Source organism: Lactuca serriola, chromosome 5, assembly GCF_051521515.1.
Source record: "Lactuca serriola cultivar US96UC23 chromosome 5, Lser_US96UC23_V15, whole genome shotgun sequence".
Lineage (NCBI taxonomy): Eukaryota > Viridiplantae > Streptophyta > Magnoliopsida > Asterales > Asteraceae > Lactuca > Lactuca serriola.
Window position 1 is genome coordinate 143,458,796 of NC_136412.1, and position 72,089 is coordinate 143,530,884.

The 72,089-nt window shown below is 39.0% G+C and overlaps 1 long non-coding RNA gene across 4 annotated transcripts; it reads right to left on the reverse strand.

The window, feature by feature from the left end:
* Positions 1-4,724: 4,724 nt before the first annotated feature.
* On the reverse strand, positions 4,725-9,688 carry LOC145053053 (uncharacterized). 4 transcript variants are annotated; one of them, XR_013684340.1, is made up of 10 exons: positions 9,459-9,688; positions 8,593-9,366; positions 8,239-8,533; positions 7,774-7,861; positions 7,573-7,645; positions 6,699-6,751; positions 6,405-6,521; positions 5,493-5,633; positions 5,348-5,373; positions 4,725-5,066 (listed from the first exon to the last, which is right to left on the reverse strand). It is a non-coding gene; the product is annotated as an uncharacterized LOC145053053 (long non-coding RNA). The 4 variants fall into 4 exon arrangements; XR_013684339.1 differs by having other exon boundaries at positions 4,725-5,071; positions 8,239-9,366; positions 9,459-9,687; XR_013684338.1 differs by having other exon boundaries at positions 8,239-9,366; positions 9,459-9,685.
* Between the last annotated feature and the right edge of the window lie 62,401 nt (positions 9,689-72,089).

The window sequence follows — 72,089 nt, forward strand, 5'->3', positions numbered from 1 at the left end:
AATCTTGATGAACCTAATAGCTATAAGGAAGCCATGGCAGGCTCGGAGTCTGCAAAATGGAAAGAGGCAATGGATAGCGAGATCCAATCCATGTATGATAACCAAGTTTGGAATTTGGTTGATTATGTGCCCGGACGTAAGACCGTTGGGTGCAAATGGATCTTCAAGAAGAAGACCAACGTGGATGGAAACGTACACACATATAAAGCGCGATTGGTTGCAAAGGGCTTTACTCAAACTCCCGGAGTTGACTATGATGAGACCTTCTCACCAGTTGCGAAGATAAAATCTATTAGGGTGATGCTAGCTATTGCCGCATTTCATGATTATGAGATTTGGCAAATGGATGTCAAGACCGTTTTCCTTAACGGAAAGTTGGCTGAGGATGTTTACATGGCTCAGCCAGAGGGGTTTGTGGATCCGAAGCATCTAAATAGAGTGTGTAAGCTTGAGAAGTCCATTTATGGACTTAAGCATAGGGTTGTTCACTATTTGGATAAAACCGAATTGTCTAATTGGACAATTTGGATTGGACTATTTGGTTCGGATATTCGGATTTTTGGATTGGTTTTCAACAAAACCGAATTATTATTTTGGATTTCGGATTGGTTTTGGTTTATAAAATAAGAACCGAATAAACATTTATTATTTATTTATTTATAATATATATCTATAGTTATCTATTGATTTTGTAATTTATTTTTTAATATTGGTTCAAAACATTTCACCCGATAAAAAAACATCAATATGTATTATCTCTTAAAAGTTTAATCTATAAAATATTTAACTATAATATATCTACTTAGTGGTTGTTTGTACATAAATTACAAATCACAACTAAATAAATTTTTTCGTTTATTGTGTAAAATTGGGTAATATTATAATTATATGTCGTTTTAAAATATTTCGGTTTTTGAAAACCGAATTATAAAAACCGATCCAACCGAATTGTAATTGGATCGGATCGGATCGGATTTGAATTTAGTTTGGTCTATTCGGATCCATGTTTTGAAAACCGAAATCAATTTGGATTCACTTGATTGGATCGGATCAAACCGATCCATCCAAACGAACACCCCTACTTAAGCAAGCGTCTCGCAGATGGAATCTTTGCTTCGATGAGAAAGTCAAAGAGTTTGGATTTGTACGAAGCGAAGACGAATCGTGTGTATATGTCAAAGCCAGTGGGAGTATAGTAAGCTTCCTCGTTCTATATGTTGATGACATATTACTCATAGGAAACGACGTCCCGACTCTGCAGGAGGTTAAGTCCTGGCTCAGGAAGTGCTTCGCTATAAAGGACCTCAGAGAGGCTTCTTATATTTTGGGAATAAGGATAGTAAGAGAAAGAAGTAAGAGACTAATTGGACTTAGTCAGAATACTTACTTAGAGAAGGTACTAAAACGTTTTAGTATGGAGAACTCAAAGAAGGGAGAATTACCAATACAAAGTAATGCCAAGTTGAGTAAGACTCAAAGTCCGAGTACCGAAGCTGAGATAGCAGAAATGAGCCGAGTACCATATGCTTCCGCAGTTGGCTCAATCATGTACGCTATGACTTGTACTCGCCCTGATGTAGCCTTCGCTTTGAGCATGGTTAGCAGATATCAAGGGAATCCTGGCAGAGCACATTGGATTGCGGTGAAGAATATCCTTAAGTACCTTCGGAGGACAAAGGAATGGTTCTTAGTCCTTGGAGGGAGTGATGACTTGAAGGTGCGAGGGTATAGTGACGCCAGTTTTCAGACCGACAGGGACAACTACCGTTCGCAGTCGGGCTGGGTCTTTACCCTGAATGGAGGAGCAGTGACATGGAAGAGTTCCAAGCAGGAAACCGTAGCTGATTCAACGTGCAAATCAGAGTACATTGCAGCGAGCGAAGCGTCGAAGGAGGCAATATGGCTAAAAAACTTCATCGGTGATCTTGGAGTTGTACCTGCCATAAAGGAGCCCATGGAGATTTTCTGTGATAACGAAGGAGCGGTTGCCTTGACCAAGGAATCGAGGGATCATGGTAGATCAAGACATATCGACAGAAAATATCACTTCATTAGACATCGCGTAGAAGAAGGACAACTCGTAGTGAAGAGGATATCATCAGAAGATAACCCAGCAGATCCGCTTACGAAGGGACTGAGCAGGGTTAAGCACTTGCAGCATGCTAGGAGTATTGGGCTGAAGGATGATATTAGCATAGATTAGATAGTATTAGAAACATGTAATAGATAAATGTAATTAACATTTGATGATTAAATAAAGGAGTTTTATTTATGAGTAATGTTACTGTCTTATGTTAATTGTTTAACTATTGTTTCACTTTGCATGTTTTGACTTCCAGAATAATTGAGTTTATTAGGAATAATCGAATTGTTCAAATTGTCCACAATCGTTCATATGTTGGAAGTAGATATGAATGAAGATTGTCATGAATTGGTGTGTAGATTGTCTAAATGGTGTTAAACATAGCAAAGGGTTGCTGCAACGTTCATGAGTGCTTATGAACTAGTTTTGAGCATTGGAACAAACCCGCGCTTGCTGGAATCACCTTATGGAATATGATATAAAAGGGTGATCGCAAGACGATAATATCATATAGTCTTAAAACCTAGATATATGGTTTGTTAATTGTTAATTGATTGTACATTGATAATGCGAAAACGCATCAGTAACTCGGTGTTATAAAAAGCATTGTTGTGTATAGTTGGTTAATGAATAAGTAAATGCATATAAGTCGAAGTTTATCTGTAACTTTTATCTAAGAAGGTAAAAACGATATCTCGGCTGCTCGATGATTTGATTTGACTTATGTGCCGGGCCCGGTCAGAACTGAATTGTTGTGTTCGATTAAGTTCTATGTCAAATAAGTCAGAGATCGAGAAACCTAAATGCTTGACTAACCATTCCATAGGATTGTCAGCATGATATCTAACAGAGGACTGTACGATCCCTTATCTAAAGGACAAGATTGATTAGATCAGAGTTTGACAGCGTCTTTGAGAGCTACGATTGCAAACCGAATTGCACTTGTGCATATAGTTACTAGACTTATCCAAGTGGGAGACTGTTGGAATAGTGTCTAAGGCTGCAACTATATTAGGCAAATATTTGCCCCGATTGTGCATGGTCCTTTTGGGTTGCCTTCACCATAGCAACTTGATAGGATGATTTATTAAGAAAGAGTAAATATTATTAATATATTATGAGAATAATATAAAGAATAATAATATTGTTATTTGATTAATATAAGTCATAGAATTAATTGGAATTAATTTGGTGACTTAAAGAGATTAATTAAATAAAAAGGTATAAACTGTCAATTGTTTGATAGTTAAACTTTAGACTGTAAATCCATATAGATATGGATTGGACGGATTCTAGAAGCTAGGATAGCTTCAAATCGTCGAAGGAGTTATCTAAGGAATGGATTTGGATAGCCTTAAGAAAAGATTATCCAATTAAGGTTTAGGTTGTAACCCTTAAGGAGTCTACAAGTATAAATAGACCCTATGGCATAAGGAATTCGGTACTTCACCTAAAGTAAAGAAGCCTTGGCCGAATTCCTCCCCTCTCCTCTCTCCCAAATCATCCTCCTTGCTATTTGGTGTTTGTAAGTCATTAGAGGAGTGACAATTGTGACTCTAGAAGCTCCAAGACAACAAGATCAACAAGGAATTCAAAGGTATGATTCTAGATCTGTTTCAATGTTGTTATTTAACCTAAATAGTCATTAGAAGTCTTGGATTCAAAGCATGTTTAATTAGAAAGCCTAGATCCAAGCATTATGGTTTTGCATGCGCACATAGGAAAGTTCTTATGGCTAAAACCCATCACATACTTCATCTACATAATGGAAATGCCCTTTTAAGGGTAAAGTTTCCAACTTTACCCGTCAATAATCCTTCTTAATGGGTTTAGTTCAAACCCAAGTCCTTTAAGACTTAGATCTTGGTCCAAAAGCCATAATATTCCAAACTAACTCATGAAAACTAAGATCTAGGCCCTAGACACCATATAACACGTAAAGTCCTTGACTTTCCCTCCATGTGTGGCACATGTAATAAGTGTCACTAGAAACCCTCCCACTTAAACCTTTTAGTGGCACTTTTCGTTTCTGTCACTATAGTTTTTTAAGCTTTTAGTGGCACTTTTTTGTTTGTCACAATAGAATAAAAGTTTTTTTGTGACATATATTTTTTGCCATTTAATGCTCGTTTGATTCAAGAAGTCATACTAGTTTTAGTTACACATTTTAAGATTTTAGTGGCACTTTTTTATTTTCCACAATACAAAATATAGTTGGAAATTTTGCACTGGTAATAATTTAGGCTACTTATATCTACATAAGTTTCATCTATAATATAAACTAAAATAATTAATTAAATTGTAGCACATTAAAAATAATATAAATTACATTGCATCAAACAAAACAAATAACATTTTCTTTTTCATTCCATTCCTTCCTAGATTCATAACAAACAAATACTACCTACTTACAATAAATATTTGAAGGCATTCCAACATCTTCATCATCATTATTCTCTAATATCCCTCATCTAGTTTACATTCAAGAAAAAGTTTATATAAAAAAAGGAAACAAAAGTTAAAACATACTTTTTCTGTAATCTTTTTATGCCACACGAATAGACTTGTACAAGTAATAATTTCATCAAAATTACTATAAATTGCTAATTTTCCCTTTTCATAAACAAGAAACAATAAACAATAAAATAAAATATATTTTTTGACTTTTTATTTCAAATGGAATGAACCATTCCATTTCTTTTGCAATCCCCTACTATCCACCTTGTAATATAAACTAATATGTTTGGATAGTTGACTACAAATGTTTTTTAGATCAATTAGAAACATGAGTATTGTTTAAGATGTAACAGCTTTACATTCTTATTAGGGCCTAATGTTTGGTAGAATAGAAGAGGAGAAAATAATAGCAAGCGAAAGATAACGGAACAATAACTTATGTAAAAGAATTAATAAAACTATTCTCATATTTTCTGATATTTACATGTCAGAAGCTTCTTTGTGGCATAGTTGTCCATTTGTACCTCTGCCCTAAGAAAACACATTAGCTCTTTTAGTAATAGCAAGTGTATGCCTCCATCCACAAGAAATCTGAACTACTTTATGTGAATAAATAAAATAGGTGAAAATTTGTTACTCATGATATAATAAGTGTTTTTAATCTCCTAGAGATTAAAGAAAGAAACATCACATGAAAATGATGTGCCATCAAATCCAAACAATGGCTATCACCACAACCAACTTTCTTTATAAGCAACTATTGTAATGCTTTTATTAGCCGAGGAATTAAGAAATCGGTGGACTTACCATGGCCTAGTCTTCCAAAATCACCCCTGACACCAATAAGGACAAAAAGGAGTTAAAAACTTTTAACAAAACTATTCTTCCAAACACAATTTTACTACCAATAATTGTTAAAATGAAGCAATAGATAAGAATTAAGGGAACATACGATCCCCAGCTGTATACATTCAGACTTGACTCTGAAAATGTAGTAGTATGATAAGCTCCACAAGTAGGTGATAGTATTTCTTGCCCATCCAAAGCACTTAATTGGGTAGGTGATAGCCTATCTCCAACATCCCCATGATACCTTTACATTTTCAGTTACATATAAAACAAATTATCCATAATGACACTCAAGTTTTGCCTATGTTTATATCATATAAACCGATGACTATTCTCTTTGAAGCATAAAGACAAACACCTACTATGCATTTTCTAGAGAATGAGTAAATATGACTCATAACTTGTTGCTTCTAACCATCTTAATATAAACCCCATTGATCATTAACACATGCATATTAATATACATAAAAAGATAAAGTGTCTCAATGTACCATAAAAAATATTTAAAAGAAAGGACACATATGTACCATGAAATTTAACTTATATCATAGATTCAACAGTTTTTCAGTTCAAATTTGTCAATTCTTATTAAAAGGATTCAATAATAACATGTTTGAAGTAAACTAGTAGTTATATGTAACCAACAATGTTGTTGTATGCAAACAGTTTTCGAACAATATTAAAATATTAAAATAATGATGCAAATCGAAAAATTATTTAACTTTTATTGCTGGATTCGATTTGATTTCCTACCAATACTCATTATGATTTTTAATCCTACACTAACATGACATATGGATAACGTTGAAGTCAACTTAAAAAAAACATATTTTAAAAGCAATTGTGTAAGATTAATAACCCAATGTTTAGTAGTTAAAAGAGTTTTATAATTAAACTTTCTAATGGTGTAAGACAAAATATCGTATAGATGTATAAATCTAAATTTATCGCTATATTTAATCAAATAAATAAAACAATTATTTTCTTGTCAAGAAAAGAATTAAGTTGGGGTTACCTAAACAAGAACCGATACCAATGACATGGAAGATTCAGAAAGGTATGGTTGATTTGATAGCTTGGACGTTGGGTTAGTAGAATATGTTAAAGGAAAAGATAAAAGAACCTTCAAAACCTGCAAAATAAGTCCAAGGGTAAAAATTTCATATCCATCCTTAATTCATAACACAACCTGAGTATCGCATCCCAACAATTTAAACATATGTTGCATCTTGAACTTGTCAAAATGTCATGGTTTTTACAACTTTAAACACAAATTTCCTACAACAAAATATAATTTAGGTATCCTTACGTTTAATTATCCACAATGATGTAAGTAAATCGCGAATTTCACTTTTCAGAAACCTGCAAACAGAAATAAGTAAGCTTTGATATATTTGTAATGAAGATCAACCAAATATACATGCAACCTGTTATTATGAAAAAAGAGTTTTCTACAGTCTATTGAGATTAACAATAGAAAATGAAAAGCAATAGATATTAAGAAACAAAGCTCAGTAACATGAAGAAATAAGTTGTGTTAGCACGATAACATAGTACATTATTGTATTAATATATTATTCATTACCAAAAAAAGTAGTCATCTACACCATCAACTAGTAATTTGAGAAAATAAGATACACTTCAGAATGGCTAAGATAGTCTAACATGATCAGAAGAGAGAAAAATAATATCTCATATGAGGACAATTGCTTCTGAAAAATAAAGGGATATAGTTACAAAATGGACCTGCATTACATTCCTTGGATATCGACCTTGCATTTTACTCTAGAAGAGTTGCACAAATTAGGGAATTTCCTACATTACCACATCCTAGAACCGAGGACAAATTTGAGTGAATGAGAAGCAAACATCAGCTTCTAAATTCAAGACTTTCAGTAAAATTCTACAACTCTATAATAAAGATAGAAATAGTTGAAATTGAGTGAAAATGTCTTTGTAAAACATATATGTAATGCGAATAACAGAAAAGTCTAACCTATGGACTTAACAAAAGGGATATAGAAATGCGAGTTTTGAAGAACGAATTACCCTAATTGATCTAACAAAAATCTCGCAATTAGTTACTACTCCTCAAATCAGACATACAAACCTACCATTAGAATCCGCATCATGTGATTTTGAAACTAATTAAACTAAATACCTAGTTGAAACACGATATGTACCTTGATCAAACATGTCGGAGCATAGCAGAGCAGTCGGAGCAGGGATGCCGATGGAGATAAAAATAACATAGGTCTACGATAGGTGAAGATCAGTGATGGATTGTCATTAATACTTGATACGTGAAGATTGGGGAGGATTTTCATTTAAAACGTATGCCACTAAATTTCATTTTGTTTGTAGTCAAGTTAGGAGCTTTTTACCTCTATTAAACCAGAAATGGAGCTTAACTTATGGATCTACTCTTCTCCTTTAGGTCCTTGCTCTTTCTTCAATGGTCCTCTTCTTTAACTTCACAAAGAACACACAAAAATGGCTCAAAAACACTCAAGAGTAGATTAGGGTTTAGGGTGATGGAGGCTGCAAATGAGGCCAACATTTGGAGGTTAAGGTGTTTAAATAGGGTGCAAAACCCTGAAATTAGGGTTTCACTCTGGCAGCCCTACTCGCCAAGTTGAGACTCTCAACTCGTCGAGTAGTATTCAAGTCCCGTGTCAAATTCTATTCCTACTCGACGAGTTTGTGACTTCCAACTCATCGAGTCCCTTTAAAAATGAATAAATTGATTTAAAATACATACTAGGAATCGGGTGTTACACAAATAGTCGATGAACCCGTATGTGTGAACCAAAGTTTCTTACCGTTGTCATAAACAACTTGATTGTTACCTGATATGATGTCGATTAATTAAGTGAGTCACAGGTTGGAGTCATGTGATATGTCGCTCCCGAATCAACATGCCAATCGGGAGTGTTGGTAGTAACATGACATTGTGTATGGAAGGCCTTTGCTAAGTTCTCATCCAAAGAGGGAGCTTGAGTAGCATAGGTATGAAATTGCGGACAAGAAGACACATAATGACCATTAGTTCTGCACAATTAGGAATGAGTGTGGTCTTTAACCTTGACCTCATCCCCTGCCACGAGAGTTGGACCCTCGATAATTGAAGGAACTACCCCTACCCTAAGCAAAATTAGTGTGAGTATTCTGAGCCTGAAAAGTAGCAGGAGGAGAAGGGGTACCGTGAAGAGACTATAAGAACAACTCGTGACTTTCTGCTTGTACAGCTAAATTGCGAAACAAAGGGGCAGGGTTGGTAGCCCTTATTGCCGTGGAGAAAGTTTCATAAGAAGGACCCAAACCACAAAGAAATCAATACAACTTATCAATTTCAACAACCGGGTGACCAATTGCGGAGAGTTGGTCACATATTGCCTTGAATCGACGACAATAATCAGAAACATAAGATGTACCTTTCGTGAGTTGTCGAAGGGAGTCACGCAGAGAATGCACGTGTTCAATAGAGGCATTACTGTAAGAAGCTTCAAGAGGGAGCCAGATGTTGCGAGCGGTGGTGAGACCAAGAACTTCAACTGCAGCTTTTTCTGTCAGAGAAGATTGCAAGAGAATAATAGCTCGTTGATCAGCTTCAGCACATACTAGATAGTCTGGATTGGGAAGAGATTTTTCTTCAACAGTAATGGTGGTCGATGGAGCAGGAGAAGAACCATCGAGATGCCCTAATAGCTTCTGATAAGTAAAGATGGGAAGAAGATGATTCCGCCATAACAAGTAATTACTGGAGGAAAGCTTGATTGTCATCAGGTGCAATGGAGAAAGGGTTATCTTGAGAAGAAGAAGAGGAGACTGTCATGGTGAGATCCCAGGAAGAAGAAAGAGACGAATAGATTTAGAAAGGGGAAAACGGATGAATAGCTGATACCATATGACAAGTGATAAAATCAACTTTATGAGGAGAGAATCGATTATATATAATGGATTTACAACAAATGCCCCTACAAATAAGAAGATAAATAGAGGTACAAATAAATACAATAAGATAATTATACAATAATAATATCCATTAATACCAACACACTCAGTATACCACTATCATCAATGTCGAGGCAAGTGTTGATACGTGGTATACACCTGGACGCCATTGGTATGCCAGAAAGCTCAAACTCATCCAATAAACAGTTGTCTTTAGAATTCGCCCTCTCACCCTGATATACTTGGACTTGCTTTAAATCTTTTAGAATTGTTCAAAGAAAATGATAAAACTGCCATTGACAGTAACATTCTTGCATTATATGGACATTTTTCTTGGATTACATGTTCTTTTCTTGAATGGGTGACTCAGCAGCAAGATATAAATATCTGAGCAACTAGACACGTGAAGAGAGATAATGTGAGTGACTATCAACATGAGTGTTACCTAGCACACTTCTTTTTACTTCACATTCACACACACCACCGTTTTTGAATAAAGAACCCATGCCAAGCTTCTTTTTCTTATAACTTCCAATCACATGTCGATATGCACCATGCATCATACAACAAGTGAGAGCCTTTGTTTAATCCACAGGTCAGTGAACTAAAGGTCAGCCAGTGAGAAGTTAATTCCTGTCAGTGTGAACATGAATACACATATTCTATACAAAAATCATGTTTAACAACCTTTGAAAAAGCAGACATTCGAAGAAGGCTGGATGATATATGCAAAAGAAAGACGTTGAAAACCTAAACTTGAGGATGAAGCTGACTTTTAAATATGAACATTGAAGTCAGCGTGAGAGATAATCAGCTCAAAAGTGTTGACTTTCTATCCCCAAGACTTATAGTATAATTACCAAAATGCCCTCGACTTGCTTCCTAATGCATGAAATGAAGAGAAACATAGTGCACTTTTTGTTTCATTGCTTTTTGACTAATGATCCATGGAATTCTCGTCTTTTCTTAGCATCAGACCCTCATGCATCAGCATTTGTTAGTCCTCCTGTTGACAGCGATTTCACAACATGCATTTATCATCATTATGTGGGACCCAAGGAACATATGATGACAATGATTTTACAGATTCTTTTACAGAAGACATGGCAGAGAAAACAGGGCAAAGGAGACTTGATCTTTGAGATCATGCATTTGAGTATCAGCGTGAATATCATCAGCGTGGGAACATCATCAGCGTGAAATATCATCTTTCTTTTTTGCGGTTCATGTCATGCATTTATTTGATGGAAATAAGCAACTAACCTTTTCTTCATGAATTATCATACACACATTGACTTTTTCTCGAGACACAAAACTGACAGATGCATGTCTCAACAACAAAAAATATACTTAGAATACCAGCATGAGAGTCATAACAGAGAGCACATCCTGTATGGTCCAAGAAGGGACGCGTGGGGATGACGTGGACCCCCCTGGAGACGTGGACCCCCCTGGAGACGCGTGCACACTGCCCCACGGGTGGGTGGTTTACGTGTGATGTGAGGCGGAAGACGGAGGCTTTGATCGGTTAATTCAATTTTGGACCATTGGGCTTTAATGTTTCGACCGTTTGTGAATTAAAAAAAAAGTATTTTTATTATTTTTTCAAATTCTCTCTATATATGCATTCATTTTACACATAATTTCCACTAAAACATACTCATATTATTTTAAAACAACCACACACATTCAACCAAAAAATGGATAACATTCCAGGTTTCAATTTCTTCGTCATCCGATGATAACGATACTGATGAGTATTTGATTTTGTATACGCTGTTATCCGCGGTACGAGATATGGTACGTGAGAGGGGCGAAAGTTCAAACGTCGAGAAGAAGCATAGAAAATGGATCAACCGGGATTGAGAGGCGGCACATGAACTTTTGGCACACTATTATTTTGCTGTTGATAGTTTATATGATTTATCGAAATTCGAAGAACGTTTTCGTACCGGTAGAAATTTATTTTTACGTATAGCTAGAGATTTGACATATAATTATGAAATTTTCCAATTACGAAGTGATGCCAGAGGTAAACACGGTTTTACTACAATACAAAAATGTATGACCGCTCTTAGACAATTGGCATATGACATCGCCGCAGACGTATCAGATGAGTATCTAAAAATGTTTGAAAGGACGGGTCATGAGTGTACATATCTATTTTCTGAGTATGTTATAGAGCTTTACCGTGACATATATTTGCGACACCTGACTAAAAGTGATATCGAACAGTTGTATGTCGTGCATCAAGCTAAACATGGTTTTTCAGGGATGCTTGGTAGCATTGATTATACACATTGGGAGTGGGAAAATTGTCCCAACGCGTGGCGTGGTCAGTTCACGCGAGGTGATCATGGGGTGCCGACTGTTATATTGGAGGTAGTTGTTTCAAAGGACCTATGATTTTGGCATGCATTTTTTGGTATGGCGGGGTCAAACAATGAGCTGAATGTGCTCCAAGCATCTCCGATATTTAACGATATTTTACAGGGTACAACCCATAAATGCCATACGTTGTCAATGGAAAGGAATATAAGTATGGGTATTGCATAGGTGATGGGATATATCCAGAATACGCTACATTTGTCAAGTCATACACATTTCCGGTTGACGATAAATGAAAAATGTTCAATTTAGCACAAGAATTAGCAAGGAAGGATGTAGAACGGGCGTTTGGAGTCCTCAAACAAAAGTGACACATAATCAAACATCCGACACGAACATGGGACAAGGAGAAATTGACGACCGTGTTTACTGCATGTGTTATTTTACATAACATGATAATAGAAGAAGATGATAGGGCTATTTGTTCATATACCACGAACAATATACTTAATCCATGTGCAGTAATAGAAGTTGATAGCCCGACATACTTCTAAAGGGTTTTGGAAATATAAAATCGTAAAACACATCACAATCTACAACATGATTTGACCTAATACATATCGGAAAAACAATTCCAATGGCAAAATGACGTTGAAGACGAGGAGGATGACGCCGGTGACGACGAAGAGGATGAGGACGCTGATGACCAATCGGATGATGCCGTCAACGACGAAGATTAGAATTTTTCTATGTTTTTTTTTATGTTTTTTAATTTTTATTTTATTTCGACAATGTAATGTTTAATATTAGTAATTTAATTTTTAAATTTCTATGTGTTTAATTTATGAAATATGGTTTTATTTTTTTATGTTTTCAAAAAATTAATTTATGTCATAAGTTATGTTTTTTTATTTAATATAATGTTTACAAAAATAAAAAAATAAAAACAAAGAATTTATGGAGTGGTAACCATTTCCGATGTTTAGTGGATTGGTGGTGAAGCTAACGAGACATAGATGTGACAACACTTTTTTGGTGGGTTGGGTGTGACCACTCCCCCCACAGCCTAAGCAGATGAAGCTCAATCTCCCTTTGAAAAAAAAGATGCCACCAATAGCTCTGTGACACGTCAATTAGAGACCAATGATCACATGTGTACACTAGCATTAGTTTCTTTACTTTGACCTATATATGACTGAAATACCCCTGATAATCCAGTATATGGCAAACTTTTGGTTACCGAAAATCTGCTAAAATCATAAAGACAGAAATGCCCATGCTTTGTCTTTTAGCCATGCATTCTCACGAAATATGCTTTTATCTTCAACCCATCTTGTTTTGAGATTAACAAACAAGTTCGACAAACTACCCTATGTCTTACATACACTGGATCACATCTGATTGAGACAACACTTTGATCACTCATATTTTCTAGCTTTAGGAACTTGACAGCCATTCAGAAAATGTATAGATCATTCTCTTTAGTCTTTTCTCACAGAAATACCACACACATTTCTATGGATTTTTGAACAAACATCTTGACACCACATTCAACTTTTTTATGAGAGACCCTGAGAATTACCTCTTACTACTGAAAAGTAGGATCTAGCATGATAGAGACACAATTAGATAAAAAGTCAGTCAAGGAAAGATATGAGCATGTAGACCATAGGCTTTAACCATATGAAATTTTACTCAACTGATCTGAAAGAACTGAGTTTATTAAAGTTGGCGACAATTCGAGAATTTGTCTCCCATGCATTGATTTCACGAAAATGCCATTGCTTAGTCAATGCTTCGTGAAGCCTTCGTTTATTTTACACATAAAAATACAAGACCATGTAGTCTTTGTAGCCCACGTGTTCAACCAAATGTACACCAAACATTCAGTTTAATTTCCCACATTATGAGAACATTGCTTTAACTTTTGCCATTGTAGAATAGCAAAATTCAAAGCACAAAAAGTAACACTAAAAAAAATCAAATAAAAGATATTAAAAAAACTTTTCACAAACAATTATACAAAGAATCTTACTTTTGCTCTTTTGCAGGATATTTGGTTGGAAAACACTTACCTGGTGGTATATAAACACTCTTACCGAATAAATCTTCAAGAGACCCATTATAGTTCTTCTGAAGATTTCAGATCTGAAAGAAGGACATTTGCTTCTACATTTCTGAATCTTTTTCCCTTTCTCATATTAAAATATTTCGAATAAGATAAAGAGATATTGGCTTCAGATGTCTGAATTCTTTTTTTTTTCTTCTTTTTCTTCATCTGATTTTCAAGATTCTGAAGAAAAGCTTGAACTTCTAAATCTTGAATGTATCAGAAAACCCGCTCTGATAACAATTGAAGGTTTGTACCGACCGGATACATTCAAGTATAAATAGTAAAAAAATAAGCGAAGAACAAAAGAACAAGATAAAAACAAAGATACTTTCACCAAAAAAGGGGTTGTTCTCACCAAGAGAACGGGTCACACAGCCATAGACGGCACCAAGTCGCACAAAAGATACAAATTAGGGTTTTACCCTAATGTTGATTATATACTAACTATTCTAGAGAACCCTTTCAATTAAGGGATTGTATCTAATGTAAATATAAACTAATCTACGTAATTGTTTGAACCTAGTCACCAAGATCACTGATCAGATATCTATTCTATATATACCATTTATAACTTCCTAATATACAAAAGATATCTTCCTAATATATAAAGATCACCAAGATCATAGACTTCACGCTATCGTTGAAAAGATCTGGTGCTAGCATTGGCGTTGGTGCTAGCGGTGGTGGTCAGCGTGTAGAGTGTTTGACTCATCAGATCATAAGGTGTGACCTTACGCTCGCTTTTCTATTTTTCTTCATTTTTGTTTGTTTTCTTCATGTCTTAGAGATTGCACCATAGGTAGAAGCTAGAAATGAATACTTAATGATCATTGACAGTGTGTCAAGATCTATTAAAAAGGTGAGTACTGACTCAAGAATGGGTGTTACAAAAAAAAAAAACCGTGATTCCAAAAATGTGAATTGAGGGAGCTATCTCAAAGTTCATCAATGTAAGGGGTGATGAATAAAATGTAACTAACTATCTACTCTAGACCCTTAGAAAATTTCCTAGCCTAAAAAGGTGGTGATAATTTAACTAGGTAAGGCTCGGGCGAGACTTAGGAGTACTAAGGGGTATTTCCCCCAAAACCGAGATGTGATTCTTCAAATCTTCAAAATACCTCACCGGGATAATCTTTGCCTGCACGCATCATCCTAAGTAACCACTTCCATCCACACCTAGCCCCAATCAAGCTACTTGCATTTGAACCCCACACAAGCTGTCCAAAAAGTGGTCTTTTTAGGTTCAAAATGTGCCCCACTTGTCAATCACAAGGAATTTCATAATAAAACCCCGGACCAATCTATGATTTAATACTTATGACCCTATTCCATAGTGCCCAAGAGATGAGAGTAAATAGATAACAAAAATGCATGCATGCTGATGTCCTAATTAAATTTCATGCTAAATTAAAAGAAGAAAAGAAGAAAATAAAATCTTTTTGGAATTTAAAAAAAAAATATGAATGCAATTTAGCTAAAGACTAATATGCTATGCAACAAAACTAAAAATGCATGAAAAAAGTAAAAAGAAAAGGGAATACCCCACCCTAAGCTTAAGAATACGCATTGTCCACAATGCTTAAGGTAAGGGCAAAAATGACCTAAATCGGATGATTGGGAAGTTTCCATGACGGTAGTGGAAATCCCATATGAACTGGATTTAATGGGAAGTGGAGGCTCCGCTCTATTCCAACCTGTTGACCCGAGTTCCAACACTCTGAATGGTGCATGTATTTTCTTGAGTCAGAGTATCTATGATATTTATAGTGGAGAACATTGTGGCAAACTAGTCAAATAAGATGAAATATGTTGGAATCTCGTGTCTTGTGACAACCCGAAATTTCCATTGTACGAACATCGTCTATTACATAGAAGCCAGTTCAGTTTCAGTGATTTTCATACTTTTCCGAACAAGTTTGTGTACATTAGGGTTTATGTTTTAGGTGATATCAGGAGAGTGGATGCTCCTGGTTTTGTGAAATTTGGGCATTTCAAGTTTCATAATGTTTCGGTCCAATTTCAGGAATAAAAATATTTTCTGTCAAAATATTCCAGGACTATAAATAGTTTTCTGAATTAAATAAATTCATTATTTACAATTCCAAATAGAGAAAAGCCATATTCTCTCTGACGGATCTTCGGGTTTTCATCCCATATTGTGAGTCTACTTTACTAAATGTGTTTCAATACTTGTTAGATGCTTATTAACATCAATAACATGCTTAGATTACAAGATCCGGGAGTTTACCGCCCAAGAACGTTCTTGGGGAGTAAACTCCAAAACGGAGCCTAAAGGCTTCCTAGTCCCGATTCCTTGCTAGACAACTTGTAAAGGACTTTGTGTATGATCTTTATAGGCTAGAAATCATCCAAGAAACCCAAGTAATTGGAGTTTACGGCCAAGGAACTTCCTTGGGCCGTAAACCCCTTTTCAAGGGCATTTAGTGCCCTAAACTTCCCCCTAATGCTTAAGGACTTTACCCACTAATACTTGTGCTTATTTAGGACTTCAAAACCCATCAAAATCACAAGTTTGTAGGAGTTTATGGCCAAGAACCCCTCTTGGGCCGTAAACCCCTTTTTCTAAGGTAGAAAGCATTCCAAACACACCTAAGGCCTTAAGGCAATTTACCTTGAACACATGGGAATTGAATGGAGAGTAAAACACATCATAATCACTCCTTAAAAGGAGTTTATGGCCAAGGAACATATCTTGGGCCGTAAACTCCAAGTAATGGCACAAATGTGTGCCTCTTGTCCCCATTAGCATTAGATAAAATCATGGAAGCCATCCTTGATGTGTAAGTGCCTCAAAAAAATTAAAAGCCATCACCCCATAGAAGTTTACGGCCGTAAACTATAGGGTGAATGGACTTTAGGCCGTAAACTCCCCTATGGAGTATTCTAGGGCCTTAAGCTACTTCATGTGTTATTCCAACAAAGCTAGGAGTGTTCTAGGATCAAGATAGCACCACAAAACACCCAAAACCACCATGTGAGGAGTTCACGGCCATAAACCCATGAGTTTACGGCCGTAAACTCCAAAGGGTGGGGTTTGTTGGGTGGTGAACACTTATGCAAGGCCATTTGATGTTTCAAACCCTTTTGCCTTGTTCCGTAGCAACTTAGATGCAACCATTTGGACCTTAAACACTTATAAAAGGTGTTTACATGTTTTCTAAGTGTCTTAACTTATTTATTAAGTTATTATTTGTCTAATTAGTTATATATATGCTTATTATATGATAACTAGGCTCGTGCGTGTAAACAAGTCTCCGTTTGCCACCTAGCACGGTATCCGACACTACAATTCAAACAGCTCACCACAAGTGAGTTCATACCCCTTGAATCAACCTTTGAAATGATTTTAAATGTTTTGAACACTTTATGGGGGGGGGGGGAATACAAGTCAAATACTTATAGTTATTGTTTCAATCACATGTGATTGCTTTTAATCACATGTGATTAATAACTAGGAAAACAACGATTTTTACCACTATTCAAACTGTTTATCAAACTGCCTTACTTTGAAATGTTTTACAAACTCTTTTACTATCCAAACTTATTTATAGACTGTGATTCAAACAAATGCTTCTTATACTTAAACTGTTTTATCAACTTATGCCTTCAAATTGTTTTATAGATCGACATTAAGTCGATCTTCTCTTGAAATTATATTCTTACTTCAAATGTCTTATGATAACTTATTTATGCTTTTATATATTCAATTGCATGCCCATATATGTATAGATATATAAATAATGTTCAAAGGGCTTAGGAAGGCCATCCGCCCTATTTCCTTTTCCTCGATTTGGATGTGGTCTGGTGGGATTTCGGGTGACCATCCGAAGGTCGTTTCCATATTACTTATATATCATATATACATCTATAGACATAAAAGTACTTCCATATTGATACTTATCAGTACATCAATAGTTAGTTACCATCGGGGTAACACAAGTACGTATACAGATATACTAGAAACAAGTACATATACATATATACTAGAAACAAGTACATATACAGATATACTAGAAACATGAACATATACAGATATACTAGAAACAGGTACATATACAGATATATACTAGAAACAGGTACATATACAGATATACTAGAAACAAGTACATATACAGATATACTAGAAACATGAACATATACAGATATACTAGAAACAAGTACATATACAACTATACTAGAACGAGAAACATTACATATACATGAATACAATAACAATTGTGATCCACTGTGACGGAGCATGCCTTAAATGTCATGGCCCGAGTTGTAGCCAAAATTCTCTTGGAGGGAGAGCGTGAGTTTGCGTATAGATCTATACTGGATTGACTATCCTACACCTTGCTGCTAGCTACAACCGGACCTGCAGGTCTGCGGGTGCCAAACGTCATTTCTTTTATTACGACCATTCATTATGTCGTTGTTACCAGTCGATAGCATGGTGCAATTTATCACAATATACCTTAATATAAATCCGGTTTAAGGTAGTAGTATTTAGTACAGCAGTAGTCTTATTATACAAAGCTACAGTACTACAATGATTACCCATTACATATTTTAGTGATAACCTCACTTAAGCATTAATGTACAAACTATATTTTTAACAAATGATAGTTATGCTTGGGTAATTACACACTTTTACAACAGATGAGTTTACAAAACAGTTTAGCCTTGGTAGAAGGTTACTTTTATAGAAAATATAGGATTTTCTGAGAGATTCAAACTTTTACAAACACTTTCAAACATTTACTCACACTTTTACAAACTTATACATTGAGACAGGTTCAAACGTTTTTGACAACAAACATTGACACTAAAATACTTATGAACTCACCATCTTAATGCTGATAAACTCTTTCAAAATAACTTGTATTCTCAGGTCATCAGTAGACAGGTACCGATGCCATCTTTTGAGAAGATGGAGTGCATTCAAGACTCATCTCATATTATTTTGTGTTACATTATTTTTTTGGTGTCTATAACTGTACAGAACACACTTGTATTAAAATTATATATTTAATGCAATGGATGATGTTGTTTGCTTATTTACATTTACTGTGTTGTGATACTATACATGACGTCCTCCGCCCCAGAACGTTTCCGCCGTTCTTGGTTTTGGGGTGTGCCAGATTGGTATCAGAGCATTGTTTATAGTGAATCAAGTATATCAACCCATAAAAGATATACTAATCTATAAACCCAAATGGGATTAAACACTCTGACCAAGAGTCTATACTTTAAATAATAAAATATTTAATTAAGTATACTAGTCTGCATTCATACTAAAATAAGTGTCACAATGACAAGAACAAAAGTATTACGATTGTTGAATATCACAAGTGAGCTTGGGGATGTATGGTCAGTCCTGGGAATGGCATAGCCTGATCAACTATGCTGGTCCTAGGAGTGATTAGCATATGCCCTAGAATGGTTGTGATATGTTAACAAGTCTAAAAACTTACCAACAATACCACAAGAAGATCAGTAGAACTTAAACTTAAAATACTATAGGAGTATTTTGTGCTACTAGTTACACGTATACTATATTCTTATACCTCTCTTCTCGCGTAGATCTAAATGGCTGGATTCCATCATGGCGACCCGTACTTTCCCAATGAAGGCAATGCTGGGTGGATCGATGAAGAGCCCGAAGATGAGTATCCAATCCCTTTGGATGATCACCTCGCAGAAGGCTTTTCTGATGGATCTGACTCCGAGCCTGAAGTCAACAACCTACCGCTTGTAGGTCAAGCCCCGAACAACAACCCTCGACCAGCGTTTCCAGGGCCTACTCCTATGTGGGCAAACGAATTGAATCGCTGGAGTGATGAGCAGGGTCAGCCCTTACCATACTTTGGGGACCGAACCTTTTACAACATTAGCGATGGTGGCTCTGCTGACAGAGCTCTGCCGGTAATCATCCGCAGAATAGCTCCTAATGTCGAGCAAGGTCGAGCAGCCATCGACCGGGTCATGGAGATTGATGTCAATTCAGGCGTCAATACAGTCCGCATCCGCCGTCTTGAAGAAGACATGGAACGGACCCGGAGAACCAACGAAACTCTGCAGCAACAGCTGGCTGCCTCCCGTGCTGAAGTCTTAGAACTTCGAGCTCGTCAGAGAACTCAGGACCGACACCTTCAAGAGGTGTTTCGCCAAGTGTCCGACCTCAGGGCTCGCCCGAGGAATTCCCATCGCCATTAGATGATGTCTAGTACATCTCTGTCTTTTGATTTAGGGATAGCCTTGAACTTATGTGCTCTAAGTAGCACTTGTCTGTAAAATATTCCTAACTTTCGATACTCTAATTAGGAATCTAGGACTGTCAGTCTTGTCCTTATGGTATGGTGTAAGACCTACTGTTAGGTCGATTTTCCTTGAACTTATTACATCAGTAGTACCCGTACTATTGAAATCTATCTAATCTGTGGGAAAAATTTGTACACTTGTGTGTTCCTACTAATATTTCTTATTGTGATTTCAAACACTCATTCAAACTGCTGGGCTATGGTTAGTTAGTCCATGAGTCACTCTCACGTTGCTTACAAATTGATTCTTACCATCTTTCTTATCTTTATAAACTTATAGCTGAAGGATGCCTCCTCGCAAATCTCCCAGGAATAGGAATAATCCTGCACCTCCACCGCCTCCACCACCTGCGGTCATCGATACTGCAGCCCTGAATGCTGCCGTGGCTGCAGCAGTGGCAACTGCCATGGCTCAGTATCACTCATCAGATGCTAGCAGAGGTGGAACCCCTGTTGAATCTATTCCAGTCGAAATCCCTGTGCGCTCGAGAGAGTGCTCCTACAAGGATTTCACAAACTGCAAGCCGAAGCCTTTCTATGGCACCGGCGGAGTCATTGCTCTCTCGCAATGGTTCGAGAAGACTGAATCAGTCTTCGAAATCTGTTCATGCCCTGCTGCGTGCAAAGTGAAATATGCCGCATGCACCTTTGAGGGTAAAGCCCTAACGTGGTGGAACGGCCACGTCAAAGCCCTAACTCTCGTCGTGGCTAACGACATGGGCTGGGAAACGATGAAGGACCTCATGACTGAGGAATACTGCCTGAGGGGCGAAGTCCAGAAGTTAGAACATGAACTCTGGAATCTGACCATGAAGGGCACCGATGTGATCGCTTACACTGCCTGATTTAGCGAACTGGTGGCCTTATGCCCCAATATGGTTCCCACTGAAGGGAAAAAGATCGAACGGTACATATGGGGGCTAATGCCTCCGTACCAGGGGAATGTCTTAGCATCCAACCCCGCTACCTTCGACAGTGCCAAACGATTGGCACAAAGACTCGTTGATCATGGAGTCAAGACCCCTGTAACCACAACCACCCTAGCCATCCCAGAACCCTCCAAACCCGCTGGCACCAAGCGGAAGTTCTGGGATGAGAAGAAGAAGCAGCGAGCTTCAAAGAAATAGCAAATCGTGGCAGTGCATGCCGCGGTAACCCCTACTGCTGTTACTGCTCCGGGGAAGCAGTATGCTGGAAGTTTGCCGAAGTGCAACAAATGCAACTTCCACCACAACGGCGCCTGCCGTGAAATGCAGTGTTCTAACTGCCACAGAAAAGGACACACCGTCCGATTCTGTAAGTTCCCGGCACAACCGATCTCCCAAGTTCCTGGCTCAGGCGCGAGCCCAACTTGCTATGGATGTGGCGAAGCAGGCCACTTTAAAAGGGACTGCCCCAAGGCGAGGAATACTGGAGGAGCAGGGAGAGTACTAGCAATAGGCCACGGGGAAGCAGTAGCTGACCCGACAGTGGTGACTGGTACGTTCCTCCTTGATAACTCCTATGCATGCATTCTGTTCGATAGTGGAGCGGAGCGAAGCTTCGTAAACCACAAATTTGCTCGCATGCTTAAGCAGCAACCACACGCACTTAATGAACAATTCACAGTAGAAATGGCCAATGGGAAAACTGAAAGTACTAATAGCATATACTTAGGTTGTCTTCTAACCTTAGATAACCATTCATTCCCAATCGACCTTATGCCGGTCTCAATAAAAAGTTTCGACGTTATTATCGGCATGGATTGGTTAAGCCTTCATCGCGCCGACATCATGTGCTACGAGAAAGCAGTCCGACTAAACCTCCCGTCTAACGAAACTCTTATAGTCTATGGTGACAAACCTGGTGCGCGTCTTCGCATTATATCTAGTATTCAAGCACAGAAATATCTGCGCAAAGAATACCACGCATTCCTTGCTCATGTCGTCGACACGAACCTAGAAACGAAAGAACTAAAGAACCTCCCAGTAGTGAGCGACTTCCCCGACATTTTCCCAGAAGAACTACCCGGGTTACCTCCGCAATGACAAGTCGAGTTCAGAATCGACTTAGTCCCAGGAGCTACCCCAGTAGCCAAGTTGCCCTACCGTTTAGCACCAGCCGAGATGCAAGAACTCTCTGGTCAACTTAACGAACTGCTCAGCAAGGGCTTTATAAGACCAAGTTTCTCACCTTGGGGAGCACCGGTCTTGTTCGTTAAGAAGAAAGACAGATCATTCCGTATGTGTATTGACTACAGAGAACTCAACAAATTGACGATCAAAAATCGTTATCCTCTGCCACGCATAGATGATCTATTCGACCAACTGCAAGGGGCGAACTATTTTTCCAAGATTGATCTGAGATCCGGATATCACCAGTTACGAGTGCTCGAGGAGGATGTGCCAAAGACAGCCTTCCGAACTCGTTACGGACACTACGAGTTCGTGGTGATGTCATTCGGATTGACCAATGTGCTCGCAGTCTTCATGGATCTGATGAATAGAGTATGCCGACCTTACTTGGATCAGTTCGTCATCGTTTTCATTGACGACATCCTGATCTACTCCAGAAGTAAGAAAGAGCATAGCGATCACCTGCGACAAGTTCTAGAGACACTACGAAAAGAGAAACTTTATGCGAAGTTCTCGAAATGTGAATTTTGGATCCGAAGAGTCGAATTCTTAGGACACGTGGTAAGCGAAGAGGGAATTCACGTGGGCCCATCCAAAATAAAAGCCATTGAGAACTGGTCAGCACCAAAGACGCCTACAGAAATTCGTCAATTTCTAGGTCTCGCTGGCTACTACCACAAGTTCATTCAGAACTTCTCCCGAATAGCGAAACCTCTTACAACCCTGACCCAGAAAGGCGTGGCCTTTGACTGGGAAGAGAAACAAGAAAGAGCGTTCCAAACGCTCAAACGAGCCTTGTGCACTGCACCAATACTATCCCTTCCAGAAGGAATAGAAGACTTCGTAGTCTATTGCGATGCATCCAATCAAGGACTCGGATGTGTTCTGATGCAGCGAGGTAAGGTCATCGCCTACGCCTCGAGACAGTTGAAGACACACGAGGTTAACTACACGACCCACGATCTTGAACTAGGAGCAGTAGTGTTTGCTCTGAAGATCTGGAGACATTACTTGTATGGAACGAAGAGCACCATCTTTACCGACCACAAGAGTTTACAACACATTTTCGATCAGAAGGAGCTCAACATGAGACAACGACGGTGGGTCGAGCTACTCAGTGACTACGAATGCGATATTCGTTATCATCCGGGTAAAGCCAACTTAGTAGCAGACGCCCTAAGTCGGAAAGAATATTCTGGTCGCAAGGTCAAGTCATTATCAATAACCATCCATTCATACCTGACTAAGCAAATTCAGGCGGCTCAACTTGAGGCCATGAAACCTGAAAGTGTGTCGAGTGAATCCCTTAGGGGAATGAACAAGAACTTTTAAGCCAAGGGTGACGGAGCTTTATATTTCATGAACCGGATCTGGACACCGAAACACCGTGGTTTCCGAGACTTGGTCATGACCGAGGCGCACAACACTCGGTATTCCGTCCACCCAGGTTCAGATAAGATGTATCTGGATCTTAAAAAGCTATACTGGTGGCCTAATATGAAAGCAGAGATTGCTACCTTCGTAAGTAAATTCCTTACTTGCGCGAAGGTTAAGGTCAAGTACCAGAAGCCCTCTGGTTTACTGCAACAACCAGAGATTCCAGAATGGAAGTGGGAGCGGATCACTATGGATTTCATAACCAAGTTGCCCAAGACGACGGGAGGACTTGACACCATATGGGTCATCATTGATAGATTGACCAAGTCTGCACACTTCCTGCCTATCAAAGAAACCGACAAGATGGAGAAACTTACGAGAACATACATTAGGGAAATTGTACGGTTGCATGGTGTACCTATTTCCATTATCTCCGATAGAGATAGTAGGTTCACCTCAAGATTTTGGCAATCCCTACAACATTCCCTAGGAACAAGGCTGGACATGAGCACAACCTACCATCCACAGACCGACGGACAGAGCGAGAGGACCATCCAAACACTGGAAGATATGTTGCGAGCCTGTGTGATTGATTTTGGAAAGGCATGGGATACTCATTTACCCCTTGTCGAATTTTCCTATAATAATAGTTATCACACGAGCATCAAGGCTGCTCCATTCGAAGCTCTCTACGGCCGAAAGTGCAGATCCCCTCTGTGCTGGGCTGAGGTGGGTGATACCCAATTAGCTAGGGGGCAAGCTTCCGACAGTACTCTCACCGGTCCGGAAATCATTCGGGAAACGACAGAGAAAATCGTTCAGATCCGTGAACGATTGAAAGCCTCTAGAGACCAACAGAAGAGCTACGCCGATAAACGAAGAAAACCTTTGGAATTTCAGGTGGGAGACCGAGTCCTTCTCAAGGTCTCACCCTGGAAGGGCTTGACACGCTTCGACAAGCGTGGAAAGCTTAATCCGAGGTACATAGGGCCTTTCGAGATTCTTGCCAGAGTCGGCCCCGTAGCTTACAAACTCGACCTACCCGACACACTGCGTAATGTACATTTTACATTCCACGTATCTAACTTGAAAAAGTGTCTGTCCGACGAGACTCTCGTAATCCCACTCGACGAGATCGAGATCAACGAGAGCCTCAACTTCGTGGAAGAAACTGTAGAGATCATGGACCGTGAGGTCAAGCAGACGAAACAAAGCCGTAACCCTATCGTGAAGGTTCGCTGGGACGCCAAGCGAGGACTGAAATTCACTTGGGAACTCGAGGATCAGATGAAGTTGAAATACCCTCATCTTTTCGCATAATTGTATTAACTTTATATTTGCTTAAATTCTAATTTCGGGACGAAATTCCCTCTAACAGGGGGATGATGTGACAACCCGAAATTTCCATTGTACGAACATCATCTATTACATAGAAGCCAGTTCAGTTTCAGTGATTTTCATACTTTTCCGAACAAGTTTGTGTACATTAGGGTTTATGTTTTAGGTGATATCAGGAGAGTGGATGCTCCTGGTTTTGTGAAATTTGGGCATTTTAAGTTTCATAATGTTTCAGTCCAATTTCAGGAATAAAAATATTTTCTGTCAAAATATTCCAGGACTATAAATAGTTTTCTGAATTAAATAAATTCATTATTTACAATTCCAAATAGAGAAAAGCCATATTCTCTCTGACGGATCTTCGGGTTTTCATCCCATATTGTGAGTCTACTTTACTAAATGTGTTTCAATACTTGTTAGATGCTTATTAACATCAATAACATGCTTAGATTACAAGATCCGGGAGTTTACCGCCCAAGAACGTTCTTGGGGAGTAAACTCCAAAACGGAGCCTAAAGGCTTCCTAGTCCCGATTCCTTGCTAGACAACTTGTAAAGGACTTTGTGTATGATCTTTGTAGGCTAGAAATCATCCAAGAAACCCAAGTAATTGGAGTTTACGGCCAAGGAACTTCCTTGGGCCGTAAACCCCTTTTCAAGGGCATTTAGTGCCCTAAACTTCCCCCTAATGCTTAAGGACTTTACCCACTAATACTTGTGCTTATTTAGGACTTCAAAACCCATCAAAATCACAAGTTTGTAGGAGTTTACGGCCAAGAACCCCTCTTGGGCCGTAAACCCCTTTTTCTAAGGTAAAAAGCATTCCAAACACACCTAAGGCCTTAAGGCAATTTACCTTGAACACATGGGACTTGAATGGAGAGTAAAACACATCATAATCACTCCTTAAAAGGAGTTTACGGCCAAGGAACATATCTTAGGCCGTAAACTCCAAGTAATGGCACAAATGTGTGCCTCTTGTCCCCATTAGCCTTAGATAAAATCATGGAAGCCATCCTTGATGTGTAAGTGCCTCAAAACAATTAAAAGCCATCACCCCATAGGAGTTTACGGCCGTAAACTATAGGGTGAATGGACTTTAGGCCGTAAACTCCCCTATGGAGTATTCTAGGGCCTTAAGCTACTTCATGTGTTATTCCAACAAAGCTAGGAGTGTTCTAGGATCAAGATAGCACCACAAAACACCCAAAACCACCATGTGAGGAGTTCACGGCCATAAACCCATGAGTTTACGGTCGTAAACTCCAAAGGGTGGGGTTTGTTGGGTGGTGAACACTTATGCAAGGCCATTTGATGTTTCAAACCCTTTTGCCTTGTCCCGTAGCAACTTAGATGCAACCATTTGGACCTTAAACACTTATAAAAGGTGTTTACATGTTTTCTAAGTGTCTTAACTTATTTATTAAGTTATTATTTGTCTAATTAGTTATATATATGCTTATTATATGATAACTAGGCTCGTGCGTGTAAACAAGTCTCCGTTTGCCACCTAGCACGGTATCCGACACTGCAATTCAAACAGCTCACCACAAGTGAGTTCATACCCCTTGAATCAACCTTTGAAATGATTTTAAATGTTTTGAACACTTTATGGGGGGGGGGAATACAAGTCAAATACTTATAGTTATTGTTTCAATCACATGTGATTGCTTTTAATCACATGTGATTAATAACTAGGAAAACAACGATTTTTACCACTATTCAAACTGTTTATCAAACTGCCTTACTTTGAAATGTTTTACAAACTCTTTTACTATCCAAACTTATTTATAGACTGTGATTCAAACAAATGCTTCTTATACTTAAACTGTTTTATCAACTTATGCCTTCAAATTGTTTTATAGATCGACATCAAGTCGATCTTCTCTTGAAATTATATTCTTACTTCAAATGTCTTATGATAACTTATTTATGCTTTTATATATTCAATTGCATGCCCATATATGTATAGATATATAAATAATGTTCAAAGGGCTTAGGAAGGCCATCCACCCTATTTCCTTTTCCTCGATTTGGATGTGGTCTGGTGGGATTTCGGGTGACCATCCGAAGGTCGTTTCCATATTACTTATATATCATATATACATGTATAGACATAAAATTACTTCCATATTCATACTTATCAGTACATCAATAGTTAGTTACCATCGGGGTAACACAAGTACATATACAGATATACTAGAAACAAGTACATATACAGATATACTAGAAACAAGTACATATACAGATATACTAGAAACATGAACATATACAGATATACTAGAAACAGGTACATATACAGATATACTAGAAACAAGTACATATACAGATATACTAGAAACATGAACATATACAGATATACTAGAAACAAGTACATATACAACTATACTAGAACGAGAAACATTACATATACATGAATACAATAACAATTGTGATCCACTGTGTCGGAGCATGCCTTAAATGTCATGGCCCGAGTTGTAGCCAGAATTCTCTTGGAGGGAGAGCGTGAGTTTGCGTATAGATCTATACTGGATTGACTATCCTACACCTTGCTGCTAGCTACAGCCGGACCTGCAGGTCTGCGGGTGCCAAACGTCATTTCTTTTATTACGACCATTCATTATGTCGTTGTTACCAGTCGATAGCATGGTGCAATTTATCACAATATACCTTAATATAAATCCGGTTTAAGGTAGTAGTACTTAGTACAACAGTAGTCTTATTATACAAAGCTACAGTACTACAACGATTTACCCATTACATATTTTAGTGATAACCTCACTTAAGCATTAATGTACAAACTATATTTTTAACAAATGATAGTTATGCTTGGGTAATTACACACTTTTACAACAGACGAGTTTACAAAACAGTTTAGCCTTGGTAGAAGGTTACTTTTATAGAAAATATAGGATTTTCTGAGAGATTCAAACTTTTACAAACACTTTCAAACATTTACTCACACTTTTACAAACTTATACATTGAGACAGGTTCAAACGTTTTTGACAACAAACATTGACACTAAAATACTTATGAACTCACCAGCTTAATGCTGATAAACTCTTTCAAAATAACTTGTATTCTCAGGTCATCAGTAGACAGGTACCGATGCCAGCTTTTGAGAAGATGGAGTGCATTCAAGACTCATCTCATATTATTTTGTGTTACATTATTTTTTTGGTGTCTATAACTGTACAGAACACACTTGTATTAAAATTATATATGTAATGCAATGGATGATGTTGTTTGCTTATTTACATTTACTGTGTTGTGATACTATACATGACGTCCTCCGCCCCAGAACGTTTCCGCCGTTCTTGGTTTTGGGGTGTGACATGTCTCCCCTGCTGTTGTGGCTGGAATTGTTGTTGGGAAATTTGATGTGGATGATCCTAGAAGCGGTCCTACTGATACATAGGCGATTGCATCTATGGTTAGTGGTCGAAATGGTCTTCAACCTCGGCTATCTCATGATCATCTTCTTCCTCTTGCTCTTCATCCTCTTTGCCCTCAGAGTCGGGTAGTACACCTGCTGGAGTCAACTATTCTGGCGGAATCCAAGTTTTGTCTTCATCCGAAAGGAATGAGTCACCAATCTAGCTTGGGAGGAAGTAAACCACATTCTTGTCATCGTTGAGCCAACTATACATGTTATTGTACAGATCTAGCAACATTTCCATTCACTCTAGAGCGTCACAATCAAGTAGGAAGTCGGGCTAGTTGTAGTCGACGGGAAAGTACTCGGGGGCAGGGAAGTCTAGGCCGACAGATCGATCTATAATAGTAATAAGCACCCCGATGTAGATTTCTACCGAGGCTCACTGATGGACGACACCACATTTATCAAGGAAAATGTGGAGAAACAAGGTGTAATAAGAAATTCTGACATGCAAATTAGGAAGAAGGGTTCACATCTGTTTATTTGATCGGGCTCGAGATGACCGAAGATGCTTATTGAGAGAATCTGGTGCGAAATTCCCTACCAAGGATGAAATAGATGATTGGCCCTTTGGAGGCTTGGATTGAACGACTCAATATCGGTGATTTGTAACAAAAAATTTTCATTAGGAGAATGCAAGAAACTAAGGTACTCATGACAACGGGTTGTAATGTTGTGGCCGGTACCCATGGTAGATTCCATCTGTATGTATGAGAGTTGATGATTTTAAACCTGCAGCTAGAAGGTAAGGATACCCACTGCATCATCTCTAACAAAAGTGGACAAGAGTTCCATTATGGGCTCTTCATAGGTTCCATCACAAAGATTAAGAAAGTTATGAAGACCAATTCTACAAAACAAAGTTGCCACACCATAGTGGACCCCAAGCTTCCCCATTGATTCCTTGTGGTAGAACTTTTTTGGTTGGATTTAATGTCCCCATAGGTTGGAGAGATATTTTGTTTATTTCTACGTTTGTGTGGGAATGATCGCTTTCCTCGCCTCCAACTTGTTTCTGCTTCCCAGCGGCTTTGCGTGATGTACGCGCAACATTTTGTTTTGGATTCGGATCAATGGTTGATCTATGGGTGCATAATCTCAGTTTGCTCTTTCCTATTATATCTGTAACATTCAAAAATCAAACTCACACCAAACGATAATCCCTTTTTCTCACCATGACAATAATTAAACAAAGCCCAATCTATTTTAACAAATAACATCACCCAAATTTAACAATTCAAAACAATTTCAAACAACACCAACTGACTCCTTGCGATAATTCCAACTATAAAATTTCTCAACAATTCTAGTTAATTTCAATGAGTTCCAACCAAAGTTTAGAAAAATTTTAATCAAATTTCCAAGAAATATTAACCAAATTTATCAACTTCAAATCAAGCTTTTAAACAATTCAGGCACTAACTAACAATCATAGGAAAACTCCAAAGCATATTTGTTTGTAATTGTCATATAAACAAATGAAATGTAAATAAAACCAAGAAAAGAGTATACATGTTTCGATTTTCAGCGTGAAATTTGAAGCTTGAACCCGAAACCCGCTCACTTGCTCCCAAGCTTAATGGTTGTTCATAGGTGCCAAAATGCAAGACTCTTTTAATAACACGAAGTTCCCAACTTAATTCTTGTTAAACCTAATGGCAGATGGTGGTGACTCAAAAATTCCGGCGATTTGTTTGGTGAGTTTTTTCAGTTTCATTCGGTGGGATGTGTAGAGCTCGTAAAAAGAAACACATTGGTGGTGTCGGAATCGCGAGAATTGGCAGGAGTTAGCCGAAAAAATGTCGGAAAGTCGAAAATGGGTGGTGGCGGTGCTACCTACTCTGGGCATGGATCAAAGAAAGACTTTAGTGGGATTTGTAGAGCTCGTAAAAACTATGAGAATGGTGCAAGTTTCGTCGAATTCCAACAGGTAGAACTCCAAAAATCTCGATTTTTTCGGCGAAGTGGGTGTTTGTGAGTTTATGTTCTTTAGGGAAAAAATAGTAGAGGGAGGAAGGCATGATGGAACTAATGAACGAGGAAGAAGTCATCTCATTTAATCCACCAGTCAAGGGAAGTGAATCTTGGTCAATGGATGTCAACAATAGTCAATGCACTTAAAATTTGGTGAACGCAAGTCAAAGTTCGTCAAGCCTAGCCTAGGGGTATGTGCGGGTCGTGCATACCCCCACGCAGGTCGCACACTAATCACCGAGAGAATTCCAACTTTGAGTCAAGTTTCATCGATCGAACATAGCCGTACACATTATCTGCACAACAGGACGCGGGTCGCACAACATAACCACATAGTGGGGGCACGCACAGCACGCGGGGCGCATGCTGACTATAGTTTATGGATATTTTTCCTTCAGTTTTATCATACTTTTGGCTTTAATTTGAATGTTTTGACACATAGAAAACTTGATTTCTTCAAATAGAACTCCTTAGAAACAGCAAAACATCTTCAAAACTTCTTTATTCGAATAACAAACACGAAAGCACTATGCTTTCCAAAAATGCCCCTCTTTAATGTCTTTGGTGAAACGTCCCCCAAGATTTACTTTAACACCTCGGGACATCCAAATGGATGATATCTAGGGAATTTGCATTAAAACCTTCATAAAATGGCTTCAAACGGTGCCTGTTGACCTTGAAAATTTGTCCTGGTTCTTCACTTTGAATCTCTACCGCTTTATGTTAAAATGTCTTGATCAAATCAAAAGGCCCAATCCATCTTGATCTTAACTTCCTGGAAAAAACTTCAATCCTCAATGGTAAAGTTAGACCTTGTGCCCTGATTTAAATTGCTTCCGGGTGATGAAGTTGTCATGGAAGAGCTTCATTTTGTCTTTGTAAATTCTCGAGTATTCATATGAGACGCTCAATTCTTCCAACTCTTGAACTTGAAGCTTCCTATGTTTCCCTGCTTCATCAATGTCGAAATTGCATTGCTTGACCGCCCAAAATGCACGGTGGTCTAATTCAACATGGAGATGACACAACTTTCTATAGACTAATCTAGATGAGGTCATGCCTATCAGGGTATATTAAGCGTTACAATATGCCCATAAGGGATCATCAACCTTTAAAATCCAATCATTTCTTATGGGATCAATTGTTTTCTCAAGGATGGACATGACTTCCCAATTCAAAACCTCCGCTTGACCATTCGTTTGGAGGTAAGGCGGTTGTGACATGATAGGCCACATTCTACTTTTTCAATAAGGCCTTCATCATCTTGTTACAAAAATGCATCCCTCGATCACTAATCAAGGCCTTAGGCACACCAATTCTCACAAAAACATTAGAATTTAAAAAATCGATAACTGTTTTGACATCATCCAATCTTGTGGCTTTGGCCTCAACTCATTTAGAAACATAATCAAACTCGAGCAAAATGTAAATGTTGCCAAATAAGACAAGAAAAGGACCCATAAATTCAATCCCCCATATGTTAAAAAGTTCACAAACAAGGAGTAGATTTTGTGCATTTGATTATTTTGAGAAGTATTCCCCGTCATTTGGAACTGTTGACAACTTTTCCAACACATATAGCAATTATGTCTCATGGTTGGCCAAAATAAGCACATTAAAGAACTTTTCTTGAAGTTTGATTAGGTCTGAAGTGTCACACCCCCGAGCCAGAAACGTCCGGAGGCGGATGACGTCATTGTATAGTATCATAACAATTGAATATGAATGAAACTTTGCAACCAAACAACATACATTAAAAGATACCAACATGCATTGCTTACAAATTGTATTTTTTCATCAAATTACACAAAAGTGATCTAAAGTATGAAATTTCAAAATGCAGCGAATCCGGTTCTTAGGTACATGCTTACTGGTTCCCTGAGAATACAAGTCATTTGAAAATCGTCAACACTGAATGTTGGTTAGTTCATAAGTATATTTATATGAAAATATTTGTAACATCTTTGTTTGTAATAATTTGTAAAGCTCTAGAAAATCCAATATTATCTGTGAAAAATGGTTTGTAAAACTGTGAATAATTGTTTTTTTTTTGTACTTGTAAAAAAATGTATTCCCAGAAAACCCCGTGTTTTCTGTTGTATGAAAAATTGTAGTTTTAAAACCCTAAGACTGGAGTGGTGATAATAGTGTATAAAAAATGAAACGTAGTTTTGTATTTTATAAAACTAGTGAAGTGTATATTCTTCGTAAATCCAAAATAATGTTATTAATCCCTATGTAAGTCATTATAACCATGCTTGATGTAACTATTATGCCTGTCATGATGTTCTTCAGGCGTCGGTTTCTGTAAGATATTTTTCACCCTAAACTGGCCCCATTTAGCTGTAGCGAACAACTCAGGTGTGGGGGTGTCAATCCCCATATAGATCTATACACAATTACCTCTCTCTTCCTCCAGGAGACTCTGGTTATAACTACAGGACTTACGGTGTACGCTAGTGTGACAACCCAACCATTTTTCCGTTTCCATTAACCGATTTCATTAATAAAATTTGAATTTTATTGAGTTTCCATCAAACTTCTTGATTTAGAAAACCATCTAGTTTCATATATTTAAATTTAAATATGAGTCGGAACCAAAATCACACGAAAAACCCAAAGATTCCTTAAAAAAAACTAACAGTTTTCGGTCTAAATGAGTGTACAGCCGCACACTCGGTGGACCCCACCACCGACCATACCTCCAACCTATATATATGGGACCCCTACACTCATTTGAACACTCTTGGCCTAAAAATCTCTCATTCTCTCTCTAGAACCCCTGATCGTACACGCTAAAAACACCTATTTTCTTTCAAAAATCATCAAAAATCATCATTTGGATTCAATTTGGAGCATTTGGAACACATTTTCTTCGAAATCAAACACCCTTGTTCTTGAGTGTACGGCTGTACACCCTTCAAATCTGCAAGGTCTGTAAACCCATCAAAGAGGAGTTCATGGCTGTAAACCCCTGTTCACGGTCGTACACACCTATTAAGTGGTGAAAAACCCGCTTTCCTCGATTCAATCAAGTCCCGGTGACATTCCTTAACCGAAAGCAAGTGTTTTTCTAACACTTTATCTAACGAAATCGCTAATTTAGATACATCTATGTATTTAATTGTTATTAGGATTCTGTTAAGTGCCACATATAACAAACTCGAGGGTCTTTGTTTTCCAGTTTGTTGATTCGATACATGCACACGACTAACGGTGAGTTCATACCCCTATTCTTTTACTATTTTTCATGTTTTCAGAAGGGGGGGGGGGGAATACAAGCCAAATACAAATGATTTTGTAAACATTATACTATAAGAATTTCAACAATTTTAAAACTTATGCAATCCATACAACCAAAGACTTTCCATGTTTTATAAAATATTTATATACTTCTTGTAACATGCTGAGCATAAGGGACGTTTTCAACTTACATGCGTAATCTCATAGTTTTCAGATCAATACATGGTTATACATATACAAGCATACAAGCTATAATGGGTATAGTTTGGGAATTCAATACATGGTTATACATATACAAACATACAAAGTATAGTAAGTATAGTTTGGAAATTCAATACATGGTTATACATATACAAGCATTCTAACTATAATGGGTATAGTTTGGGAATTCCACACATGGTTATACATATACAAACATACAAACTATAATAGGTATAGTTTGGGAATTCATTAAACGGTTTACAAACTTATCTTTTATAAACTTCTACGACATTTATAAAAAGGATTTCCCGTATTATTACTTGTGAAGGCGTGTATTTAGTTGAGAGACACGTCTTTGGGTACAATTACATGTACTAGTGAAAGACTACCCTTATGAACCAGAGTCTCTTCGAGGGAGAGCGTGAGTTTGTGTATAGATCTATACAAGACTGAAAATCCCACACCTTACTGCTAGCTACAATAGGACCGACAGGTCTACGGGTGACAAAGTCATAAAGGACACTAGCACCCGATTCGCGCCATATCAGTTAGTATGGTCATAAAACTCACAAGTAGATAACAACTATATATTTACGTAGTAATATACTTTACTTGAACAATGCTTATTTAGCATAAGTATGGAAAATACATGGTTTCTTTATGAAAAAAATAAAACTACTTTACATACTGGTAATAACCAGGGTTTTCAAACAGATCATTCAATTCATACTGGTGATAGCCAGGGTTTTCTTACAAAAAGGGATTTTACATTCAAAATAGTATTATACAATTCATCTGGTGGTAAATAAACATTCGAACAAATACTTTATGGAACATTGTAACAAACTCACATGTTAGAAAATATTGGATTTTCTTGGAAACATACAAACATTTTCACTGATTCATTAACTGGTATTCATTACAAAAAGATACTTATGAACTCACCAGCTTTTATGCTGATACTCTCTTTCAAAACCGCTTGTATTCTCAGGAAATCAGTAGGTAGGTACCTCGGCAGATTTTTGAGCACACGAAGCGTATAGAGTCTAGTCTTTCTTTTTGCTACTGTTGATGTATAAAAATATGAAGCAAACAGATGTAAATACTTTTTATATATATTCAATGTAGTGGTTGTGTTTACTTTGATTACTATGATGCAATTGTTGTGATACTACATATGATGTCATCCACCCCCGAACGTTTCTGCCGTTTCGGTTTGGGGGTGTGACAGATTGGTATTAGAGCTATTGTTTATAGTGAACAAAGTATACCGAACCTTATGTGGTATACAACTATAAAAACTAAATGGGCTGGATAGCTCTGAAACTAAAAGTATACTTTAAAATATAAGTATTTTACAAGAAGTATACAACTATACATATGTACAAGAAACTATAACATAGTAAGAATTACATAAAAGTATTTAAGTCAAGTTGGGCACTACGGTTAAACCTGAATAGTTATGTAATCATGTCTGGGATCAATATAGCCTGATCAACTATATTTATTTGAGGCATGACTAACATGTGTTTGGGAATGACTGTAGTGTTGCAGCAAGCCTAAAACTTACTAAGATATATCAAACAAGAGATCGATAGAACATAACATACAACATTAAAATACTATAGGAGTATTTTAGTTACTATACTATAACAATGAAGTATTGAGCATACAATTATAATATTATAGAAGTATTATTAGATTCGACGTTTATTAACTATCCCTTTCACCCCTATTCTCGCATAGATATCATGGCTGGATTTAATCTCCCCGACGACCCATACTTTCCCAACCAAGGAAATGATGGATGGCTCGAGGCAGAGCCAGAAGAAATCATGAAATTCCTTTGGACGATGACTTTGCAGAACAATTCCCTGAAGAGGCCGACTCAGAGCCTGAAGTCGAGAATCTACCTCAAGTGGCCCCACTACCAAATTCTAACCACCGACTTGAATTCCATGGTCCAACGCCTATGTGGGTTGGGAGTTTGAATAGGTGGAGCAACGAGCAGGGCCAACCCCTCCCATACAACGGAGACCGCAACTTCTGCAATCTGAATGAGGGAGGCCCCGCAAACAGGGCCATTCTAATCTTGGTTCGCCGAGTGGCTCGTAATGTTGAGCTAAGTGTGGCAGCCATTCAGCGAGCTGTGGAACTCGAGGCGGATTCAAGAGCCAGTATGGATCTCTATAGCAAGAGCTAGCTACAACCCAAGCTGATGCCATTGAGCTCCGAGCATGCCAGATAGTGTATGAGTGACACCTCCTTGATGTGGAGCGTCAGCTGGCTGAATTAAGGATTCATCCGAGGGGTGCCCGTCGCCAGTAGGAGATACTCTACTCATCCTTTCTTTTGGTTTAAGGAATAGCCTTCATATATATGCTCTAAATAGCACTTTTCCCTGTAAACATTCTTGTCTTGCAAGTACGGTTTCACTAGTTCTTTATGCTTACAAGATTTCTCTCTGTTAGTATGTTGTAGACCTACTCCTAGGTCAAATTTTTTGAACTCTGTGTAGTATCAATATCCATTCTAGTGACATCAATCTTATTTCAGTTAAAGACCATCATTATCAAAAATTTATTCTAGTTCAGTAACATGCAAACTAAGTAACTCTATCAAAGCCATACCACTATTTCATCTTTGAAATTTATAATTGAGAAATGCCACCTCACAAACGGCTTGTCAGAAATTCATTCAAGAATAGCCACTTCAAATCCAAAAATTTGATTCATATAGACTTCCTTTATGGATAGTTATCAGGATACTATAGAAGTCGGATCATGATAATCTCGGAAACCAATATAACTTAACTTAAATAACACTCGTGCAATACCCACTTCCATAGAATACACTCCAGGAATGTTATTAGAAACATTCAGGATAGTCCATCAAGGCGTGAAATTTATAAGTAGAACTACCAATGACCATCGTTACTCACAAGATCGTTTCTCGTCATGCCATAGAGCCATGTCTTCACAAGGAGTTAACCAACGAACTGGCAAAGCACCAATTCTGCAGATAGACTACGCTACATTTCAGGCCACGGTCACAGCCGACGTGACAGCTGTCATGTCGCAATTCAATGCCAACAACCCAAACGAGAATAGAAAGAGTTTCAAAAATTCAAACCATAGTAACACACAAGGAAACCGACAAGGGCCTAGCCATGATGATACTCCAGCCCACAAACCTAAGAATAATAAACGAAAATTCTGGAACAAAAAGGAGCACAAGTTATCTCAAAAACTTGCCAAGTGACAACAACCTGCGACAACTTCTATAGCCACGACATCTGCGACTACAGTACCAATGTCAGTACGACAATATGTTGGAAATCTACCAGAATGCAAGAAGTGTAACTTCCACCACTTAGGAAAATGCCGAAAATTGCGATGTAAGAACTGCAATAGACAAGGACACACAACTCGATTCTGTAGGGCACCGACATGATCAATCACCCAAGTTCTCGGCGTGGGAGTGAGTCAGGTCTGTTACAGTTGTGGCGAATCTGGAAATTTCGAAAGAGATTGTTAAAGAACTAAAAATGGTGAAGAAGCTCACTTCCGTAGGACCCCGACTCAACACGTCACTTCAACTACTGATGCTAGTATAATTCAAGTATGCCATGCATGTGGAGAAATGGGGTATTTCAAGAGAGACTGTTCGACGAAGAGAAATGACGAAGGAGAAGGAGGAGTGTAACAATATGACATATAAGAGCAAAGAGGAACCCCTCCCCTTTTGAGATTTTGGTACATCTTCTAAATAAAAAATTCTTTAAAGATTTAATCTAAATTAATATTAAAATTTGGGGAAATTAAAAACTAATTATAAATAACTCACTCGTCCAAACAAGTCACAACATCCATAAGAGAACTAAAGATCAGTGCAGGTGAGCTATGATGGCTTGGTACACACATTAGGGTTATGCATAGTTAAGATTTTGCAAAATTAGAGTGAATGATTCTGCCTTAATTCCTGTTCCTTGTCTGGTTGTGGATTTAGGGCAGAGTCACTCAGTCAACCGTCTTATTCATCTTAATTATACATAACTTGTATATGCCAAGCAATCATAGAGGTACCGAGAAGGATCATAATATAAAATATCGTCACAAATTATCAAAGCACTTTCACTGCAAGTAGTCGCTTTTTGCGGTACGATTTGTGGCAGTGATAATATTGATAAAGCACTAGAAAGCCTACACATGATGCACTGTCGAACACACTCGGGGTAAACCATCGTTAAAATAGACATCTCCTTCAAAATGACTCAACACTTGTTTCTATAGAAAGTCCGGCGTAGTCATTCGACAAGGATTAGTGTAGTCATCACCATACCATGTTCGTGTATTACGAAAACCCACCGCCTTAACCGACATAGATCTCTGAATCGCCGCTCTCATATTCTAGACCCGAAGTACTCATGTGAGGAGTACCTTACCCTCCGAAACCTTTCCAAAATATACCCAGCAAACCCTCCATAACTACCACTCATCCAATGGATCAAGATCATGCATAGAGACTAACACAAATCCATATTCAAGAGGTAGTCTGTCTGCATTGTGTGCCCGTGTCCATTATCTCCGATCGGGATAGTAGATTCACCTCGAGATTTTGGCAGTCACTGCAAAAGGCTCTTGGAACTAAGTTGAATATGAGCACAACTTACCATCTGCAAACCAATGGGTAGAGTGAGAGAACCATTCAGACCTTGGAAGACATGTTCAGAGCATGTGTTATAGATTTTGGTAAGTCGTGGGACACCCACTTGCCCTTGGTCGAATTCTCCTACAACAACAGTTATCATACCAGTATCAAGGCTGCACCGTTTGAAGCCTTTTATGGACGTAAGTGCAAATCCCTGCTGGGCTGAGGTGGGTGACACGCAGCTAGCCAAGGGGCAAGTCCCCGACAACACTCTCACAGACCCAGAAATCATTCGTGAAACCACAGAAAAGATCGTACAAATTCGGGAACAATTAAAAGCTTTAAGAGATAGACAAAAGAGCTATGCCAATAAAAGACAAAAACCCTTGGAGTTCCAGGTGGGTGACCGTGTTCTATTGAAGGTCTCGCCCTGGAAAGGCAAGATACGCTTTGGAAAGCGTGGAAAGCTGAATCCGAGGTACATAGGACCATTCGAAATCCTTGCTAGGATCGGCCCCGTAGCATACAAACTTGGTTTACCACAAGAACTTAACAATATTCATCTTGTCTTCCACGTCTCGAACCTTAAAAAATGTTTATCCGATGAAACCCTTGTGATCCTTCTCGACGAGATCGAGATCAACGAGAACCTCAATTTCGTGGAAGAACTAGTCGGAATCATGGATTGGGAAGTCAAGCGAACGAAACAAAGTCGCATACCTATAGTGAAGGTCTGCTGGAATGCCAAGCGGGGACCTGAATTCACTTGGGAGCGTGATGATCAAATGAGACAGAAGTATCCCCATCTCTTCCCGAGTCCATGAGTTGTACTCAATATTTGTATTCCATGTTTGAATTTCGGGACGAAATTCCCTCTAACCCGGGGGGGGGGGGGTGATGTGACAACCCGAACATTTTTCCGTTCCCATTAACCGATTTCCGTTAATAGAATTGAATTTTATTGAGTTGCCGTCAAACTTCTTGATTTAAAAAATCATCTAGTTTTATATATTTAAATTTAAATATGATTCAGAACCAAAATCGCGCGAAAAACCAGAAGATTCCTTGAAAAAAAACTCTAACAGTTTTCGGCCTAAGTAAGTGTACGGCCGCACACTCGTGTATGGCCGCACACCTGTTTACGGTCGTAAACCCGTTCACGGTTGGTGCCAGGTGGACCCCACCACCGACCATACCCCATCCTATATATACAGGACCCCCATACTCATTTGAACACTCTTGGCCTAAAAATCTCTCATTCTCTCTCTAGAACCCCTAATCGTACACGCTAAAAACACCTCTTTTCTTTAGAAAATCATCAAAAATAATCATTTGGATTCGATTTCGAGCATCTGGAACATGTTTTCTTCGAAATCAAACACCCTTGTTCTTGAGTGTACGACCGTACACCCTTCAAATCTGCAAGGGCCGTAAACCCTTCAAACAGGAGTTCATGGATGTAAACTCTTCATGGTCGTACACACCTCTTAAGTGGTGAAAAACCCGCTTTCCTCGATTCAATCAAGTCCCGGTAACATTCCTTAACCGAAAGCAAGTGTTTTTCTAACACTTTGTCTAACGAAATCGCTAATTTAGATACATATATGTATTTAATTGTTATTAGGATTCCGTTAAGTGCCACACACAAAAAACTCGAGGGTCTTTGTTTTCCAGTTCGTTGATTTGACGCTTGCACACGACTAACGGTAAGTTCATACCCCTATGCTTTTACTATTTTTCATGTTTTCAAAGAGGGGGGGGGGGGGGAATGAATACAAGCCAAATACAAATGATTTTGTAAACATTATACTATAAAAATTTCAACAAGTTTAAAACTTATGCAATCCATACAACCAAAGGACTTTCCATGTTTTATAAAATATTTATATACTTCTTGTAACATGCTGACCATAAGGGACGTTTTCAACTTGCATGCGCAATCTCATAACTTTCAGATCAATACATGGTTATACATATACAAGCATACAAACTATAGGTATAGTTTGGGAATTCAATACGTGGTTATACATTTACAAACATACAAACTATAATAAGTATAGTTTGGAAATTCAATACATGGTTATACTTATACAAGCATACAAACTATAATGGGTATAGTTTAGGAATTCAATGCATGGTTATACATATACAAACATAAAAACTATAATAGGTATAGTTTGGGAATTCATTAAACGGTTTACAAATTTATCTTTTATAAACTTCTACGACATTTATAAAAAGGATTTCCCGTATTATTACTTGTGAAGGCGTTTATCTAGTTGAGATACACATCTTTAGGTACAATTACATGTACTAGTGGAAGACTACCCTTATAAACCAGAGTTTCATCGAGGGAGAGCGTGAGTTTGTGTATAGATCTATCCATGACTGACAATCCCGCACATTGCTGCTAGCTACAGTAGGACCGGCAGGTCTACAGGTGACAAAGTCATAAAGGATACTGGCGCCCGATTCGTGCCATATCAGTTAGTATGGTCATAAAACTCGTAAGTAGATAATAACGATATATTTACGTAGTAATATACTTTACATGAACAATGCTTATTTAGGATAAGTATGGAAATACATGGTTTCTTTATGTCAAAAATAAAACTACTTTACATACTGGTAATAACCAGGGTTTTCAAACAGAACATTCTATTCATACTGGTGATAGCCAGGGTTTTCATACAAAAAGGGATTTTTACATTCAAAATAGTATTATACAATTCATCTGGTGGTAAATAAATATTCGAACAAATACTTTATGGAACATTGTACCACCCGCATTATTGGTGCTGATTTGGGACATTGCTCTTGCTACTGCGGTTGTTACGACAGCCTGGAACATTACCGGGTCGAATTGAGGGGGTGGTGGAGGTGGCAACGGCGGTGGTGGAGCTCCTGCGTTGCCGCCACGTCTGGGATTTCTACGAGGTGGCATTTTCTGCCATAACAAGAATGAAAAGACAATAAGTCTTTGATAGCACTCCAAAAGTCGAGAGTTAAACTAACCTTATTAGTTCTATAAGTACATAATGATTTCAACTTGTAAAGTTATTGTATGAATCCATTCATACTAGAGGTCTATAGATAATAAAATATAGACTTTATGAATGCTGATAGATTTGATTTACATGAAATGTTTGAGATAGAATCCATACCGGGCCCACCCATAAATCGTTTGATGTATAATATTTACATATAATTAAGATTAATAAACTTTCAAATCTAATGGGCCTGCCCTGGGTCCACAACCAAACAAGGAACAAGATCCAAGGTGGAACCATCATTTCTAGGTCGACATGGTCTTAATTATATATAATTTGACTTATAAATCAAACAACCATAAACCGGAAACCAGTAAATTTATTCTGAAAACAATCCTTATCATGAACTTGATGTGATAAAGCAAATAGCGTGTCAATTTCATTGATATAACTTAGTATACAATATTGGAAAATTTGACCCTATAAGGGTCTATGTTACATCAATGTACGGAAAAATTTGACCACCTAACAGATCCCCGAAGTGTAAACAGTTAAATCGCGGGATCGGACATAACGTACTAGAAAATAATAGTAATATTTATCCACAAAATGAGATTAAGCTGAGGCGAGCAGTGCAAGTACTACTTGCGGTGGTTGAAGCTCTGCTGATCACGAAATGAAGACACGAAGTTCCTCATTTCGGCTCTGGATTCAGCCACCTGGCGTTCTGCGTCTGTCATACGTCCTTCTAGAGTAGCTCGGTGTTCGCGGAGCTCTTGTACTTCAGCTCGGGTCGCGGCCATCTCCCGTCGAAGAAGCTCAGTGCGGTCTTGAGTTCGACCGTGGGCATCATCCAACCAGTGAATACGAACGAAGTTGACTTGACTGGTGGCACCAACTTCCATGAGATGTCGTGTGTTAACTCTTGTTTGCTCTTCGTGGCGTGTGTGTAACGACCGAAAAATACAACCAATTTTAAATTTTTCAAAACAGCTCGATTTCATTAAATCTTTACAAAAAGGTTTTCAATACAAAACATTTAACGTCTTCCTAGAATCACATTACTACAAAATCACGAGGAACGGTACGATCACGCCTTCGCCTTGCCACAGCCTCCTGAAGAACCTGAAAAACATGAAACCACAATTGTAAGCCCGAAAGCTTAGTGAGGTATCCCCAAAATACCAACCACTAACACCATACACGCATAACATGCCACAACATATCAGATCATAGAACAACCATGCACTTTGGGTCTACTGTCTGACTGGTCCGCCGCACCGGCCTACAGTCCACTTGGTCCACCCTCCGAGTCTATCCACATACATCGAGTCTGCAGTGTGATTGGTCCACCCGCTCCCGGCCTTCAATCCACCTGGTCCACTCTCTGAGTCTACAATATGACTCGTCCGCCCGCACCGGGCCTTCAGTCTATCTGGTCCACTCTCCGAGCCTTCGGCACGTCTGGTCCGCTCTTTCAGGGCCTACAACCTATCCGGACCGCTCGTTGGGCCTTCAGGACAACTGGTCCGCCCTGGGTATCTTGGCCTACAGCACACAGCAGGACCTGCCTCAACCAAACTCCAGTCTAAACAACCATGTGCACATATACATACAATCATATAGCAATTCATAGTCAACAAGCAGATTAAACAGATCACATAACATACCACCATCCTAACCAGGATACCGACCTAGCAGGTCACTAACACAACATCTCCCTATCTCTCAGGATACCGATCTCAATCAGGTCTCTAACATATACCATCCTAACTCACAGGATGCAAACATATCAAAGCAGTAACATAATAACAACTACCCGGATCTCAATCCGATAAGGGCCGGCCTTGGAGCCTTAGGCCCTATTGATATAGTGAGGATAACTCACCTCGAAACTGCCGACTGAACAAATAACCCAAGTTGCTCCGATCACTGATACGATCTCCACCACTGGACAACCACCAATGCACTGAACTCAAAACAATAATCAACAATTACCAAAATGCCCCTGGAAACCACTGGTCAACCCTTGGTCAAAGACAAGGTCAAAGTCAACCCCTGACTGAGTCTACTCGCCGAGTCAACCCGATGACTCGCCGAGTCCCCATACTCAAAACTTCCCTCAATCTGTGACCTAACTCGCCGAGTCACCCCGAGACTCGCCGAGTCCAACAACTCTGAGTCCACTCGCCCACAACTCACCGAGTCATCCCTTGACTCGCCGATTCTCGACTCAACCAGAAAATATTGGAACTCTTCGACAAGACTCGCCGAGTCCAAGAACAGACTCGCCGAGTCTAAGGCTATCCTCAACCTACTTGCCGAGTTGTTCATACAACTCGCCGAGTTCCAGACCATCTTCATCCAACTCGCCGAGTTGTTCTTCCATCTCGTCGAGTTCCAGCTCATCTTCAAGCGACTCGTCGAGTACACCCATGTGACTCGCCGAGTACCACCGTTCTGAATCCATTCAGAAGCATTCCAGGCCATGCAATTGCTCCAAAACATAGATCTAGCCTCCTACAACTCATCCATCACGTAAAGTGGCAAACTTTACGTGAATCCAAAGAGATCTATGCATTTTGCACATTAGGGCTAAGGTTTGGGACATGATATATTCATCCAACACTCAACACAGGGACTTTCATGCATTCCAACTCTTCTCCATTCCAGATCTGAGGTAGCAACCTCAGATCTAACCTCTAAACTCCAACACATCCAAATATATAATCTCTAATACCCCCAAAATGATGCATCAAGGAAATAGCAGCTCAAAGACGAGATAATACCTCAAAAGAACGCCCCAGCTGATATGAAACTTGAATCCAAGCAAAGCCCCTTGCTCCAAGCCTCTCCTTCTTTAAGATCTCTTCAACAACCACCTCTCCAAGCTCCAATTTGCTCAACAATGGGGTTTCTCCATGATTTTAGGGTTTTTGGGACTCAAGGGGTGATAAAGAGGCTGGGAAGGAAACATAATGTTCTTTATATAGGGCTCAACCCCAAGAATTAGGGTTTTCTCCACTCAGCGCCTACTCGTCGAGTCCACCTCATTGACTCGCCGAGTCGGCTACTTAACACGCGACCAAATTGCGACTCTACTCGCCGAGTCCATCCATGGACTCGCCGAGTCACTCTTTCCCAATTTACTCTCTTAGCCCTTCAACTCTACTCTTGATATTTCGGGATGTTACAGTGTGACACGGTGAACTATGACAGGGAGGTCTCGGTCGGCTGACCTTCCTCTGCTGAGATCGTAGAAACCCCGTTGCATGCCATAGGGAGGTCGTTGACCTTGCTCTCGGCTCCATCGATATATAGTTTCGACTCATTGGGGCAACGGGCCCTGGTAGTGTTGTGGAGGATTAGGGGCAGGGTGTGGATTGTAAACTTCAGGTTCCGAATCGGTTCCATCTGAGTCTTCTTCTTCTTCTTCACCATTTACTGATTCTTCTTCTTCCTTGGGTTCTTCATCATCCATGGGTTCCTCATCAGAATCTTCCTCAGGGTCTTCCACAATCCAACCAACATTCCCTTGATTGGGGAAGTAGGGGTCACCCGGTAAGTAAAATCCTGCCATCGCACCTATACGAGAATAGGGATAAGAAGGATATGGCGAGAAATTTTAGTATAAGAAATTAGTTATTTTAATTTTATGATATGATTATTTATGTTAAAATACTCCTATAGTATTTTTACGTTTGATTCTCAAGATTTTTGGTTAGTTGTAGACTTGTTGCTCATCATGATCCTCCTTCGGCATACGTTGGTCATACCTTGGCTAAATATAGTTGATCAGGCTATATTCATCCAAGATTTGATTACATACTCCGAAGCTGGATCATGGTGTCCAACTTGTCTCAATACTTTTATGTTATTTCTATTGTGATAGTGAACTAGTGAGCGCGATGGTACGAATACTTTTATAAAAATACAAATTTTTTACTTTTACACGTATTTTTTGAAAGGCTACGTCAGAGAATTTTGTCCCGTTGTATTTATAGTTTGTATATCTTATGTGGTTTGATATACTTAGTTCACTATAAACAAAGCTCTGATACCAATCTGTCACACCCCCAAACCGAAACGGCGGAAACGTTCGGGGGCGGAGGACGTCATGTTCAGTATCATAACAATAGTGAAGAAAGTAAACACAACCATCATAAATATAATTTAAAAGGTTACATCGTTGCAAAATACATGTTTCCAAATAAACTACATATGATGTCAAAATAGTTCAAAAGAAATCTACGCCTTGGCGTCTCGCCTTCAAAAGTCTTATGGTTACCTGTATTACTGATTACCTAAGAATACAAGTTGTTTTTGAAAGAGTATCAGCATTAAAGCTGGCGAGTTCATAAGCAATTTATGAATGAAAAATTCATGTTGTTCCTTAAAGTTTCTTATAAGTTTGTTTCCAGAAAATCCAATATTTTCGAAAAGGTTTAGTGTAGTCCTAACTGACCCAAGACTTAGTATATGTAAGTAAATCATCATACTTATATGTGGTTTTATAATTAAATAAAACCCCTTTTCGTGAAATCATTAAATTCCCGTGAACGGTGTGTTTGTTAATTTTCCCATGTGAGTTGTTATAACCATACTATGACTCGAGGACCTCGTACTCGATGTTCTTCATGTGTCGGAATGTTATGACACTTGTCACCCCAGACTTGTCAGTCTAGCTGTTGTAAGCAGCTCAGGTGTGGGTTGTCAAACCCAATATAGATCTATATACAACTATCACGCTCTCCCTACTAGAGATTCTGGCTATAACTATAGGACTTTTAAGTAGTACTAAAGAGTACACCAAAGATAAATGTCTCACAAATTTATTCATTAACATGTTCACGTAGTTTGTAATAAAATACTCGCTTTATAACTCGATAGTATTACTGTTTGAGGTGTCCAAACTATACCTATTATAGTTTTATCAAAATGTTTTATGTTGTAAGTGGAACCTTACTATGCATGACTTTGTATTTCAATAAAATGACAATGAAAATTCTAAGTATAAACTCCTACACACCTTGCTCAACATGTTACAAGGTGTGAATAACTCTTAAACTTGTTTTAACATTTACTCTTAACTGTCACTGTTTTAGATTATTTATAGAAAAATCATCGTATGTCGTAAACTAAATCCGTAAACTCAGAGAGTTTGGAAAAAGAGTCTACTATGTTCACATTTTTTTTTATAATTTTTGGTGGTCTCAAACCAGTGTGAAAATGTTCATTTTCACAACCTGGTCTGATTTCGTTGCTGCAGTGATAAGCAGTTTTGTAAAAATCACCAAAAATTGTAGGAAAATCGTATGGATATGTGCAAGTAGTCATTTTTCAAGGTATAAACCTGAAATATTTTCATATTAAATAGTTTTGAAAAATATTAAGTTTAAGTTGGGTAAAACAGTTCGTGAATAGGTCACAACTTTTCTATTGTAAGTTGTCAAGTTAAGTTTCAAATATGTTTTAGTTATTTAACTTGTATCCTCCCCTTAAAAACTAAATAAAACTAGAAAATGTAGGTGTATGAACTCACCTTTAGTGATTCTTGGAAGAGTGGAAGGTCAAGACGAGGAGTATCAAGTCAAGAACACTTGATGAACACGTAAAAGCTTGGATGATCCTAAGAACGATTCTTTGGCGTTAGAATGTGTGTAGATGATTCAAGGATGTTATGAAAGCATGGAATAACACTTGATTTTAGAGGAAATACTTACCAAAAAGTGAAGTAATAGTCTAAGAACACTTCCAAAAGTGGCTGGAAGTTGAGAGAAAATAAGCTTCTTTGTGTGGTAAGAAAGGTGTAAAAGTGTGGGAATGATCAAGTGAACTAAGAAATCCTCTAGGGATTTTTTTATATAGGGGAGTTGCTGGAGCAAGTTGTGAGTTTGAAGTGATGTGTGCATTGGTTTGTGTGATGTGGATAAGGTGGCAAGTGAGAGTGTGACACATGGACGGCAAGTGGGCACACTTGACCCACTTGTGGGTTAATTATCCTCTTAATATAAAATAATGATTTTAAATTAATAAATCTTTGAGAAATAAATAAATTATGAGTTCTGGGAGTTTAAAATAGTAAAAATATGAATTTGGTGAAAAAATCCTGTCAAAAACGTCAAAAACGGGCTTAGGAGGCGAAAGTAGTCAAAAACCGGGAGAAGGAAGCGAACCTGCGAGGTTCGGCCCTTAGGAGGTGAGGACCGAGAGAAGGGAGGAGGAGGGACCAAAGGCAGGTGAAGGGACCGAAGGTCAGGTTTGGTTCGTAGAGTTCGGTCCGAGGGGCTTTGCTTCTGACGAGTTCGCTTCTAATGAGTTCGCTTCTGATGAGTTCGCTTCCCTCTAAGAGGGTTCGGTTCCTAAGAGGGTTTCGGCCCTAAATGGCTATTTTTGATATAACTTCTCGTTTTGAGTGATTTTTGGCCAAGTTAAGGGTCGGGATGACCCGGATGACTATAAAAAGTTGAGAGAGGTTTTGAGAGAGATTTGGGAGAGATTGGGAGAGATTTGGGAGAGATTCGCTTTTAGCCATTTTCATTGAATAATCTTGCAATGCAAGGTCCGTGGACCCCGTTATACTTCGTTTATGATTATTTTAAGTCCCCAAAAGGGTTCCTAGACGTGTTTTTTTGCGTTTAACTCCCTTCTTAGGGTTTCACATTGATAAACACATAGATTTACCGAGACACTCGAATTCTTGACACACAATTGTACGTTTTCATAGAATAACTTTTAATCATATAAGTATTATACAAGATTGACCGGTTTGACTTGACTTTGACTTGTTGACTTTGACTTTCACTTTTTGACTTTGACTTTGACTTTGACTTGAACTTGACGGCTTTCACACACGCCCTCAACATATCTTCGAGGGTCTGAATGGTCCGCTCACTCTGACCATCTGTATACGGATGAAATGTTATGCTAAAGTGCAAGCGTGTGCCCAGTTCCTCGTGGAACTTCTGCTAGCAACGGGAGGTAAATCTGACATCTCGGTCTGAGACAATGGAGAACCGGAATCCCATAGCGAGCAACGATCTCGCGGACATATATGTCGGCCAACCTCTCAGCCGAAGAACTCTCCCGTATCGCCAAGAAATGAGCACTCTTGGTTAATCGTTCCACGATGACCCATATAACGTCGAAACCTTTCGCCGTCCTTGGCAGCTTCATGATCTGTTCCCACTTCCACATGGGCATCTCTAGAGGCTGCAGCTTACCGTGCGACCTTTGATGCTCAGACTTGACCATCCTACATGTCAAGCACCTCTCGACATACCAAGAGATTTATCGCTTCATACATGGCCACCAGTAACTCATACTCAAGTCTCGGTACATCTTGGTGGCCCCCGGGTATATGGAAAAATGAGACTTATGAGCCTCCTCCATCACTGTCTGCCTGACTCCAATAGTCATCAGAACCCAAACTCGACCACATAGGGTCAATTACCCCCAACTATCCTGAACAAACTGATCGCTCTCGCCCTTGATCCTTTCCAGCTTCCAGTCCTCTGGTCATATGCCCTCGACCTGGGCATCTCTGATCAAACTCACCAGCGGGGAGTCCACCGCTATCCTCATACACCTTGATGGGGTGGAAGACCCAACTGACTTGTAGCTCAATGCATCCGCAAACACATTCGCTTTACCAGGGTGGTAAAGGATCTCACAATCGTAGTCCTTGACTACATCCAGCCACTTGCGCTGCCTCGTGTTTAGGTTTGGCTGCTCCATGATATGCCTCAAGCTCTTGTGATCCGTATAATAGGTACAACGGACCCCATAAAGGTAATGCCTCCAAATCTTGAGAGCGAATACCACCGCTCCTAGCTCCAGATTATGTGTAGGGTATCTCGTCTCATGCGACTTCAGCTGCCGTGATGCGTAGGCTATCACTCGTCCTCTCTGCATGAGGACCGCCCCTAAGCATGTGATGGATGCATCGCAGAACACCATGAAATCCTCAAATCCCTCCAGGAGTGTCAAAACTGGAGTCTCACACAGCTGCTGACGAAGGGTCTCAAACGCCCTCTGCTGCTCGGGGCCCCACCGAAAATCTACCCCCTTCCTCGTTAGATGAGTGAGGGGTACTGCAATCTTGGAGAAGTCTCGAATAAATATCCGGTAATACCCCGCCAGTCCATGAAAACTCCTGATGTCCGAAGGAGACCTCGGCACCTCCCACTACATAACTGCTTCAATCTTGGCCGGATCGACCAAAATCCCATCATGGTTAATGAGGTGCCCAAGAAACTGGACATCTCGTAACCAAAACTTGCACTTCGAGAACTTGGCATATAGTCGTTCTCGTCTCAGAACCTTCAACAGCTCCCTGAGGTGCTCCTCATGTTGCTCTCGTGTCTTGGAATACACCAAGATATCATCTATGAACACGATGACTGAGCGATCAAGCATCGGTCTGCAAACCCGATTCATCAGGTCCATGAATACTGTCGGCGCGTTGGTGAGCCCAAACGGCATCACCACGAACTCGTAGTGCCCATAACGCGTCCGAAACTCGGTCTTCTCCACATCCTCTTCTTTAACCCGGACGTGATGATATCCCGATCTCAAGTCAATCATGGAGAACCAAGATGTACCATGTAACTGGTCGAATAGATCATCTATCCTCGGGTGTGGATAACGGTTCTTCACCGTCAACTTGCTCAACTCCCTATAGTCAATGTACATCCGATGCGATCCATCCTTCTTCATGAAGAAGAGGATCGGTGCTCCCCATGGAGAACTGCTAGGTCGAATGAACTGTTTGCCCAACAGTTCCTGCAGCTGTAAAGACAGCTCCTGCATCTCGGGTGGCGCCAAACGGTACGACTCCTTGGCAATAGGAGCTGCACCCAGCACCAGGTTAATCTAGAGATCGACTTGCCTCTCCGGAGGTATCCCTGGCAACTCCTCCGGAAACACATCGACAAAATCCCTGACCACTGGAACCTCTGAAACCGAAGTCTGGTCTCCAACTCGCGTATCCATCATGTACGCTAAGTAACCCGCACATCTGTGCTGAATATACTATCGAGCTCTGGCGGCTGAACATAACCCTGACCCCACTCTGGTGCCCTCGCCATATACAATCAGTTCTCCCCCACATGGGGTTCGAACTACAACTCTCTGTCCCTCGCAATCTATCAAGGCACCGAAACGACTAAGCTAATCCATACCCACAATCACGCATACTCCCCCCATGGAAACCGGAATCAAATCTATCGGAAAGACCACTCCGAAGATCTCCAACTGACATCCTCAGTAGACCGAAGAAGCAGAAACACCGTGTTCGTTGGCGATGGAAACTCGCAACGAACACTCTAGCACATCAACTGGTGCACCAAACCCCCTACTAAACGTCTGAGAAAAGAAAGACCGACTCGCCCTGAGTCAAATAAAACCAAACCAGGCAACGAGTTTACTAAAAATGTACCTAAGCACAGGTACCACATATAAGCATAACACATATATAATAAATGAGGTAAAGGAGAGAGACATACCAGCAACCACATCTGGTGCTGCTCTGGCCTCCTCTACCATAAGCTGGAAAGCACACCCTTGAGCCTTTGGAAACTCAGCCTTAACAGGTGTCCCATCAGCGATCCTCAAAGTAGACGGCGCTAGAACCTACGCCGTCTTGGCGGCTAGCAATGAGTAGTTGGCCTTCACATGGCGAACGTGATCATAGTGGCAGCATAACCTCATACCCGAAACCGGGGCTCCTTGGTGGCAATCCTTCGTATAATGCCCCTCCTTACCACACCTGTGGCACCCACTACCCGCTCGACACACTCTATAATGACTCCTACCGCACTTCCCACATGTGCGGCTCTGTTGACCTCCAACCCTAGAATCAGTGGTCTTAGACCGCTTCGGCGCCGGCTGAGACTGTGCCGGGGCCGGATGCTGCTCCCCCAACTGTAGCTCGATCTCCAACTCATGCCACCTAGCGGCCTCCTATAATTCCAATAGAGTATCACATCGCTGGGTAGACACAAACTGACGGATGTCAGTCTTGAGCATGCTTAGATAACGAGTCATCTAAGCCTGCTCGGATGCAAAGTTTGGGTAGAACATCGCCCTCTCTGTGAACATACGAGTGATCTCCATCACCGACTCTCCATCCTGTCTCAAACTCAAAAACTCCTGGGCCAACCGCCCCCGCTCCACCCGTGGAACATAGCGGGTGCGGAACATCTCACTAAACTGCTCCAAGTAAAAGCAGCTCCCTGATCATCAGTGTACAATCCGGTCGTCAGTCTCCACCAATCCTTGGCCCCTAGCCTCAGCAGGTTCAGGGCACATCTGACCTTTTGATAAGTAGGAGATGAACACGTGAAGAAACAGCCCTCCATGTCAGACAACCATCTCATAGCTCTAATCGCATCCTATGTACCATCAAACGTCGGGGGCTTCGTGTTATCGAAGTCCTGGTACTGGAAAACCCGTCCAACTCCACCTCTTCCTGCCGCTGTTACAACTGATGCAGCTGCGGCGGCAACCGTCTATTCAAGGGCTGCGTAACGCTCGTCAAAGTACTCAATTATAACAGTCTTAATAGACCCAAACATCTCCGGTAGCTACGCCCGAAAAAAAGCGGCAACCTCATCATGCAGGACCTCTTGAATCCTGGCATCTAGCTCATCCATCCCCACCTGTACCATAGGCTCAGGTGCTGTCGACACCTCCTGGCCTCTGTCCCCCGATCCTGATCCCGACCCAGATGCAGTCACAAAACGTCTCTTCATCACCATACTGAAGACACACCAACAAATATCAGAGAATCACATAACAATAGGGGACCAACTCCCGACTAAGCCCTAGGGTTGTGACTTCCTTGCTACGTGTATGGGTCCTATGCTTATAGTAGTACGGGCCCATACTACCTTCCACACCTACCCATATTTGTCTCAAGTATCACAACAACACCCTAACAATAAACATAACATAGCTAGAGCCCACCATCATTCCTAGAGGAATGCTAAACTATCGCATGACCGCCCTCACGGCTTCTCACGACCCACCCATCCATGAAACTTCCATCAACCTAGTAGTACTAGTGTAGGCTAGCCATACATAATGTTGGACCTTATAGACTTTCGAATATTCGATCCTACCCTAAGGTCGAATTAAACATTCTCAGGCTATAAGATCTTGATTACATACCACCGTGATACATACATAAGTAACTACAGTAATGATGTGAATCTCATATAAGGAAAACCCTAGGCTAGCAGGCATCATGTAATCAGGAAATTCTATCATGCAACTCCTGAAGATCCCTATCCTAGTACTACCATGCTATTCTAACATATCACATAATCAAATAGCTGTATGGTATTTTGGGATCTAATTACTGGCTCCGGCTGATCGTACACCTTGCATTCTCCTTCACTTATTTTGAAAACCATTTTAGAAATCATTTGAAAATCTTTCCCTGCTTTGAGACTGGATTCACACGAATGTTCCTCCAATTTACTCAAACCAAGGCTCTGATACCAACTTGTAACACCCATAAAAATTCAAGCCAATTTAAACTTCTAAAACATTTCAAATCCATTAAACGTTACAAACTTGTGTTCAAAATGTATCATATCAGAGTATCCCAAAAACAAATTCATAAAAAGTGAGGAGTTGTACGATGACGCCTTTGCCTTGCCACGATCCCCTGAAGTACCTGAAACAATAAACTGAAACTGTAAGCTTGAAATCTTAGTGAGTTCCCCCAAAATACCGATACACATACAGTCTACATAACCATGTCAGCAACATCATAACATAACAAACTGAAGAGAATGCAACGGCTCCACAACTTTACAGACTGGATTAACCCCCATGGGTCCACAGTGTGAGTCTGAATTGCCTTGCGGGCCCATAGCTCACAATTGGCTTGCCATCGAGCCCACAATACGAGTCTCCCTTAGCCCATAACTGGAATGCTCCCAGGTTTTTTGGTTACCACACGAAGCAGTACCACCTCAATCCATTCCACATAGCATATCAAGATATAACATAACCACTGACCATGCAGATAATCATATAACACAGGTAGTCCTATAGATCTACGTAACTGGCATAACCACTAAGCATGCAACATTAACTTCATATTCAACATACTAACACTGCTAGGATAACATATTCAATGGGCCGGCCTTGGTGCCTTAGACCCCTTAGTATAGTGAGGATAACTCACCTTGCAAATGTCGGCTCGGTAACTAAACTCCAACTCTCAGATCACAACCACAAACTCCACCACCTATTATCATAATAGAACCATACTCGTAAGTTCTCAACCTTACAAGGTATCGCATAAGTCAAGTAGTTAACCCCTGCTCAAAGTCAAAGTCAATAGTCAAGGTCAGCAATCCATGTTGACCCTTACTCGTCGAGTACTCTCGGCTACTTGCCGAGTTCCTCGAGATACTCGTCCACTCGCCAAGTCCCCGGAGCGACTCGTCGAGTTCCTAAGGTTCGTGATCGAAGCCCTAAGGCCACTCATCGAGTTTTCCTTCTTGCAACTCGACAGGTTCACACACATTCATCTATTTGGGGAAACCTTAACCGAATCGTTGAGTTGTTCATCCAACTCGTTGAGTCTACGACAATCTTCATTGGATTCGCCTAGTTGTTCATCCAACTCGTCGAGTTAAATGCATATCTTCATATTTCTCACTGAGTCGACTATGCGACTCGTCGAGTCCCTTCAGCCCTTTAAGTATGCAGACACTTTTTAAGCCATGCTAAGGCCCCAAATTGCATATCCAACTTCCTTAGGCATGCTTATGATGTAAAGTTGCAAACACTACGTGCATGCAAGGCTTTAAGATCCTATAATGGCACAAATAAGCTTGCAATGAAGTCACATCCTTGAGAGAAGGCTCATGCTAGACAAGGCTAATGGCTTTATGAATCTAGAAGCCAAGGGGAGTCTAGATCTGAAGTTACAACTTCAGATCTTGGCTTAAACACAAGAACCCTTTCCTAAGTTCATGCACAAAAAGGTTTAGGAGAAAATGAGCCAAGGGAAAAACGATCTAATACCTTCAAAAGATCCCTTTCTGATGCAGAACTTGAAACGCACAAACTCTTGCTTCTACCAGCTTGCTTCCCAAGTGATTCCTTCACCAAAACTTCCCTCCGAGCTTAAACCTCCAAAGAATACACACACACTCGAGTTAGGGCCTTTATAGACTCTCAATGGACTGTAAAGAGGCCAAAGGAAGCTTGTGTTTCTTTATATAGAGTACAAAAAACCCCGGGATTTAGGGTTTCATCTGCCAGCTCCTACTTGTCGAGTCCCTTCTTGGACTCGGCGAGTAGGCCACTAAATTCACGAACCAACCCGCTGCTACTCGATGAGTAGGGCTACCAACTCGTCGAGCATACCTTGGAAACAAAAGAATCATTATTTAAATGAATACATGAGAATCGGGGCGTTACAAAAGGAGAAGAAGAAGCTTGTAGACCCAGAGTTTGCGCATAATTTCTAGCTCATTGGAGGTATAAAGCCTGAAACTTGTTCATTTTAAGCTTAGATCTAGGTTTCGGGAAGAACTTAGCATCTTTTGGTCCCATAAATTGGAATTTTGGAGTATGGGCTATTCCAAGCCATATAAGTTGTCCTTTTTGACTCTTAGGGGCGCATGAAGTCATAAAAATCGTACCTTGAAGGTTAAGACTGAACCATGCATGAGTTGGTGACCACTTAAGAGAGACAGGAAGCTTAATTCATGGTTTGGTTCCCATTAAGGAATGAAAGAGCATAAAGTTTGAAACTTTATGACTTCAGACACTTTTATGAGCATGGATCTAAATTTTAGACGTTAAGCTTAATGGGTTAAGACATTGGAACATTTTTGGGCTGGCTGACCAATACGTTGGGCCTACTCTTGAGTATGTTGTGTGTACTGGGCCAGTGCCCCAATTCCGGATCAATAAGATATGTAGCATACGAGCAAAGCACGCCACGTATACGAACTCTGTGGGCTTAGGAGATTCTTAGGCTCAAGTTTTCTTGGGCTTTTTGACTTCTTTAGGTTTGGGCGTCAAGCCTACCAGTAGTAGCAGGACATTTCTTGGCTCTAAGCCATTTTAGGAGCTCTTGGGTCATAATGGGCCTTAAGGCCTTGTAGTTAGGCTTTAAATGGATTTTTGGGCTAGTTTGGATCTGGGCCTTCAAAAGGGAGGTCTAATAAGGAAAGGGTAAAGAAACCCTTTTGCTTTAAGTCAAGAATTAGGGTTTGGACGCTCGGGTTAGATTGTTGACCTAATTTCTAATTAGGGTTTTATACTTGTGAATTAGGGAGGGGATTTCGTAAGTCAATCGCTCGAGTGTGATTTTATACCTTTAGTCTGAGGTTAGTTTCCTTCACTATATCTGTGGGTTGAGGGCACCAATGTCGGTCCACTAGTTTATACATGTAGTATGATGATTGTCTGTGTGATAATTGTATGTAATTGAAGAGAATTGTTATCGATATTTATGAAAGCAAATATGATTTAAGTGATTGAAAAGTAAGAACATGAAGAGTAAATATTAATCAGATCTCATATTGATGAAGACTGATTACAGAATAAGCAGAAAGGATATTTGCGTTTCAGAAAGTTATCCTCTACTTCTATCCTCAGTCCCTATTTATAGGCAACCTGAGTGTACCAAAAATATACTAAGTCTAAACAATACACTTCGCACAAAATTGACTTAGTAAAATAACATAAAGATGCGAAACTAAACAAACACACTATTCGACTTTTACAATTTTGCTTCTACAATCTCCCCCTTTGTAAACAGTCGAAGCTATTCAGTCCATAAGCTTTTGAACAGTAGAGTGAATTGTCTTTTGCACTTCTCCATACCAGGAAATCACCTTCTTGAGATTCTTCTTGTCTCCTTCATTATTCTTCTTGCAATTGTTCATACGAACAATAAAGTGCGTATATTGCGAAGAAGTATATCTTTCAACCTCTGAGACTTTAAACAAGAATTTCTTGGGCTTCCCCTTCGTATCTCTTCCTGAAAACACCATGCCAAAAGGTTTTAGGCATATTTCCCCAACAAAATATTTTGATAATGCTGACTAGGATAAGGTTTCTTCCCAAGGTACGTTCACTTCTCTTCCCAACGTAGTCGCCAATTCTTCATCAGTTAGAGCTAAGCAATCGAATTAATTGTCAATATATGTCTTGACATGTGCGAAGCTTGTCTTGAACACTTCAGTCTTAGATCCTTTGAGCTTATTCTCTTCCATATGCTTCAAAACGAGAGCCACTTGAATCAAATCGTTGCAGTTCATCAGAGGAAAGTCAGCTATAGTGAAATCATACTGCTTGTTGTCAGCTCGAATAACAAAGTAACGGAAATTTTGAAGCATGTCTTCAAACATCGTATCTTTCTTGATTGTTAACACCTTTTTGATCTTCATTAAAGACCAAGCTTCATCCGGATTCTTCCCCAATACAGCATGAAATCTGATTTTCATGTGTATGTAATCATCAGGATTATCAAACTTCTCGCTAATCTTGTATTGAGCAGTAATGAAGAGCATTTCGTTGATCGGAAAATCTAGCTGACAATTGTCTGAATTCGCAATATTATAACTTCTTTTTGGCTTCTTCTCGAATACATACATTTCCCTCCCCACAACTCTTGACTCTATGGTTTCATAAGAGTACAGCTTCGCATGATCTCCTTTATTCATCGTGGGAGGATCACTTGCCCTTTGCATCATAATGCTTTGCACTTGCCTCATCCTTTCTAACTCTGCCTCAACCTCAGCTTTCTTCTCCTCCTTCGATTTTTCGTACAATATTCCTTTTCCTTTTCCCACAACATTTGATTGAGGTTTTGAACTCGAACTTCCTTCTTTTGCCCCAATCGAAATTCCTTTGGCAATCAGTCTTGTGGTTATTGTAGTTGAAGAAATTGGCATTGTATTTATTGGAAGAGTAGATTTAAGCTGGGTAGATATTACTTTTCCCACTGTCTTCGCATCCTCCTCTTTACATAAAATTTTCTCTCCCCCTTGCACCCCTGTGAAAGCAAGTGGGGCACTCTTCGGTAGTAAAGAGGTAAAATTGGTGATTGGTGCAAGAGCTTTCTGAATTTCTTGTTCCAAAGTATTAACCTTTAAAGACAAGAACTCAAGAGTGAGAATTTGTTGAGAAGAAGATTACGAAACCATGGTTTTCAGCTCAATCACCAATTTGATCAGCTGATCAAACTTCTCCTGGATTTCTTTGTGTTTAGCTTCAAGGATAGGGGTAGCAACGACCCTGTGCATTTTTGTAGCAACCACATCAACCTTCTTTTGAACTTCAATATGTTGAGATGTTATATCCCGGAGCTCCTGCGCAAGTTCGGTTTTCAACTCTTCAAGCTTAAAGTTGACATCCTCCCGAACTTTCTTCACATCCTGGACCACCAAAGTAAAATTCCTCCCTTGAGCTTGAATGCGAAGCTCATTATTTTTGTCAGACTGATCAACCTTCTCCATTATTCGCTTCTTAGCACCATTAAGCATAATATCAACCTCCATTGCTGAGATAGAAGACATCCTGCCAGAATCAGCTTGCGACTGAATAATGGCATTCAACTTATGATTCAGGATTTTAAATTGCTTTCCTGTCATAAGCATATGATCAGGTATATCCTCCTCCTCTGAATCAAAGTGAATGTCTTCAAGTACTCCTCCAACGGCTCCTCCGTCAGTTTCATTATCAGATAAAGGTTGCGAAGGTTGAGGAGTTTCTGGTGATTGTGAGGGAAAAAGAGTTGTAAATGGGTTTTGAAGTGGATGATCAAAAATGGATGAGGTTGTGGATAGTGTTGTAGATGGAAATGATACAAGTAGTAAAGAAATGGGTAAGGTGATTGGTAAAGTGGGTTCAACACTCGTGATAGGTGCCCCCGTATCAGATACGTTGACAACCGTATCTGAAATAGGTACCTCCTCAGAAACTGATTTGGTAGTGACTATTTCGAGTGGTTGTGAGGAAACTTGCGAAACTTGAAAATTTGATACAGGTGGATCAGAAATAGTTACCGGTGTAGAGATTAGTGAGGTGTGAGGAACCACTTCTTCATCTGAGGACTCATTGCGAATAATAAGCTTTCGCTTTTTCAACAATGTTTGTTGTATTTGTTTCACAACATCTTGAGCACGTTGTCTCTTAGATCTTGGAGAGACAGGAGCTGGAATATTGCGAACGGTAACCCCTTTACTGCTCACCTCAGTCTTGCGAATCATTTTCAATACCCCCAATTTTGAGGGTATTGTATCCTTCTTTGATTTTGGTGAGGTTTCCACTATCTGAATCTCCTCATCTTGACCCTGTTTCGAAGATTGAGCAGTTGCATCATTCTTGATAGCCTTCTTCTTCTTTGAGGGTTTGGTTGCAATGCTGAACAAAATGCCAGTCTCCACATTTGGATCAAAAGTCTTCATGTAGCGCGCCAACACCTTGTGAGTTGGAGAAACCTTGTTAAGCATCACATCTGGAATGCGAGCAACATGGGTAAAGATTTCCTCATCATCTTCAACCACCTTTGGAAATTGATATAGAGAGAATTCTGCAACCTCCGCATCCTCTGGTACTGAAATTCCCTCCTTTTCATATACCTTTTCAATAATCAAGCTCCAATACTTGCACAAGATATTCCTTTTTCCGAATTTGTGTTTTCCAGACTCTTAACAAATTCCTTCCATAACTGAGTTGCATGGTCTACACTGATGTCATAATACAATCCCATTACCATGGCATAAACCTCCATACGCCCCCTATCTAGACCAACTGTGCGTCCTGTTAAGCATCTGAGAAAAATGCCAAACAGAAAATTCCATATACACGATAACCCTGACTTTTTGAAGTCACTGATCTTCTCCAGAGTGGGTTGATGGCCCATTTCATTGAACATGTGGATGACTTGAGAATTAACGGGTTTGAAAAATGGAGGGTTGTTTGGAATCTACAAGAATTCAATGAACAAAGAAGAGACATTCGGATCAACTTGATAGTTGGTGCTTTGGATTTTCATTAGGGATTGAGAAAGAACTTCATCAGTGTTGGATTGAGTGGCCGCCATTGTTAGGGTTTGAATGAGATGAAGTTGAACAAGTTTGAATCTTTTGAGGTTTGTGAGAGTTCTGTTCGTGTAATCGTATATAGTGATCTTGATCCCCCTTTTACAGTTTACCCAAATTGATTTGAAATTAAGTGGCACCTTGAAAATCGGATCATGACTGCAAAAGATAACCATGCTTCAAAAAGTAACTGTCACATCTCCTTGAAAACCGGATAGAATACCAACCATCTTGAGTACACAGCCTGCCAAGTTTCCCGTTATAGAATTTGAACCGTTAAAACCCTTCGCATGGAGGCAAGGCTCTTTCACTTTTGGGATGTAAAGTGAAGTCATATGCCAGATTTGCGAAATCATCAGCCTGAGTTGGTTTTACTCAGAACCTCAAGGATTTCGTGTGTGCATTATGTCAACAGAATAAGATGAGAAACAAATTTTTTTTTTGGAATTCTGTGATGTCAAAAATTCAATTTGACATGAAGGCAGTTAAACCCCAGGCAAAGGTTGCTTCATTAATCATCAAGAGAGATAATCAACAGCTTGTGTAGTTTCCCGTGAACTACAATCGAATACTTTTTGATAAGTATCGAAGGGCTTCTTTTAAAAGATATTTTGGGTTGGTTTCAAATATCATTACATATCAGCCTTAACATAAGGTGAGAAATTGTAAATGAAATTTCTTGTATGACTAGTGTAGTCAGTGACAAGTTGGCTGTTGAAAATATTTATCATGACTGGGATTTGCGAATAAAACTCACACAGAAATCATATTCATAAAAAATTTGTACTGGATCTTGTTGTGTGACAAACATCGTGGGTTGCGAATGTTTGATCAAGACCACACATGCGAATTGAATATGATTTTGGAGTTTCGAAATTTTGGTACTGAAACAAACGTTTCGTTAAAATCTGGAACTATGTTCCCCGTCAATTCCTTAAGGTTTATGATGTTTGGGTTTCACTTCCATCACGATCTCATGATGTTAGATCATAAACACAGACTTGTGATTTGTCTAGGTTTTGATTGGTTTTGATCAAAGACCTCAAGGACAAATCTCTTTGAAAATTTAGATTGAAAGAATTGTTTGGTATAAAAAGATTGGTTAAGAATCACAGTGTACCTCTGTTATAATGGACAAAACAGAAAACTCTTAACATTAATGAAAAGAGTAAGGTAGCTCAGTTGACTAATGTGAATTTAAGCCTGATTGGGAAAAACCATTCGTATGAAAGATTCATTAAGGCTTTCAGTTTTCACACATCGAGTCTTGTTGAGGCTTTTGGTCTACATACAGCAATATGCTTTTAGGGACATCCTAACTAGTTTTTTTTTTTTTTTTTTTTTTTTTTTTTTTGTTTGTTTTTTTTTTTAGTTGATACCTTCCCGTAGAAACATATAAGCATGACCTCTTCGCATTAAGCCCTGTACTAAACTCACAGCACACAATGTTTTAAGATCAAAGAAAACAAAAATATTTTTGAGATTTTTGAATTTTTCAAAATTAAAAACATAAAATCTTTTTGGATTTTGATTTTTGAAAAATTAAAATCTACAAAATGAATCGCAAACCTAACCTTAGTTGTTATGATCGCAAATGCGAAGAGATGTGGATGCGAAGCCATGCGAAGCCTCTGGATGAACAGTAACATCTGAACAAGTTTGACTCATAACTGCTGATCGAAACTTTCATGCTTGAGTTTTTGGAATTGAATTCGCATCAATCATCCCCAAACCTGCTAAAATTCTAACAAATGATTTTTCATCAAGAGGTTTTGTAAAAATATCAGCAAGTTGTTCAGTTGTTTTAACAAAATGAATTTCAATATTCCCATCTTCCACATGATCTTTGATAAAATGATATCGAAGAGCAATGTGTTTTGTCTTTGAATGTTGTACTGGATTATGACAAATGCAAATTGCACTTTGCGAATCACAATACAAGGGAATATTTTTCATGTTTATTGCATAATCACGAAGTTGACTCTGAATCCAAATAATTTGCGAAGTGCAAGCAGCAACAACAATGTATTCAGCCTCAGCAGTTGATATAGCCACACAAGTTTGTTTCTTCGATTGCCAACTTACCAACTTCCCATCCAATAGTTGACATCCACCACTCGTACTTTTCCTATCCAAAGTACATCCTCCTAGATCAGAATCTGAAAAAGCTTGAATGAAAAACCCCGTTTTCGAAGGATACCAAAGTCCTAACGAAACTGTTCCCTTAAGATAGCGAAAAATATTTTTCACTGCAGTCAAATGAGGTTCTCTGGGATTAGCTTGATATCTAGCACAATTGCAAACCGAAAACATAATATCAGGTCTACTTGCAGTTAAGTACAATAAAGAACCTATCATGCTTCGATAAAGTGTTAAATCAACAGCAGGAGCATCTAACGAAGGAGTTAGTCTTGTTCCTACTGCCATTGGTACTCTTAGTTTCGTGCTATTGGTCATCCAAACTTTTCAAGCAAGTTCTTCGTATATTTTTCTTGATTGATTAAGATTCCATCCCTGTTCTGTCTTATATTCAATCCAAGAAAATTATTAATTTTTCCCATCATGCTCATTTCAAATTGACTTTTCATTAGATTTTCAAATTCAATTGACAATGCTGGGTCAGTCGAGCCAAAAATAATATCATCAACATAAATTTGAACAAGCATTAGATGATTCCCAACTTTCTTGCGAAATAATGTGGGGTCTACTGATCCTTGTTTAAATTTAGATTGTTTCAAGAAATTTGTAAGTGTTGCATACCAGGCTCTTGGTGCTTGTTTTAATCCATATACATCGTTATCTAGGATGTAAACATGATCAGGATGTTCATCGTTTATAAACCCTGGTGGTTGTTCAACATACACTGTTTCTTCAAGTTTTCCATTTAAGAATGCACACTTAACATCCATTTGATAAACATCAAAGTCTTTGTGAACTGCATAAGCTAAAAATATGCGAACTGCTTCAAGTCTTGCAACAACTGCAAATGTTTCTTCATAGTCTATTACTTCTTGTTGCGAATAACCTTTAACCACTAGTCTAGGTTTATTGCGAATAATATTGCCATCTTTGTCAGTTTTATTTTTAAAAATCTATTTTAATCCGACAATTGAAACATCAGAAGGTTTAGAAATTAATCTCCAAACCTTGTTTCATTCAAATTCAGCCAGTTCAGATTGCATAGCAACAACCTAATCTGAGTGTTCCATAGCATCCTTCACTGTCTTTGGCTCTATTTTCGAAATAAAGACATTAAACATACATAGTTCTTGGTTCGCATTCAGTACCTCATTTTTCGCACGAATTTGAGCTCTTGTCAACACACCATCTTGTGGATTTCCAATTACCTGTTCTTTTGGATGATTTCTTGTCCATTTTTCAAGTGGTGGAAAATTAGGATCAAAAATCCAATGGTGCATCTTCATACATATCTTCATTTTCAGATCCTGCAACAGAAAAATTATCATTTAGTTCATGAAACTCATCATTTTCATCAAAATTTATTGACTCTGTTTCATCATGCTCCCCCTCAACATGATGTTGATTTTGATGCTCCCCCTCAAAATGATGTTCCTGTTGATTTTGTAAATGCTCCCCCTCAACTTGATGATTCATATTTTCATTCTCCCCCTCGAAAGTTGGCTGACAATCTTCATTACGAGCATTAGGCACACTTTCGCAAGATATTGACCTTGTAGTAATTGTCGAATCATCAGTATGTTTTGAGGATTCTGATGTTTGATTGTCAGGAGCATTATTTTCCGCTTCAATTGCCCTGTCAGGTATTCCGAAAATTAAGTGATAATCAAAATCATTTATTTCAGTTTATCAATTTGAGTATTTGAATCAACAAGTATTGATTTATTTTCAAATTTACTATCCGTTTGTTTAAGAGAGTAATCATCAAATGTTAAATTGAAAGTTTCTTCAACTTTTCTAGTTCTTTTGTTAAGCACTCTGTATGCAACTGAATTCTGCGAATATCCTAAGAATATGCCTTCATCAGCTTTAGCTTGGAACTTGGACAAAGTATCTTTGAGATTCACTATAAAACACCTGCAACCAAAAACATGAAAGAATTTGACATTAGGTTTCCTATTATTGATTATTTCATATGGAGTAACATTGAATATTCGATGAATGAATGATCGATTCTGAGTAAAACATGCAGTGGAAACTGCTTCAGCCCAAAGATATTGAGGTAGATTCGCATATGTTAACATGGTTCTGGCTGCTTCGCATAGAGATCGATTTCTTCTTTCAACAACACCATTTTGTTGCGGAGTATATGGTGATGAGAAATTATGCGAAATATCTTTGCTTGTGAGAAAAGAATCAAGAGTTTGATTTTTAAACTCAAAACCATTATCACTTTTAATTTTGCGAACATTCTTTTTCAGACTAAGCTCAATCTTTTTGATAAAATCAATCATCATTTGAGCAACTTCAGATTTTAACCTGAGAAAAAATACCCATGTGAATCGAGAAAAATCATCTACAATAACTAAAATGTACCGCTTTTTATTGATTGTAGCAACAGTCGACGGTCCACATAAGTCAATGTGAAGAAGTTCCAATGGTTCTACAATTTTGAATCCATCACAATCGGATGACCTTTTCTATGTTGTTTTCCTTGTTCGCAAGCTGCACACAGAGAATCATTGTCAAATTTTAGTACAAGTAACCCTCGAACTAAATCTTCAGTGACAAGTTTGTTAATATTGCGAAAGTTCAAGTGTGACAATCTTCTATGCCAAAGCCAGCTGACATCATTAGATGCTTTTGATAGTAAACACACAGTAGGTTTTCCCATAATTGGTTTGATGTCTAGTGTAAACATATCACCATATCTTTTGGATTTGAGAAGTACTTCATTTGACTTCGCATTTGAAATGATACTTCCTTCTTCATTAAATACAACTTGGTTTCCAGTACCAACAACAAGTTGTGACACACTTATCAAATTATGTTAAAGTCCTTCAACATAAGCAACTCTTTTCATAGTGAATTGTCCATTTGTGACTTTCCTATAGCCTTTCACTTGACACTTGTTATTATTCCCAAATTTGACTACTCCTGCATTTTCCAAGCTTCTATAATCTCGCAAGTTTTCCTTTCTTCCAGTCATATGACGAGAGCAACCACTATCAATATACCATTTCGTATCATATTGCTCGTCACACAGCACCTGCATTTATTGGAAAAATTTAGGAACCCAAGACTTGTTGGGTCCATATTAGTAGAATGAAATAAATTCTTTGAAGTTAAAAACCATGTTTTCACTTTGTTTGTGACAGAATCCATTATATCAACATCATTAGATCTAGATATTGAAATATATTCGTTCAATAGTTTTGGATTTCCATTGATTGTAATCTCATCCTTCACAACATTCGCATTTTTGATAACTGGTTTCCATTTTTGAACCGGAACTTGCGAATTATGAGATGTTGAACTAGCCGTGGAAGAGTTATTTGCGAACTTGTCAAATGCATTCTTGATTTGTTGCTCTGAAAACTTCCCACTTTGATATTTTCTTCCTTTCGCTTCAAACCAACGATTGATCGTACTTACATCAGATCTTCCTTTTGTATATGAAACTTTGGTCGGTTTTAAGACTGAAGGATTTGGATAATTTGGTTGTTTTGGTGAAAATTTCACTTTTGCTTGAGTTGAATTTTTCAAACTTGATGAAGCATTCGTGAATTTTCCAACATTTTGAAACTTTTGATTACTTACAAATTTTTGCGAATTCTCAAATTTTCGATTGTTGTCATATTTGCGAACATATGGAATTTTGTCAATAGAATTTATTGGTTTATGAAAACTTGAATCTGTTTGTTTATTTTTGCTTTGAAATTTTGATGATGTTGTTTTTGAAATTTGTTCTTTTTCAGCTCTTGGTTTGTCATTAGACACAACTTGCCAGAAAATTGCTTTTCTTGCTTTTCTTTTTGAAACATTATTTTTTGTTGAATAATTTCCAACCATCAATTTGAATTCATGAGAATTTAATTTTACTTCAGCCTTCGGTTTTTCAACTTTTGCAAAATCTTGGTTTGCTTTTTCACCTTTAACCACCCATTTTTGTAATGACATTTGTTTTTGAAACACATAAGAATTTTGAGTTAAATTGTTTTCTTTTGTGTTTTGATTTGCGAAAAAACCTTCAGTAGTTGACCTTAGATTATCTTTTTCAATCATTTTGTTGAATTCAGGATGCATTTTCTCAGCATGTCCAGTAGTGACAAAAACTTGATTTGGAAAAATGGTTTTATCAGTGCATACAAAATTTGGATATACCATAGTGTTGGTTTCCAAATAATGTGCGCCTTTGTCATTTAAAATTTTGTCAAATTCTTTTGTATTCTCAAACACTTGATCAACCACAACTCGTGGAGGTATTTCATGTGAATCTTTCACTTCTTCTTTGTTTTCATCAGTATCATCAGATTTCCAGCTTTCAAATTCCACATTATCAAACTTACAATGTTGCGAAGTTAAAGATTTATCAATTTCATCCTCTACTATCGAATCAACTATAATTTCTTCAGCTTTGATCTTAGATGTGATATCAATGATTGACAATTGAGAACAATCAACCTCTTCTCCCTCTTCTATCTCACTGATTTTACTCATATTATCTGAATTGTCCTCAATATCAGCATAATTGAATTGAGAGGCAAGAGTTGAAGTCTCTGTTTTCTTTAAGATTTTCACTTGTTCACTCTTTGTCAAACTTTCATTGACAATGTTAACCAACTCATCCGCATTAAGAAATTCATCAATTTTGACAATACCATATGGATATCTATCATCAGGTATTTTGTCAAATTGAGCAATTATACTTTCGCAATCATAAGAAACAACATCAACTTTTTCACATTCATACTCAAGAAAAGGTAAGAGTTTCCTATGTTGTTCTTTGCTAATGTCAGAAGAATGATGTAAAGCAGTTAATTTTGCATACAATCGTTTGGCAGAATTACAATATATGTTCCTTTGTGCTAGCAACAACCTAACATCATTTGTAAGTCTATTCCTATCACAATCTACATTTTTGATCTGCATTTCAAGTTTTTCTACTCTGCTCCTTTTTATTTCTAATTCTCTTCGTGTCTCACCTAGTTGCATATTTAATTTTTGAGCTTTAGTACTAGCAGACACAATAACATAATCAAAATAAGCCACAATATCATCAAATGAAATGATTTCAGCATCATAAGCAGATAAAGGAATATTAAAAGATTCAAGTATTGCACGTACCTTGGTGGTCATGGGTGATTTGTCCGTGTATTTGGATACGAAGCATCTCCCTGAAATGTCCTCTTCGCAATCTTCAGAACTTGCGAACATGGCTCCATGTGTGGCATGCCTCATTTCTTCATCATCAGATCCTGATGACTAGATCTGATACTTTCGACTCTCTTCATCAGCAGATTCACCCTTCGCAACTAGAGACACTCCTTTTGTCTTAGCGCGCAACTCTTCAATCTTTTCAGAATAGTATGCTTCATGTTTAACTTTTTCTTTCATCTCTTATTTCTTTCGCAACATGCAATCGACTGCGAAGTGATTCGCACCATTGCAGTAGTGACAGTAAATTCCTGAGTCACGTTTCAGCTTTTTCACTTCTTTCGCATCTTTTTGTTTCTCTTCAGCTTTCTCCATTATCTTCCTCTCTTATCCTCCAATTTTTGTGACTCCACTTTTCGCATCACTAGCCTTTCCTTTTGGATTAAAAGGCTTTTTGAAAAACTTCTTAACTCTGTTGTTTGAGTAGAATGCCACAGCTTCATCATCAGAGTTCATCAAAAATCCTTCATTATCTGAACCATCTTTTTCATTAACATCATCTTCTGATACCTTTGAAACAAGAGCCAAAGGACCTCCAATACTCTGTTTTGATTCTTCATACATTTATGAAACTTCACTTTCATGTGTTTTCAGCTGATTGTAGAGATCATTCAAATGAGTTGTATCAAAACTCTGTTGATTCTTAATCATCATGCTCACACTTCGCCATTCCTTGCGAAGGCCCATAATGAAAGTTAAATTGAACTCCATGAGAGACCTAGTGATTCCATACCTATTGCAGCGAAACATAAGCTCATTCAGACGATCATAGTAATTTTCAAGAGTTTCAGCATCCTTTTGTCTGAATTCCTTCAGTTAAACTAGACATTGCTTCACAGAGTTGATCTTCGTCTTTTTGCTACCTTGATACTTCTCTTTTAGAGTGTTCCAGATCTCCTTTGCTGTTTTACAACTACGAATGTAATTATAAACCACAGGAGGAAGAGCACCTCTTAGTTCCCTCATGCACCTCTTTTCATTATTCTTCAACCATTTTTGTTGATCAGCAACTTCAGCAGATGCAGTAGATGGTCCAATTAGTTGAACATTAGCAGGAGCTTGCACTGTTCCATCGATACAATTCCAAAGTTCTTCATCAATTCCATTTAAGTAATCTTCCATTCTATCAGCCCACTGATCATAGTATTCTGGAATTAACATCGGAATTTTGGTTGAGGAACCAAGCAAGTGAGAGAAGGAAGTCATTATATTCATGTTGAAGTTCGCCATTGATGAACACATAAATTTTCAGAAAGCTTGAAAAACTTGATGAATTTGAGAATTGATCAATTGAATTGATCACAAATCGCTAATCGATTACTCGACTAAACAATTCAAACACAGAATCAATTCAAATCTGAAGATCAAATATGATTTTCAAAACCAAAATGCGCGGAAAATTTTGAGTAAAGTTGCTACTCAAAAAGCAAATGATTCTAACACGAAAATCAGATCAACGCAGTTTGAATCCTGTTCTGATACCAATTGAAGAGAATTGTTATCGAGATTTATGAAAGCAAATATGATTTGAGTGATTGAAAAGTAAGAACACGAAGAGTAAATATTAATCAGATCACATATTGATGAAGACTGATTACAGAATAAGCAGAAAGGATATTTGCGTTTCAGAAAGTTATCCTCTACTTCTATCCTCAGTCCCTATTTATAAGGAACCTGAGTGTACAAAAAATATACTAAGTCTAAACAATACACTTCGCACAAAATTGACTTAGTAAAATAACATAAAGATGCGAAACTAAACAAACACACTGTTCGACTTTTACAATTTTGCTTCTATAGTAATGCCTGTATTCGTTAGATGTCTCTGTGATTCTTTTGTTATCATATTATGTGGTAGTGGTAGGGGTGAAATAGACCCAGTACCCGGTAGAAATAGACCGAAGGGGATTGCAAGCACCAAGATACGCTTGACTCTATCCAATTGAAATACACCGAAGGGGATTACAAGCACACATATATGCTTGACTGTAAACAATTGAAATAGACTGAAGGGGACTGCAAGCACCTAGATATGCTTGATTGTATGTTTGTATGGTATGGGGTATTTTGGGGGAACTCACCAAGCTTTGTGCTTACGGTTTTCATTTTATGTTTCAGGTTCTTACAGCTCAAAGTGGAAGGGCCCGGCCTGATCGTCCTGCATCCACCTATAGTTTTCTGCATTATGTGATTTTGGGAATTTGTGCTCCGATAAAATGTTGTTATGATACACTTTTAATTGTTCTGATATTATTATCGTATGTTTTTAATGAAATTTAAAAACAAAATTTTATCAATATTTTTGAGACATTACAAGTTGGTATTAGAGCCTTAGTTTGAGGGATTCGGGCATACCCTCAGGTATGCCTGATCTCAAATTGAGGATTTGGTAGATTTTCCATACATAGAAACATTTTAATTAAGTGATTGTAATAGAAGATCAGGAGTGCAATGCGTGCAATCAGCCGAGTTCAAATAATTCTTCCAAACATACGCATACATGTTATATGTTTTATGTTTTGATATGAGCATGCTAGATTAGGGCTAAGGATCTGCTCAGGATTGCATGATAGAATGTTAGGAAAGATGCCATTATGTGCCTATTTTTATGAGCTTATAGGTTCAGATGCTAGTATCTGATCAATTATTTGATAGGATGGACTGTATAAGTTATGTTCTAATTTGAATTACTTGATGCTCGAATTTTGCAGGCTTTATGCTTTCAGAAATTCTGTTGGTACAAACTAAATAGTAGTTGAATGCGTTGGGTTACATATTATTGAGATTGATTAACTTTAGAATGATAGGTTTAACTCTATTGTGCAACTCTTGTTTGATTCAAACCGTTGTAGTGTGGGACCTTTCATTCGAAGAATTATCTAGTACTGATAGTATGTAATTGTGTTCATGTGGTAGAAAAATGGTATTAGTGGAAGTTCCTTCTGAAATAGATAGCAAAGACGGGTGAGAAAGGGAACCCTAGGAAGTCCCTGTGAAATGCATTGGTGTGTAGGATGCATTATAGTATAAGTGTAACGACCCAAAAATCACAAATAAAAAATTTCTTTAAAAAAAACATTACTAAATCATATTTATAAAAACTGCATCATAAGTCATAACATAATTCTCGAGTATTAATTCAAAACATGTCATCATTATCAGAGTCAAACATTCCCAGGCTAACTGACTATGGTGTGTGCACTGCAATCTTCCCGAGCTCCTCTTTTGGAAACTGAGTACCTGAAACCAAAACTGAAAACCGTAAGCACGAAGCTTAGTGAGCTCCCCCAATCTACCACATACCATGCAATAACATATAAAGCACATACTGGGCCTTTCCCACTGCATCGGACCGAGGTCCGGACTAACTGGGGCCTTGCCCCCTGCATCGGACCGAAATCCGGAAACTGACTGGGACCTTGTCCCCTGCATCGGACCGAAGTCCGGACTAACTGGGGCCTTGCCCCCTGCATCGGACCGAAGTCCGGACTAACTGGGGCCTTGCCCCCTGCATCGGACCGAAGTCTGGAACTAACTGAACAGAACATAACATATCAACTCGCATGAACACACATATACTGCATACTACATTGGGCCGTAGCCCGGAACACATAACACATAAATCCTGTCTGAGCCACGCAGGCATCAAACATACTAACTACTGCATCGGATCAAAATCCAATAACTACTACTAGCTAAACGGGCCGGCATTGTGGCCTTAGACCCGTTCCTATTGGAAGGAAACTCACCTGAACTGCTGAGCTCTGCCGATAATCCTCTGGCTGCTACTCGAAAATCCCCTGAGCCGCTGCTCCTCTAGCTCTCCGAGCTTCAAATATCAATATGACACTTAGTCTGACAGTCCTCTGAAAGTCAACTAAGTGAAAGTCCTGGTCATAGTCAACCTTCCAAGTCAACCCTACTCGCCGAGTGCACTTACTGACTCGCCGAGTTCATATGCTCAGGGTCCTTCTATTCGCGACTCGACTCGCCGAGTCAGTCCATGACTCGCCGAGTCCAATGATTACCGAGTCCTGTCCTGTCCAACTCGTTGAGTCTCCACCCGACTCAATGATTCGAGTCTCAACTCGAAGGGTTTGGGGTTTCGTGACCTGACTCGCCGAGTCCACGAACAGACTCGCCGAGCCCAAGGCAATCTTCAACAAACTCATCGAGTTGTTCTTCCAACTCGCCGAGTTCATGCCCAACTTCATCCGACTCGACGAGTTGTTCATCCCACTCGTCGAGTTCCTCCTCATCTTCATGCTACTCGGAGGGTTCTCCCCCACTTAACTAACTCTTACCAGATCTGCACCCTTCTTGCTATCTGACTGAGCACCCTTCGATCCTTAACTATATTTGCTTTAGGGACTACATCCCGAGAACCTACGTTTGGGGTGCACATCCCCAACCCACTTACTTACTGACCGCTAGCTACCCCACTAAAAACTCTGGATTATCACTATTGAGAATATAACTGATCATTACCCGACTAACGCCTTCCGCAAGTAGTAAGGCACTACTGAATCTTACACATACATGTTACAGTCACCGCATCTGAAGTAACCTGATCTAGAGGGAATGACCTCCAATTCACCATTCTAATCCCATGGTATGCAGATGACATAAAACTCCGTCACAAGTAGGTAATAGAATACCCCCAACACATATACTTATTGATATCAATGCGACAACATAACAATAATACTATGAATAATAATTGTCAGGGAGGTAAAAGATACATACCTCCATCATTCAGCGCTGCTCGAATCCTTGCTGAAATCAACCGAAAACTCGGCTCTGAGCCGTGGGCGCCCTTGCCTGGCCTCGGCAACCATTGGCGGTACTTGAAGTCCCAAGGGCAGGAGCTGGCACCTGCCCTGCTGTATACAAACTTGGACAGTGGGCCTTCTTGTGGCCCCTCTGACTGCAATGGAAACATATCGGATCAAGTCCCTGGGTGATGGTATCAGTAAAATCTCTGCTAAAATGGCCAATCTGGCCACACTTGAAACATCCAGCATCGCCCCTACTTCTACGCCTGCATGTACCCATGTGCGTCCTACCACACTTCCTGCATCGACTGCGGCTCTGATAGTTCCTCGTCCTCAAATCCGACCCCTTGGGCCTCTTGCCCGATCCTGCGGCTCCCTGAGTTTCATTCGAAGAATTATCTAGTACTGATAGTATGTAATTGTGTTCATGTGGTAG